This window comes from Neodiprion fabricii, chromosome 2, assembly GCF_021155785.1.
Source record: "Neodiprion fabricii isolate iyNeoFabr1 chromosome 2, iyNeoFabr1.1, whole genome shotgun sequence".
In the NCBI taxonomy this organism is placed as follows: domain Eukaryota; kingdom Metazoa; phylum Arthropoda; class Insecta; order Hymenoptera; family Diprionidae; genus Neodiprion; species Neodiprion fabricii.
Genome location: NC_060240.1, coordinates 23,621,405 through 23,693,493, shown reverse-complemented (window position 1 = coordinate 23,693,493; position 72,089 = coordinate 23,621,405). Strand labels below are relative to the sequence as shown.

The 72,089-nt window shown below is 35.3% G+C and overlaps 4 protein-coding genes across 8 annotated transcripts in view; 3 read left to right on the top strand and 1 right to left on the bottom strand.

Annotated features, from left to right (window-relative positions):
- The window catches only part of LOC124175836 (TBC1 domain family member whacked), a 5,291-nt gene extending 84 nt beyond the window's left edge, over positions 1-5,207 (top strand). Inside the window, exons 1-6 of one of the 3 annotated variants that reach the window (XM_046556424.1) lie at positions 1-260; positions 627-776; positions 1,485-1,647; positions 2,829-3,396; positions 3,502-3,771; positions 4,744-5,207. The exon at positions 1-260 is cut by the window's left edge and continues 84 nt beyond it. In XM_046556424.1, the coding sequence (XP_046412380.1) occupies positions 1,499-1,647; positions 2,829-3,396; positions 3,502-3,771; positions 4,744-4,860 (1,104 nt within the window). In that variant the 5' untranslated portion in view covers positions 1-260; positions 627-776; positions 1,485-1,498 and the 3' untranslated portion in view covers positions 4,861-5,207. Of the gene's footprint in view, positions 261-626; positions 777-826; positions 1,148-1,484; positions 1,648-2,828; positions 3,397-3,501; positions 3,772-4,743 lie in introns of those variants that run through there. The other 2 variants (XM_046556425.1, XM_046556426.1) reach the window with 2 other exon arrangements.
- An 878-nt stretch (positions 5,208-6,085) lies between these two features.
- LOC124175824 (eukaryotic translation initiation factor 3 subunit C) lies at positions 6,086-14,414 on the top strand. Of its 2 annotated transcripts, none has more exons than XM_046556396.1 (7): positions 6,086-6,239; positions 6,453-6,558; positions 6,697-6,829; positions 6,905-7,180; positions 7,309-7,409; positions 9,117-11,055; positions 14,155-14,414. In XM_046556396.1, the coding sequence occupies exons 2-7, from the start codon at positions 6,466-6,468 to the stop codon at positions 14,277-14,279; spliced, it is 2,667 nt and encodes an 888-aa protein (XP_046412352.1). In that variant the 5' UTR covers positions 6,086-6,239; positions 6,453-6,465; the 3' UTR covers positions 14,280-14,414. The 2 variants fall into 2 exon arrangements, with proteins under 2 accessions (XP_046412352.1, XP_046412353.1); XM_046556397.1 differs by having other exon boundaries at positions 6,104-6,239; positions 6,440-6,558.
- Positions 14,415-22,535: 8,121 nt separating this feature from the next.
- On the bottom strand, positions 22,536-31,018 carry LOC124175830 (39S ribosomal protein S30, mitochondrial). The gene is made up of 4 exons (XM_046556411.1): positions 30,371-31,018; positions 24,742-25,340; positions 22,935-23,328; positions 22,536-22,810 (listed from the first exon to the last, which is right to left on the bottom strand). Exons 1-4 carry the CDS (start codon positions 30,823-30,825, stop codon positions 22,603-22,605), a joined length of 1,656 nt encoding a protein of 551 aa, XP_046412367.1. The 5' UTR covers positions 30,826-31,018; the 3' UTR covers positions 22,536-22,602.
- Positions 31,019-34,389: 3,371 nt separating this feature from the next.
- Positions 34,390-71,736, top strand: LOC124175832 (ornithine decarboxylase-like). Of its 2 annotated transcripts, none has more exons than XM_046556417.1 (9): positions 34,390-34,790; positions 53,428-53,607; positions 53,700-53,957; positions 55,710-55,786; positions 55,897-56,070; positions 59,784-60,123; positions 61,980-62,194; positions 62,930-63,138; positions 67,127-67,144. In XM_046556417.1, coding segments are annotated over exons 3-9 (1,203 nt in total). In that variant the 5' UTR covers positions 34,390-34,790; positions 53,428-53,607; positions 53,700-53,770; the 3' UTR covers positions 67,128-67,144. The 2 variants fall into 2 exon arrangements, with proteins under 2 accessions (XP_046412373.1, XP_046412372.1); XM_046556416.1 differs by lacking the exon at positions 67,127-67,144 and adding an exon at positions 70,185-71,736 and having other exon boundaries at positions 34,393-34,790.
- The last annotated feature ends 353 nt before the right edge of the window (positions 71,737-72,089 follow it).

The window sequence follows — 72,089 nt, the reverse complement described above, 5'->3', positions numbered from 1 at the left end:
TTTTCAATTATACAATGTGTCAAGTGGGTGGATGTTAATTATCTGCCAATAACTCTCGAGAAAAAAAATTGTGAGACAAGTAAAACATAAGAGAATTACTTAAATAAGTAATTTTATATTACTTTTTTTGACCGAGTAATTTTTTTATCGCCATCGCAGTGAGATCTGATAATCGAGAAGTGTGTGCAGGCCATACAAAAGTTACTCGGTCGGTAAGATTAAGTTTTAGATCTACGACGAAATTCCAGTAGCTAGCCGGTGTAAGTAATAAATTTCCACAATATACTTCGACCACGTATTACAGCAGCTTATCGTCATACTCATACCGTCATTGGAATTTGCGTTACAATCCATTGTATGATCGTTATAATCGACCATGTTAAAATTACCCGTGCATTCGGTATTGTGTGAAGATAAAAAATTTCCCGTCTACTTCTCGAGTGACAATCTAACCGCGAACTTATGTCGATTCGATTTCAAGAATTCAATCGATAAAATAATTGTATAAATAATAAATTACACCGTGACATCATCGTCGAGTTAAATTCCCAAGTTCGCACACACGTCGAATTTAAGCATCACAATACTAACCAAGCAAAAAACATTTACGAATAATAAATTTTCAGGTTAATTCAACGCAACCCTGGTAATAACTTAGACCGTAGGTAATAAATTCGCAACTCGTCTAGTCAGCGATGAAAAGTTATATCGCATTGTGCTGTGATGTTCGCGTGTTTCTGCAAATGTGAATGATTTTAGTGAAAATCACCGACGGGGCAAGTATATTCAATATTTTTAATTTATTAACGGTGATGAAGCAGAAAGTAAGAGGCGGAAAACGGGGAAAAATAAAAATCGTTCGCATACGCGTGTTCGGTGTTGGTAAATACAGCGGATCCGTACGCACAAACACGACGGCGACTGTCAAATTAAGGCGGTTCCTTTGCTTTGTCCATCTACATTAATGTCTGTGATGTGGAAACGGTTATTTATTTGGTGAATTGCGTGATTTCCTAGCAGTTCTTCAACCGAGTTAAATATCGTTAATTGATTTCTTGCCTATGTTTATTATCATCCGTGATAAGGTACTTAATCTGTGATAGCTGCAGGTTGCACCACCTACATTCATCAGCTGCAACGAAATAAGGTGTTTTCATTCCCCCATTTTTTGCTGCATACTTAAATTCGGTCTTATATCCGCATGTTCGTCTTTTATGAACGAACTCCGTGACTCGTCATAACAGCAACAAATGTTGTAGAGCTGAATCCTTTCTGCTTTTCTGTGGAGTCTTGAAATTGAATATTATATGGTGTTAATATCGAGCAGACGAATTTGAATTTCAATGTTCGATAAGAGCAGCGGTAGACCTTGAATATCAGTTTGCTAGATATTGGAAAGTTCTTTTGCGAGCATGAATAATTTGTTTCATCATTCACTAGGCTTACTACTTTCGCTTTTTTTATATCCAGCCATTTATATTCAGGCTAAAAAGATGCTATGGCTGCCTCGGGATCACGGGAAAATGAGGAGGACCTAAACGGAGACTCGGGGTCCGAAGCGAGCAGCATCTTCCAGTCTGGATCTGTTATTTCAACTGTACCTGACAGGCATGGCTTTCTGGGAGGAGCGCAGTATAGTCCTGAACCGTAAGATTGACACTCAATAATCCGCAAAAATTCAATCAATTTCATTCTCCTCTTACCACTAATTTTGTTAATATTAAAATTGGTGGAAATATTCTTGTTATGCTGACATAAGTTTGGTTATTATTACGATGCTTACATGATTGAGAGTGGGGGAAGTCCCTATTACGAAACAGGATAAGATAAACTGATTGTTAGTTCAATATTGCATAAAAAGAATGATTAATCCCGATAACCGCCACTTCATACAGTAAATAAAGGTGGCTTATGATCCATCTCACAGAGTTCTCCTCAGACTTACTTTTTTCATATCCTGGTGAAACTTATCCTCAAGCTAGATGATCAAATTACCAGTTGTGATATTGATACGGACAATAAATTCTCGCTGTATCCTAGAAAAAACTGCCCTGTGATGTAAATTTATATCTTATAGAATTTGGCTTCTCACTGTGATCATTTTTTATTTGCAAAAAATCGTTTAAAGTATAATTTTTCCTTCAAATATTCATTTTGAAGGAAAAAGACACTAACCGAACACGTTTACTTAAATTTAATTGATTATTCTTTTTTACACTTATCACAGAATTTCTCCAGTGGTGTCAAATATTTTGCATTTATTTTTCAAAGCAAGCAATAAACAGTCTTTTAACAGGTTGTATAGCAACCGGGAATTCTTGGAAAGCCAGGAATTAAAGTGCCTTGAAAAGACAAGAATTATACAGGAATTTTCCGCAGCAACTGGGAATTTGCAATTAAATTGCTGTTTCTACATTCACCTGCAGAAAAACGAATTTATAAATTAATATTTCTTCGGAATATCGCTGTAATTTAAAAATTTTTAAAACATAGAAAGTAGAAACATATAAAAGTCAAAATGTAGATTGGTTGGAGTATAGAGAATATGATGGTGTTCAGTGTTAATCATATCATGACAACACACAAGCGCCATAGAAATCATTATATACGAATATACGGGAGAAAACATATTTGAAAAAAATAATCAGAAATATACGGAAATTATACGGGAATTATTTATTCTGATATCACTGGACATCCTGTTCAAAAATCTGCTCAGAACTTGAACCTTTACTTCCTTCTATAGCCTTGTAAATCGAAATGTGAAGTGTATATCATCAGATATTCAATAACTGCCTAATAACTACTGATTATTATTTTTCGAACAGAAGACAGATTGTGCCGCCAGAGGTAATACTTCGAAGGGAGCGAAAATGGCTACGAATGTTGGGAAAATGGAACAACTTTATGTCAGCAAACTATCGCAAAGTCAGAGAGAGATGTCGGAAGGGAATACCACCATCTGTGAGGCCACGTGCATGGCTCTACCTCTGCGGAGGAAAACTGCTGATGGATGAAAACCCGCACTTATATGCAGAGCTGATTGCCAGACCTGGAGATCCAAAGTACATTGAAGATATACGGAAGGATCTTCACCGGCAGTTTCCTCAGCATGAAATGTTTGTTGAGAATGCACCTGGCCAACAAGAATTGTTCCAAGTTCTCAAGGCCTACTCCATTCTCAACAGCAAAGTCGGCTACTGTCAAGCTCAGGCACCCATCGCAGCATTTTTACTCATGCATATGCCCGCTGTACAGGCCTTTTGGTGTCTCGTCGCGGTCTGCGACAAGTATTTAGTGGGTTACTACAGTCAAGGCATGGAAACACTGCAGCGTGACGGAGACATTTTGTTTGCACTTCTAAAGAGGGTGTCTCCAGTTGCTTACAAACATTTGGTCAGTCAGATATTTGTTACACACATTAGTTATAATCCTGGTTTTTCCGTTTTTCTGGTTGTAAACTGCGAAATTCTCATGGATGCTTGTCGCTTGTTATTACAGAAGAAACAGAAGATGGAGCCAATTTTGTACATGACTGAATGGTTTCTATGCGTTTATACGCGAACATTACCCTGGGAGAGCATTTTGCGTGTTTGGGACATGTTTCTTTGCGAAGGAGTAAAGATTATCTTCAAAGTTGGACTAGTTTTGCTCAAGGGTTGTCTGGGCCGCTCGACTCTCACCAAACACTGTCCAACCATGTATGAAACTCTTCAACAATTGAGGAATCCTCCTCACCAGCTCATGGAGGAGGAGATGCTCGTGAATCAGGTAACATTTTGACACTATTCCGCAGATTATGTCATTAAAGGCATGGCCACTTGAGCACTATCGATTAAAATCTTTGTAGAGACTCAGTGCTTTTTTGTTACCAAAATTCCGACTTTGTCACTCTAGCCATTTTGACAAATTCAATGGCGATGTTAGGTTGAAAAAAGCTAGCACCGTCACAAATAAAAAATGAAGATAAAAATAAAATAAAAATGGTATATTTAATTGCTAATTAGTTGCTTAACCTTTGGGCTGCAGCTTGGCCAGTATACAGATCCGTTTCAGCAATTACGCGATCAGTATTTACTTCTAGAATTAGTTACTCTGTAAAACTACTGCGTGATTTTGTTACTTGCGTGCATTTGGCCGAAAACCATTACTAGTGTGATAAAAATACGGAACAAAAGATATTTCGCGTAATTTCGTATGTTTATCATACTAGGGGTGGCTTTCGGCCAACGTCAGGTGAGTTACGAACTCATGCCATCGATTTTGACAAAGCAACTAATTCTAAAAGTAAATACCGATCGCGATATTGCTCACATAAAGAATATTGTGTAATTTCATATTTTCACTACACCAGGGGTAGTTATCCAAGCTGGGAGTTGATAATTTCACATGTATTTCTTCGTGAAATTCAAGCAACTAAATAGTAGCTAAACATACCATTTTTATTTTATTTTCATTTTCATTTTTTACTCATGTTAATGCCAATTTTTTTCAACCTAGTATCGCCATCCATTCTGCTAAAACGACTGATGCAAGAAAGTCAAAATTTTGGCAAGAAATTAGCAATAAAAGAGCACTACATCTCTACATAGATTTTAATCGATTGTCCTGAAGTGGCAGTGTCACCTTTAGAGACACTCACAAATAGGGTAATGAAATGAGTTTCTTACAAGTAAAAATTCATTCGGAATGGAAAGAACACTTATTGTTAGTATATGATATCCATATTTCACTCCAATACAGATTCATAGACTGAAATTGAGTGAAGAAGACTTTGAATATGAGCACCAGAGGCAAGTGGTTCGTAGAAAATCGAAAGACCAAGCACCTCCGCAGCCTACGATGAACGGAACTGACTGATTGAAAAAAGAAAGCATGAAAATGGAATCAACAGCTATCAAGAAAAGCTCTTGAACATATTCCCTGAAATACGATGTGCCTTTTCCACAAGTATATCATATAGGTATGCATGTATATGTAATGCACAGAGTATGAAGTCTGTTCATCATAGTTAATTGAAATATTAATTCATATTATTATTATTATGTTATTAATTATTATTATGTTATTAATTATTATAATCTATGTTGAAGAATGAAAACACGGTGTTTTATGCACATTCCCGCAGTAGATAAATTACATACTTAGTACCTTTGTTCTATTCACATTGTTATTACGATTGTTGATAATACAAAACAAGCACAATATTTTTGTTATAGCTATATCATATTATTTAATATAAAAACAAAGTATTATATTGTGCTGTATCATCATTATATTATTATTATTATTATTATTATTATTAAACTATATGCTCCATTGTCAATATTTATGTACAAAAAAATGCGAAACAAAACTTGTATACCGTACTGTATTTTTAAATGAATCGTATCTTATACGAATATATCACAATAAAAAAATTCGACTTATTAGTAACGAGTGAATAATCAATGCAACATTTTAGGACCCGAGATACTGAGTCGAAAATTCTTTGAGAATAAATTCACTCATGTTATCATCTCTACATATGTCGCGAGCACACTTTAGGTATGTATGTATTTGGTTGCAGAGACTTCACCATCGTCGAGTCGGTGTACAGTATTTACATAGTTTTTAGTAATCCTTATTCTATGTATTTCATACATGTAAATGTAACAATGTATGTTGGCGAAAGACCCACTGGGAAAAACCGCGTAACAATCGCCTTTGCAACAGCTTGTTAAAAAATCCGCTAGGTGGTGTACACTGTCTGACAATTTGACATGATCCGAAATTTCAATGACGTATTCGCGTCTATGTATATCTATTTTATTACAGGTTACAATTGTCGACGCCAAGCTTATTTCGTTGCAATCACGGTCTTACATACAGGTCTGGCAACGAAGGTAGTGGGGGTGGTTGATTTCACGGCCGGTTATTTATCTCACTTTGTGGCCGCCAGGCCGGCGTTGTGATCGAGAGATGGATAATCAACGCGTGCGCAATGCATCGCCATCCTAATAATAATATTATTATTGGCACATTTTCATCCGTACCATCCCTACCCCACGTACATCCCGAGATAGCAGCGCTGCGACATGGCTATTTCAAACACTAAAAACTACGGACAAAAAGAGAACCACGCCGCTCTGTAGAAAATTGAGCTTCGTTGCCAGACCTGTATGTAAGATCGTGGTTGCGATCGGCCTCTTTACATTGAACGGCTACCCGTAAGGGGATTTCTTCGCAGGCGATCACAGGTAAATTGATTAACGAGTTATTACGGTCTGTATAATAAAGAAAAGACTTCCTCTGTAGGATGATCACATTTCTCCTAAATATTACGGCCCCCAATTGTGACTAGGACTTAAAATCAGGCCAAAGCAGTCTATTTTACTGTGCCATGTGTTTGACAACTCATTTGTAAGCCGTGCAAATCAGCAGTGATACATTTGTACAGTTTAATTTCACAGATTCAGTCTAATCATGAGCCGATTTTTCGCCACCGGATCGGACTCCGAGTCTGACAGCTCGTCTGAGGAGGAACAGATTCAGAGGCCCACAGGGGCAGTTTATACGGTATTTTTCAACCTTGCCTTAATCTAACCTTAAATCACGTTGAAGTTCGCTACCGTTATGTGACACAAACAGACTTCGATTGTCTGGTTTTGGTTATCACGCATCTCACCTTTGTAAACGAATAAATTTTCTTTACAGTTCAGTGATGATGAGGAAGAAACAAAGCGTGTTGTGCGCTCAACAAAAGAGAAGCGTTATGAGGAAATCACAAATCTGATTAAACTGATTAGAAATTACAAAAAAATCAAGGATATGAGCAGCATGCTCACAAGTAAGTATTAGTATTACGCGACCTTATGGTTCGGGATTGTATGGAATAAATTAACGCTGGTGTTGTGGGTTCTAGGTTTCGAACAGTTGACGCGAGCTTATGCAAAGGCACTGCCAGTTATTGCCAAGGAGGAAAATGGCCAGACGCCACATTTTTACTTACGATGTTTAGTCGAGTTGGAGAATTTTATTACTGATGTTTGGGAAGATCGTAAGAATATGTCTAAAAATAATTCCAAATCACTCACCTCTTTACGCCAGAAGATACGGAAATATATCAAGGACTTTGAGGAGGATATTACCAAGTTCAAAGAGAATCCTGACCAGGAAGATGAAGATGAGGAAGAAAAAGGTGCAGTGTCGATTATCAGAGTTGAATATTACAGTGTTAACGCAGAGAAATATGTAGATATAATCTAGTTACCTCAACTAAAGCAAGTTAATGTTACATATTATTAAATATTTAACATGATCACATAGCTGAAGAGGCTGAGGAGTCGGATGGAGAAGAAGATCGTGCCAACGCCTTCAAGAAAGCTAGTTCAGCAGAAGCAAATGCTCCTGATGTTTCGAAATTCAAGGTTTGAACGTGGTTACATTATTGTATTAATTGAGCTCGTTAGTTGGCCAAAATTGATACTTTTTATCAATTTTGTTATGAATTAGTCGTTCATTTAGCATTTATCAAATTTTCATTATATTTGTAGGGTTTGATCGTGGTCACGTTACCGCATTAATTAAGACCGTTGGTTGGTCGAAAATCAATACGTTACAATAATTTTATTATGAAATAGTCGTTCATCGAGTCTATCAAATCATAATATTTGTAAGCTACGAAGATTTCTTTAAAAATAGAATATACTTCAATTATGAACAAAAGCATAAGTATCCATGCTTTCTAAAAGGCATTGAAATGTTTAAAAATCTCGTAGATTCGTTTGATTTCATTCTAGAACCAATAATTTCATTTAGAAAACTATTGTCTGCAAAGTTACTGAAGTACTTTTTTTTTTTTGTTATCATGCTGGCATCATTAAATATTTAGTTACATAATATTGCACTAGCAGTATTCATCATCAACTAATGGCAATATTGAATTAACTAGTTAAAAAAAATTATCTGGCTTAGTGACAGTGTAGAAAATAATCTTCTGATTAAAATGTAACAATGTATTGTGACATCGAAAAATTTACTAGAGTTCTATTTATTTAGAAGCAGTTTGAAATAAAACAGCCATATCTAATCTTATGTTTAGAATTCCAGTATTTTCTATTCTGGCATTTTGAAAGAGATCTTTGGAATATAACAATTTGATTAATACGCAATGTACGACTATCTTTAAGGGATCATCACAGTGTGATCCTCCGAAATATCACTGATTTTCGCGATTTTTTTTTTATGGTTAGGATAAACTAATCGGTTTGATTTTTTTTTTGCACATCAAGGCAGTGATGAAGAATATAAAATGATTTTTTCTAAGTTGATTTATTTATTGTTCAATATTGTTTTAAATTATTGAAAAGTCCGATTCAAAAAAAAGGTCCTGCATGGTGTCCAGGATTGCGGTCTTAATCCTGATCTGAAACAAAAATTGCAAAAAGATTATTAATCTGTATGAAAGCCGCTATCGTGCTATGGACGCTTTTTTTTTTTTTTAATTTGACAAAATGGCGGCGGTTTGAACAAAACGTATCGAATTTAGTTTTTTTTTTTTACGGTTTTTCGTAAAAAAAAAATTGAAAGATTTAAAAAAAAAAAAGCTTCCATAGCACGATAGAGAATGACGTAAAGAATGTTCTGTCAAAATTGCAAATGGATAGCTTGAAAACTCTTCCTTTGAGAGTGGACACCATTCCGAGAAAAACGCGTTTAAAGATTGAAGTTAGAAAATTGTAGATATATCGTTTAATTACGATCAATCGGCGATGCCAGGTCCATACAATATTCCTTCTGCTTCCTTAAATTGTTCATTTCCTGCAGGAACGTACACGCGCAGGTAGGAACAAGACAAAAGGAATAACAGTTGAACGGGGAGACAAACGCGGTATATGTCACATTCCCTTTCTCTAAGAAATGCTGTAGTGACTGAAATAATTCGAATTTCGTTAAAAAATTTGAGAGAATGTTTATAATAGTGTATACTATCCGATAGTGCAAAAAAAAAAAAAAGATTTTTTGAAAATTTCACACTGATGATCCCTTAAATAAAATTGAAAAAAGGGTCGATTTTTTGCCTCACAACTACTTCAATGTCTTTTATTGTTTTCATGACTTTTTTCCGTTTGTAGAAAGGTCCAACGATCGACGGTGAGGAAGCCAGCGACAGCGACGAAGATTGGGGAAGTGATTCTGACAGTGATAGCACATCAAGCGATGACGATGGCCAGTACACAAACATTCGCGAAAGATTCATAAAGAAAACAACAGACAAAGATGATGACGAAGATAAGGCAAAGAAGAAAGAACAACGCAAAGAGCGCAAAGACAAAGAGAGAAAGAAGAGACGTGATGAAGACGACGGCGAGGGTGAATGGGAGACTGTTAAAGGAGGTGTGGCAATACCGTCAGAAAAGCCTAAAATGTTCGCCAAGGATGCTGAGATAAATGTGCAGGCCGTGTTGAAGAAACTAACTGAGGTGATAGCTGCACGCGGTAAAAAGCGAACAGACAGAAGAGAGCAGATCGAACTACTTCATGAGCTGCAGTCGATTGCTGAAACTCATAATCTCGGGCCAGCCGTCGCCGTCAAGATAAAGTTTTCTATAATCTCTTCAATATTTGATTATAACCCAAAAGTTTCCGATGCGATGAAACCTGAATACTGGTCAAAGCTTCTTGAGCGCATATCGGAGATGTTAGACATGCTTCTGAGCACTCCAGATATGGTAATCGCAGAAACAGTCTCTGAAGACTCAGAGGAATACGAAACACCGCCGTACAAGCTGCATGGTTGCGTGCTGACTCTGGTCGAGAGATTGGACGAGGAGTTCACCAAGCTGCTTAAAGAGTGCGATCCGCACAGCAACGAATACGTCGAGCGACTGAAGGACGAAAAACGCGTATCAACGATTATAGACAAGGTGCAGGAGTATCTGGAGAGGCAGAGCGTAGTATCAGAATTGTGTCGGATTTACCTTCGCAAGATCGAACATCTTTACTACAAGTTTGATCCGACTGTGCTGAAACAGAAGGATGGCGAAATTGCTTCCAATGTCGTAACGTCGGTCCAAGTTATGGAAAAATTGTGCAAATTTGTCTATGCAAAAGATGGTACAGATCGTTTGCGGACCAGAGCTATTCTTTCGCATATTTACCATCATGCGCTTCATGACAATTGGTTCCAAGCTCGAGATCTGATACTGATGTCCCATTTGCAAGAAACCATTCAGCATTCAGATCCGGCTACGCAAATACTGTACAACAGAACGATGGCTCATCTTGGGCTTTGTGCGTTTAGACATGCAAACATCAAAGATGCTCATAATTGTTTGGTTGACTTGATGATGACTGGTAAAGTTAAAGAGCTCCTCGCTCAAGGCTTGCTGCCGCAGCGGCAACACGAACGAAGCAAAGAACAGGAGAAGATTGAGAAGCAACGTCAAATGCCGTTCCACATGCATATCAATCTCGAATTGCTGGAATGCGTTTACCTCGTGTCTGCTATGCTTATTGAAATTCCTTACATGGCTGCGCACGAATTTGACGCCAGACGAAGAATGATCTCTAAAACGTTTTACCAACAATTGCGATCTAGTGAGAGACAGTCTTTGGTCGGTCCGCCAGAATCGATGAGGGAACATGTTGTTGCCGCTGCGAAAGCAATGCGGAACGGAAACTGGGCTGCCTGTAACAATTTTATCATCAATGAGAAAATGAACGCCAAGGTTTGGGATCTTTTCTATCAAACCGATAAGGTTCGGGCCATGTTGACAAGGCTGATACAGGAGGAAGCGCTGCGAACTTATTTGTTCACTTACTCGCATGTTTATGACTCGATTTCAATGCCCACACTGGCAGAGATGTTCCAGTTGAAGCGCCCCGTAGTTCACTCGATTATCAGTAAGATGATAATTAATGAAGAATTGATGGCATCGCTCGATGACCCGACGGAGACAGTTGTGATGCATCGCAGTGAACCCAGCCGTTTGCAATCCCTGGCGTTGCAGCTCACTGACAAAGTCAACAATTTCGTTGATTCTAATGACAGGATATTCGAATTGAAGCAAGGTAATATCTTCGTATTTATCAGATTATTTGTATCTATGAATAAAAATTTGTATTCATTATATTACACTGTTGGCATTGAGAAGAAATCGAAAGTTGGAAAATGGGAAAAGACTGTTTAAAGAATTTCCAGCAATGTTATTTGTATCAATGATGGTAAACACAAATGATAGAACTATTCGACCATGTAAAAGAAATGAATCTGAACCAATCTCACTAACACAAGTTAAGTTCTTAACAGTTTGAGAAAGGATTTTATAATCAGAACGTACAAAATGCACAATCTCGTCTGTTGTCGAGCCAATTCCAAAGTTTTGTTCATCAGAGATTGAATAAAAACGTTTTACAAATGGTTATCATCAGAGTGGACAAAAACAGATTTGTATAAGTATGCTGAAAGAAATGTTTGTCAATAATTACAGTTGCAGGTTGTAATTATACTATAGTAACAAGTTTTTTAATCTTTGTTCAGCAAAGTTGTAGGGATCTGATTAGCGATAAAGATGAGCCCAAATCGTTAGAATCAGATAAAAAATAACACCAAAAATTGATCGTTTTAAACATTCCAATAATAAAATATTTTCTCAATTTGTTGACATTTTAGTTGGTGTTGTTCGAATTTGCTCGCATCCACTGTGACATAGTAGGAATATTATTTCATTCGCGTTTGCCGTCATTGGCACAAATAACATTACTGCGGATTTTTGTTCTTTTCCCAACTTTTGATTCAGACGGCTCAGCTGAGTTATTGTTAAGAATGTAATGAGATGTACAGTAAAGTCAAAATAGTAACAAATCAAAAACGTAAGAAAGCAAGGGTTTCAAAAGGGCAAGTAAAGCCAATCAAGTTAAATCTAAATAAAAAATATACTTGTGATTCGTAAACGGTATATTGTGTTACTAGTCCAGAAAGTAGGTGATCTCCGGTGAGTGTGAAATTTGCAGCTTGAGCCAAAACGAGCGCTGTAATCACACGAATCATATTTTATTCATCCGTACGTGTGACGATATTTTTTCCAATACCTGTGAAGCAAAGTTTGATTTGAGAAGGAACAAAGGTGTCATTGACAGGGCGTGAAATTGCGGTTCGGTAACTTACGTTTAAGGCGGTGTCCTAGTCGATTTCGGCGTTGATGTACATATTCAAATATGGAAGTCTGCGTATCTCAAACGCGAAGAAGGGCTTTTTTAAGCCCCATTCCACTTGCAATTCTGAACAAAAACAAAACGTTTTCATTCGATGCAGAAATAAAGATGTATTGAAGTGTTTTTGTTCAGAATTGCGTATAAAATGGTGCTATTAGCCGTTTTTTGCGTTTGAGATACGTAGACTTTGGTACATGGAGATATATACGTCAATATCGAAATCGACTGGGGCACCCCCTTAATGACACAGTGCATAAAATTAAATTATTTGAAAATGCGTTGGCACCAAAGAAAGCCTTAGCGTGAAACTGAGCATTTCAGTTGTACTCCTGCGCCAACATTGTTTTACCGTACTGTTTGGAAATAGGGCACTTGACGTAGTCTCCACAAGCGTTGAAAATCAAACTTTTCAAGCAGGTGTCGGAAAACAATCTTTAAATTTCAACTGTGAACAACTCGTTATTGACAGTCTCAGACTAATCATTTTATTTTACTTTTTTCAATGAAAAATTCAATATAGTGTCTTCTATTCTAATGAAAAGTAACGTATTTCACCCGTTAACAAATTCCCTACAAATTGGCTGGGAAAGTATTTTTTCCGAGCTCGTCAGTTCGCAACAAAAATCCGATAACGTACAATCGTTATAATTTACGGATGATAAAATTATGATTCAGTTGAAAATAAATTATTGACATCAACAGTCTAATTCAGAAAATTTGTGCAGAAGTTATTTACAAATAGAATGAGCTATTGTTCGTCTAATTGTAAGTCAAACGCGAAATATAATTTTTTTACTAAAAAAAATTCTATCACGTGAGCTTTTCTAGTTATATGTAAGTAGATTAGCTACAGCGATATTGGAGAATATTGTTCCTTCACTTTTTTGATCTAACTGTGTCCCAAGATTTAGGACTATGAGGCATTCTATGACATCTCGATCACGATTCTACGTCAATGTCTCCGATTGGCATTATAATTTTTTGTATGATAATACATGACGAAAAACGCAAACACAATTTTTTTCAGAATCTTTTGATCTGGCATATCTAAAGTATGATTTGAAAACTTGAAAAAAATCCACTTTCGAAAATTTTTAATAATTCAGAAAAGTCTTAAAAAATATAAAAAAATTTTTGATACCTATTAGAAGATGAAAATTTCATAACTTCAGAAGATAAATCAGAAAAAAAAATTATTATTATTCGATTGCATTTTTTTTTTTGCAAAAACGAACATAAAAGCTCATTATAATGAGCTTTAATGTTCATTCTTATGTCAAAAATGCAATCCAATAATAATAATTTTTTGTTCTTTAATTTTTCTTATTTATCTTTTGAAGTTATGAAATCTTCATCTTCTGATAAATGTTGAAAATTTTGTTGTATTTTCCTGAAGTTTTTCAGATTTTAGAAAGTGAATTTTTTCTTTCAGTTTTTAAATCATACTTCAGATACACTGGGTCGAAAAGTTCTGAAAAAATTGCGACTGCGTTTTTTATATACTGTTATGGAAAAAATTGTAAAGTTCATATGAGAAATCGACGTAGAATCTTGATCGAAATGTCATGAAATGCACCCTGTACATCGTATTGACGTGTCGCTGCCTTTTATGCAAACATGTCGGAAAATTGAAATCATTCGATCGTTGCGTATCTTCTTATACCGAATTATTATTCTATACTACCATATATACAGAATTAATCGTCCGAGACATAGAATCTGTTCACTCTCTCTTGAGTACTATTTTTTCACTTGGAATCCAACTAAGAGTGAAAGTTTCTAGGTTCACAAATTATTCCTGTTGAAAGTACTATTTGTACTCTAAATTTCATATGTGATTAAGGAATCAGTCGCGTCATTACAGTTTATGCGAAAAATTCTGCAGAATACTAAGATGTATTAGTGATTTAGACACTCTGGCCGATTCATCTTTAAAGTGCTCGATTCATGTTACAGGAAACTTCTTCTCAAGAAGCGGTAATCAAGGGAACTTCCGTGATCGTCAGAATTACAATCGCCAAGGTCAAGATTGGGGTCGCCAAAGGCGCGATCGCAATCGTGAAGATAATCGCAATTATTAAATTACTATTCCACCATACAGAGCTACATATTAAATACACATACAATAATTGCCTCGGTTGAAACTTCGCTGTACATTCATAGTTTCTGATGTGGTATAAAATCATTACGACGATAAAAAATCTTGGCTTATTTCATTTTGAATTTGAATGCATCGTTTCGATTTTCAAATGCGCATTTGTTGTTAGATTCAGGTGTTGGAAAATTATTATATTTTTTGCTGTGCGTTCTAAAATACGTATTCATATTTCTCATGGTATGTTAAGTACCTATGAAGTATTTTTGAATAATTTCAACTCATTAGATAATCGATGAATTCTTTATTTACGTATTTTCAACCACTTTTCTTTACAACAATGTTATGTGACTGAAGATATTTATCTGAGAAGTAACTTGGATAAAGTTTGGACTGAGACTTGATACGGTATATTATTTGTAAGTAAATCAATTTTTTGATATTAGGAGTTTGCTCACGTAATACAGATGATCGTCAAATATTTTCAGTCATCCATTCCCCCTTACTGTATCTTTTCCACGAATATTTTTTTTTGTACAGTCACAAACTCAACATTCGGCTCAATAATCTTGGTTCAAAAAGTTCAAATTACAAGTAATTTCACATATTAAATTCTTCGGGTATACATATGGATAAATTATAAAACCTTGTAGATTTATTAATGCAATGTCTTCTCATTCTAGACATGTACCATGTGATTATATCGTGAAAACTGAGACATCCGGTCGTGAGTGAAACGTTATGTTGCACTTTTTAGTAAGATTGTCGTTGGGATAAACGGTAAAAAATGTTTGCCTTAATATGTACTTATGGTAGTAAAACAGAATTACTCATATCAATACAGGATGGCGACAGACTGGGAAAACCAAGAATAGTCAGAAAAATTCGTCAATCCGGAAAAGTTGGGTAAAAGTTGGAGAATCACGTATTTTCGTCGCGAAAAATGTATTTTTTCTCGTTTTTCCTCTCAATCAATTGAATTAGAATTTCCAATTGTGCGCTGTAAATTCGGTAAAACTTGCTCTTAGAAATAATGTTCTATTATCATGTCCTCCCTCCTTTGGCACACAATTTAAGGCGCCGTTGGTCCTAAAGAGTGGTTAAAATATTGTAAGTTTGGTAGCAAAAGTTCAGGGACTACTGAAATTCGGAAAAATTGAAGAATCTTAGCACCTCTGCTGTAGTATTTGGTGTAATCGGAGCGATTTGAATTCGATTTATTAAATAACAGAATCATTCAAAGAAGTAGAGCCCTATAGAAATCCTCATCTCTGATTGGATTTGACGGCGCGCTACGAGCCATAATTTTTGTCTAAAGAAAAAATAAAAAAAAAAATAGATTTCAGGTATTAGAATTCTCTACAAGTTTGATAATAGACATTTTTTCGATATATATCACGAGAAAGGACAACGCAGCAAAAAACAGGTTTCAAACTCGTCATTTTTTACTTCTTCGTTCAATATCTCAACAACAATCAACGGTAGGTGAAAAATTCATATAACCTAAATTGTAGGGCGTCAAAAAAGCAACAAAAAAAGTATATAATCGCAATTTTCGTATCACGACGAAGCACCGAGTTATCGTAAAAAAAAAAAAATTTAACCCTTTTTTTCAAGATGGCGGAGAAAGCTCATATGAAATCTTGGTCGAAAATTTCAAGTTAAGCTTTTCTAAGCTACCTCTACATAATATAGGAAATCAGCTTTCTCGGTTCATTTGCATTTATTTGCTTTTTTTCGGATATAATGACCGTACTAACTTCGAAATAATTAGCATTGAGCTGCATTTTGATATAATTTCTGATATTGTTATCACAAATAACACACTAAAAATTACAATCGATTGGTCACTAAGAATCTTTCAAACGATGCCTAAATGCAATAAAAAAACCAGTTTTTTGTAGTTTTTCTAACCCGTCAGTCCTATTGTAAAAAAGGTACACTGGAACCTCGTTCGAATACAGTAGTCCAGGGAGCTTGTGTTGATAATTCTTTACAGAATTACGCCATTTTTCATGTTTTTATGCATTCCAATACCTGCTTGAGCTAAACTCATGCAGATTAAGAATCTTTTTGGTTTTTTTGTCTGAGATGACAATAAAACGCGGAATCGTGGGAACCATGAAGCAATTTTCTTTTAATATCGGAGATAGCGCTTATTTATAATCCTTTTTTCAATAGAAAATTTTTAAAACGTCCTTCAAATATGCGTAAATACGTAAAAAAAGAGAACAGTACAGCTTCCTTTCAGAAAAGTTGTAAAAATAGTATAAAAATTTCTCTTTGAATAGAAGACTCCCCTAATCGAACACTGGAATGCCTCGTTCGACATTGGATGCATATTCTAGTATCATGTACAATTAACTTATACGTGTAAAACGAATGTTTTTTATATTTGGCTCTCTGTGAAAAACTGTAACTCGTTGTATTGACTAACAATTCAATTCGTTTTTGTATAACATAAGTTCTTTTTGATTACTTCCAGTCAGTCTAGTTTATTTTCTACTTTTAAATTGGTTTCACAATATCACGGTGAAAAGTTTATCGTAGGATCAAAGAAGAAAAAGAATTTCAACGTTTACGGCGTTCAAAAAATATCGAACTTGAGCGTCAGTACCATTAACGGCAATCAGTAATGAATACTGCAAATCTTACTGTTAGTCGTGTGATAGATGCGAAAATATAAAGATTAATTTCAAAGACCAGAACTTAACCAATTGTTTTCATTTGGAGCAAGCAGTGCTATAATGTGAAAATTTCTTTTGTAGTCAAGAATGGCGGTTGTCAATAAGGTTTCAAATGAGGTGGTTAATTAAAGAAATTCTTTTAATGACTGTTGTGTTGATGAGATTATTTCGCAAGAATTGAGCAGAAAAGATTAGAAGCCATACGAAACGACTTAAAATACGCTAACCGCATCCATAATTCTACTTGAAATCAGTTAAAAGGATTTCGAGTCATACAAAATTCTGCGAAATTGACAGAAAACGTTTGAAATTATCATTGTGTAGCTTATTCCATGGTAACCAGCCTGATCGCGCACTAAAACTCGAAATTTCTAATTCCTATATTAGTATTTTTATTTTGTGCTATAGTTTTCAATTAATAAAAATAATCCACAATTTAAAATTTTTTAGCACAATTCGTGTTCACGTCACAAATTTACAAAAAAATGTATGAAATATAATAATACATATATATACATTTATTTTACTTATTATACACGGGTTGAAACCCTTTTATGAAGATATATTGATCGAAAAATTGTAACAAGTGGCTTAGAAGACAAACGTGTAACAAAGGTTCTTCAACAAAATACAATGATACAATCATGGACGGTAACAATGCATCCCTCGCAAACCGCTGTAATGCAGCTATAGATGTTGGAATAAGGATGAGCCATTGCGCATTATTGTTTGCCAAGTAAACTTCACGGTCAACATTACTGTACGGTGATTTAAGTCACCCTTACGTACAGCGCTGTGCCTAGCCCTTTGAGCGTTAGGGGCAGGCTAAGGGAAACCGCGTTTTTCAATAGAAATATACGTATGTATGGGGAATTCCATACGAACCCAATTAACGTCTGACCCTTACCGTTTTTTATTTCGATAAAAATTTTGTCTGCATTTGTCTCCACTCTGAAACGGTATCCTCAATTTTTTCACATTTTTTATTCAACTGATTAATTATTCATTAATATTTAGAGTGATTTGGAAAAAGACCTTTTTAGAATTCTCGACAAATTCTCAAAAACTATTTTTTATTCCAAATATTTCATGACTGTGCTCATCATGGGTCGATTATTTTAAATATTTTTTTTCAACACTTGATTTTTTTGATCATCTAGAAGATGGTTTAAATGGTCCGAAACCGAAAAATGCTCAAAAATTCTATTTTTTAGTTAGAACATTTCTAGACCAGTTCCATTATGAACCGATTTTTGCATACTTTTTTATTACATTCAACTTTTTTCCCAACTTCATAATGAAACTGGTATAGTGTGTGTTTGGAGCAAAAAATAAACTTTATTTCTGGTGTTGGTATGACGATTGAGACTGGAGGTACATTGTATTAAAGGGTGAAAGAACTGGTCTCTAAAAGAAAGCACTGAGCTCTCAAATCCACAGAGAGAACTGGTCTCTCAATGAGAGCACTGGGCTTTCAAACTAAATGAAATTGAACAGAAATAAGGTAACTAAATGAAAATAACATAAATTATCTGGGTTGAACTCACAGTTGAAAGGGAAAGAAAACCTCGTAATTGAAAACAAGGGTAATCAAAAAAGATACCCGAGATTGAATAGAATGGTAAACGCCGATAGCAAATCTAGTGTAGCTCCAGATCGTACAACCACAATCGCTGACCACCGAACACAGAATGTGATCTGAGCTGTGTTTCGACGTTCAAAAGCCGGATTACCGATTGTTGTCGTGCGATCGATGTTGGTGATCGTTAGAGCGTTATTATAGTCGAGCGGTCGGCTGGTTTCTAATACATGTATTCAGAAACAAAGGCCTTGACATGGACTGAGTTTGCTTCTAAATCCGAACATACAGAAATGTTGAAATGTTCTTAGTGAAAAATAGAAGTTTCGCGAATTTTTGGGAATTTTGATCAAAATCATTAAGTGTGTTAAAATTTTTTTTTTAATCGGCCTGTTACGTCCCAGCCGATAATCATGGCTGCACCCTCTCTGTATCGTAACCTACCAACGTGCAATTATTATAAGAGAGCACGCATACTCGTACCATAGCCTTTAAGAACCATATAGATATAGATTTAGTTATCGTCTTGGTGTGCAACGGTCTGGCACCGACAATCGTTCATGTATCATTTTCATTTCTTTATTTTATATCTTCAATTTCAATTCAGGCTCGCGAACTCTCACTGACCAAACTTAAGGAACGTGAGAGAAGAAGAGACGAGCAGTTCGCCAAGTATCATTCTTAAAATTCAAATTTGCATTCTTGGAACTATCTTGTCAGCATTGCACCGATTGGCCTATTCAAGACCAATCGTCTTGCACTGACGTATCCAAAGACCAATCAGGAGTCTCTTCTAGACCTCTCACTATTCAAGATCCTTTTCGAATTAGACAGTTGCAAATTAGAATCACTTCAGACATCAAAAGGAACGCAACCGATTTAGACTTCGAAACCATTGCGCACCTCGAAACCAAAAAAACGTCATAGACCAGTCTGCTATAGAACGCTTATATTCAGAAACTTCAAACTTTGTGCACTAATCAAGTGAATCACAATAAAAAACCCATATCTCGAAAACCAATATAAAGACCATATCATTATTAATAAAGGTGTATTTTAAACTAAAGTGTGTCGATCGAATTATTCAAATCACGCGTCGTGATAGCTGGCACAACCCGCAAGTTCCAGATCGAAACAGGTTGAATAAAAGATTTCTCTCGATGTTCGTCCCAGAACGTAACACTTTTATCGTGAATCCTAGTGAGAACGGTATTTTAAGGACGAACCCTTACATGAACCATTAGGTCGGATGGAAATGTAATGCGTCTTTTCAATTGGGACACCCTGTATATATTGTATGTATTATTTATATTTTATTTCATCTATATTGTAGCGTGGCATTATTGACGCGCGTTACAAACAGCTCCCCGAACCCTAGGCGGAACGCAGAAATAGGGATTTCGCGGTAGTAATCAATAGCAATTTCAAAAGAGAGCGCCAGGACGAGGGTCACGTATCTGAAACTCCGAGTGGGGACATTTTATGGGCCAAAAAATAAGATATTTCAGGATTTTTGTTATTTTTGTTTCGAGTACATGCGACATCAGACATGGGATCGACGGCAAAGTCGACAGCGTCTTGTGATAACGGTAGCGGAGAATTCTGATGAAGTAGTGACAGGAGCGAGGCTACACCGCGAGCGAAAGGCCTTACGCGAGGCTACGGAAAGATTGCCAACGAAGAGCTCTGAGGCGAACGATATTCCCGTTGTTGGCTAGCGAGTCGTAGCCTTCCCGCAGAACACCAGCCTCGGGAAGCTGTCACCATGCCACTGCCGAATGATGGAGCGCCGTCAAGCCCGAGAGCCAATCAGCGTTTCGCGACAGCGGAAATCAACGTTAGCGATAAGCTAGACTTTCAGAATTTCGTAATCCGAAACCCAACAAGATCTGGGGAACCTTTCGCGACTGATAGCGCCTATATTCGAATTTCAGCTTCGCGTAGCGAAGCTCTTCACTTGAGTCCTGTCGTTATTCGAGTTGAGGATAAAAATTTAGAAGTCGAGTCTAGAAACGTATTAGTGGAATAGAGTTTGTTGCGTTTGCTATTGAACTGAACTGAAGTTCGAAAATTGACTTGGAGGATTCTTGGTGTAGCTGCGAAGCAGTAAGCGCTATTAATTCCTAGCGAAGCAATTTCGAGATTGATTTAGATCGGCGCACCGATTGACCATTTTTTAATTGCGTTACTAGGATACTCGAAATTCTATGTAAATCTAGAGTAGTCACAGTTTTGAATATAGTCATTTCGCTTTTAAATTGCATGCAGCCAAATTCCGCTCCACGGGGTCTTGTGACGCTAGCGTGTTTGAAAGTCTCATCGCTGGTGTAGGTCACGTATCACTGTGTGCGAGCGATCGGATAAGTTGTATGTTGGTCGCACATTTCGCAAAAATAGAGTTTCGGATGCATCGCGATTAGTCGCCTTAAGTTAAAGTTATCAACTTGAAAATTATTTTTGATTTCAGATATTAAGTAATTTGTGATTAAATTAGCTCCTTGGTTTAGTACAGAACAATCGCGGTTAGCGCGTTCGAGTCATCTCTTGTTTTCGAGTTTTGGCAATTTTGTTTATTATTGAGAGTGCGACTAGCGCAATTAGATGTAAGATTTATTGGATATTTTTCATTTTCATTATCGCAAAGAGCGAACTGAGTGTTTTGTTTTTTCTTTTGTATCGCATTGATTGCAGAATATATTGGTTAATTCTCTTTTTCTAGAATTGCGTAGCGTATCGAGTGTCTGTGCCTTCTCGCCACTAAACTTCCCCTCCCCTCTCCACGCTACTAAGCTCGCGTGAAGCTGGCCCCCCACTTGCTAAAAAGAATTTGGAAAAATCATAGATCAAAGAACTAGTTGTGAGCTTTGGAATGCTGCAAACTGCGATTTTGAAACTCCTTTCTGTTGCGAGAAAATCAATTTTGAAAAGTGGGGGGGAGGGCTTACCGGAAAGTATCCCCCGAATAAAAAAAAATTTATTATTTTTATTCGTGAGAATTGGGAGTTCCTAATATACGTTGGAAACAATGCCGTAGAAACAACTCGTATGGATATGTACACGCCCTATCACGACGGGAACAAAAAAAAAGTCAAAATTATGAGTACTAGCATGTTGCGTGATTCAAGAGCTTTTAAATACCACTGGTAACAATTTTTGATTTTCAACCCTTGGTGATAAACCAAAAAAAAAAAATCGCCTTAATATTCATCGCAGCGAATTCATTTTTTATGGCAATATGTGCAGCGATTTAGGAACTAACAGGATATGCAAAATTATGCATATAAATATGCCCCCCACTTCCCCATTTTTCAAAATTGATTTTTTCACAGAAAAACGAGCTCAAAAATCGCAGTTTGCGACATTGCAGAGCTCATAAGTAGCTCTTTAATCTATGATTTTTTCCAATTTTTTTTTTTTTAGCAAGTGGGAGTCCAGCTTTACAGAGGTCAGTAAGACGCCGAATCGGCAACCTGAGGTTTGAAATCAGTGTGGCTACACCTGGGAAAAATTTTCTGCAATTTTCCTTACCTGTTATGCAAATTCTGGTATTTCTATTGAACATCTTAAGACGCATAATGATGGTGACCATTCCCTTCCTTATCTCGTACAGTAACTTAGATTGATTCTGACACATTCGATATCTTTAGAAATTTTACGACCCATGGCGTTGGATGAGCAGCGTTTGCACAATCGGTCGCGCGCCTCAGGCCGAGCAGCAAAGAGTCTGCGGCGCACAGCCGACAGTGCTAACTGTGCTCATCCAACACCGTGAATCTTAAATGGTCTAGGGATATCGAACGTGTCAGAATCAATTTGATTTCCGTACAAGCCACTGATCTGTAGATACAAGCTACTGGAAACACACTCTTACGAATGTGGCATGTTAGCAGTGATTATTATTATTATCATTATCAATATTAATATCATTCTTAAATGTTCTTATCTTAATTGGGATACAGAATGAGGTACACAGCTATTCGGCTTACTAACGTATATTACATCATGTGACAAAATAACCAACAAAGATCATTCTCAGCACACCTTCAAGGATAATAGGTTTTTCTGAATTTGATTTTACTCTTGGGTCCACCAGGCCTCAAAACTTTTGGTATATATTCAGGTGCATGATCATCATATCTTCGGCCAGAATGCGTTTTACCAAATTCCCACTGTTTTCGTTTACTGTCCATGAATCTTGTGTTGAAGTAGATTTTGTAAATTCGTTCCCACCAATCAATTTCTTCTCTTTGCCTAGTAGAAACAAGCAGATGTATAAATTTTAGTAACTAAGAACAAACGGTAATATCGATACACGCTCAATTATCGTATTGCATAACATGAAATAAATGTTGAAATTACAGAATAAGAGACTCACCTATGTCTCGGCCTATTGCTGACCATATGTTTGTAATGTTTTTCAAGCCATTCTCTCTTCTCTGAATCTTTTATATCCGCGACCCTTTTCTCATCATCACCCAAATATGGCGTCATATTAACGCCATTCCGTTTCTGCGGTGTATTTCCATAAAACTTGATCAATTCTTTCAATACATCATCATTGAATCCAACAAGCTTTCCATCTGCGATCGTCTCAAACAACTTCAAGGGTCCTGTTTTCCAACATAAATTTCTCCTAGGGTTTTCATCTGCATACTCTGAATGCATCACTGTTGTATTCAATTGGTATGCATAAAACGACCACAATTGTCCATTTGAGATTACAGTTTGCGTTACTAGAGGATATGTCAAGTCATTGAATGTGGAAAAACCTGCAAGAAATCAATTCATATCAAGGTAAGATACAACTTATGAATATTTCGGTTTTTATCTATCTATTCAAAGTCGAAAAGTGATGGTAGAGCTTTACATTCATTGAGTATTTTGAAGATTCAAAATCCAAAAATAAAATTTGTTTGTGACTGTCTATTTGTTTTCAAAATATTCAATGACTACATCCACTTCTGCTATCTCATATTTTGAACACAATATCTCTTTAATTCCCCTGAGAAACAATTTTATACAATTATGGTACAAAGCCACAGTAGAAAATGTAAGTGATACGATTGCTGGACTTTTTTGTATAACGAGTCTGTGAACTTTTCAAAGAACATCCATGCTTACTGGAGTGGAACAACAGAGTAATTTCTTTGTGAAAATGAGATTGTATTATAGTAATACTACCAAAGAATGCGATGCTTGTATATCATAATTTGGTACAACGGAGTTTATGCGACAATTTTCTTTGTGGCGTTACCATAACGTGTGTGAAGCGCCGGACTTCTGACAGTTATTTGCTAATAGTAGTTCGATGGTGAATATTACCAAATTGTAAAAATGGTGATCAAGGTAAAGAATGAAATAGGAAAACAAAACCTTGATAGAAGTGGAAAGTGATCTACTGTTCTTTTCTGCAAACTCGATATGAAATTGTAGGTGAAAGAAACATTTTAATCGCGAGAATGTATTAAGCGAGCAAATATAGTGAAAAACCAATTCGATAAAATACTCTACAAGACTGGGTATTTTTATTTATTCACTTATTTGGTTAATATATTGAGTATAGCTGGTTTGAATCCATGATACGAATAATAATTGATACGAATACGTTTGTTCATAACGCTGTCATAAAACGGTGAAACGAGATATCATTCATATTTTGACTATAATAAAATCCGAAAAACTGGAGAATGAATATCAAATCTTGGATTTATGTAGAAGCAAAACCTAGTGTTACTGAGAGTATAATTTGGTAAAATAAATTTAAACTTAAACAGCAGTATGAGGCAATTGATATGGTTAGCGAAAATCTTAAAAGCAAAGATCAAATTTTGCTTTTCAAAGCTTTCAAACAATTTGCGAGTACCTGGTCAGCGAGCAAAATTAGCTCAAAAACCTTATTGGATCTTAAACACGAAATTTTAATCATTTTTGAAAATTCTGATTATGAAATCTTTTCTTAAATTTTTCATGCCTTAGCTTGTGTTGTTCATTCGCCATCACCATCGCTAGTACAAATAACATTGTTGAAAGTTTTTTAAACGGTTTCTTCTCTTTTACTATTCCGTCTGAATTCAATTGTACCTACACAGAAGGGCTTTCACCCGAGTAATATTTACAAATGAACAATTCAATAAATAAACACTTGATACGTTCGTTTGAATTACTAGCAATGATTAGTTTACCTTGATAGCATGCTTGTGAAAGAAGCCAACTATAGGATGCAAATACAGCTTGAACATCCAAGGCTTCATTCTCATCCTTGAAGGAAGATTTTCGAGCATCAATGTGACCACGTCTGTGATATGACATGATACCGAATTCGTTTTTATCGCCAGGCCAAAACCCAGGAATATTCGTCCCATGAAACTCCTTTAAATTGTAGCCAATAACTCGAGGGTCATATCGGAATTCTGGGACGATAAAGTCCGGATTTTCAGATTCACTCAAACTGACGATTTCATTCAGTGGAAATTCATGCCTGAGTTGTAAAGTAGGAGTTCCATGGTATTGGATACGTCGGTCAACTAGGTCCTCGGCGTACTTCGCAAGATAAGTTTTCTTTTTTCTTTTTACAATGTATTTTGGAGGCCACATTCCTCCCGACCACCAAAAAGCTTCGATACGAGGTTCGTAATCGACTTGTGCTTCCAATAAATGTGGTGATTCTGATGACAAGGTAGCTAGTATAATTCTGTTAATCTGACCGACAAGTTTGTCACCCATGGAATCAACAGCTGCTTTGTGATCCTCGGCATCGATCAATTCCAATTCTTTATATTTTCTGAAACGAAATACATTAACTGTAAAGCTTTCTTGGCAAACAATGACAATACATAAAAATTCACATCAACCAGAGTGCCAAAAGCACAGGATGTTTTATTTCAATTTTACCAGCAAACTTGTCCCATGAATCTCAACTGAAGAGATATTAATGATTGATTTAAATATAAGAAGAAGATATGCATGAAAAAATGGTCCAATACATTCTTAGTTAAATTGAGCCATCTGAATTGTTCTATTTGTTCTAGAGTTATTGATGGACGATAATATTGATTTTTGTAAATAACTCAAAAATAGCTTAACTGATTGTGCTCAAAATGTAATTAGTTACAAAAAGCCATGTCGGTTAAGCTGAGAATTATAAAAATCTAGTGATCCGTTTCCGAGATATCATGGTTGGAACTTTCTTTAAATTCCAACATTCACATAACTCAAAAACTACTAAACCGATTAGATCCAAAATCTAATCAGTTGCAAGTTAAGTAGAGCAGCATTAATTGATCCCATAAATCGAAATCGGTTGATTTGTTCTCAAACCACTGATTAAATTAAATTTTTCTAAAATTCTTCATTCGAACTCATAAATTGGTGGACTCCTGATAAGATACAAATTTCAATTTTTCGCGAGTTAAGAAATCCCATGTCGATTGATATAAAAATCAGCAAAATCCATTTAATTGCTCTAGAGATATTTTCGAGGTAAAATTGATCACGTACATACACAATACACATACCAGGTGTTCATCTATGAACTGAGGAGTAAGAAGTTCAAAAAAACCATCTATTCCCATCAACAAAAATTCACCTTACTGAAAATGATCATGTGATAACATAAAAAGTTATAGCTTAAATTTACGTGTAATTTATTACATGACTTATCTTTTGAATTTGATATAATATATAAAAAATCACGGAATAAATAAAGAAAACAAAATATAAACATTGTAGATATAGAATAAGAATAAGGATTAAACATAAATACAAAAACAGGAATCATTAGATGCACTAGTCCAAAAATTATAAAGTGAACTATATAATCTTTATACGATTTTTAATCTAGTATATCTAATAATTCGCGTTTTTGTAATTTATTGTGTGATTTTTAAAAAATATTTTATTGAATTATCAAATAAATAATGTAATAAGTTACATGTGAATTTTAGTCATAACGTTTTATAATTGAGTCAACCTAACGAAACATTTGGGGGAAAAATTACTATTTTGCAAAGTCGTATTGACTTTGCAGCAGTCAAGTTTTCAAAATATTAATACATTTTGCTTTAATATGATTTACTGAATTTCAGACATTTCTGCAACTGTGAAATAACGATTTTCCAAAACGTTGATTATTACAACAACGTTACAAACTTCAGCCTCATCGAGTACAAGCATTATACCAGTGGTACATGGGTAATGCTACAAAGCACAACCTTAAAAATAGAATGTATCGTCATGAACTTTTCATTTGGATTATGTAAAATTGTAATACATTTGTCAGATAATATTTTACTGTGTAAACCTGCAGACTTCGGTTTGAGACCATGATGGATCAAACTTCTTTTGTTATTTATATCTTACAACAATTACAAACAATTATTGTATTCTGTCTGAAACCACAACACACTCACAAAGTAATAACTGCGCTGGTGTTTCATGGCTACCAGCCATGTAGCCATTCACAGCTGCGTAGTCACAGTGAAAATAAATTACAAACTATCTCTCGCAAGTTGGGGATAAAGGGGTTGCTGACGCCCCTATGGCAGTGCTCTGAAAAAATGCTTGGGCATGTACAGCATAACATTTTATTCTGATTAATACAGTTGCGTTCATTTAAACTGGGCGGTCATGCTATGCGTGAAATAGAAAATGTGGTTTTGTCAGAGTGATGCACCTTGATTAGATTTGTTGTCATGTTTCTGAGTAAATCCGTAGAACTGACCCTTGATTTGACCAACTTTAATTATTTTGCCCCTTAATCATATTTATAGCCCATAAGATACATATTACGTACATATTATGTAATTTTTGATGCTCTACAGCTTATCAAAATTGGAAAAAAATCGAAGGCGGTCACCTATGTGATGACGTTCTTTATAAAACTAGGGGGGAAACAAACCTGCGATGATTAAAATAAGGCAATGTAAAGTAAGGCTATCTAGAAAGGCCAAAACGTAAAATGAAGATGATAACTTTATGTACGAAATAAGGAGCAAAAACTTAATCCTAGACACAAAGTTGAATCGTATTATCCTATTCAGAAAAAATGTTGTTTAAATATAAATTTTAACCACGACAAAATAATGGTTATCAAGAATCTTGCTATTTTGCAACTTTAGAATTACTAAACCTGCAGCAAATCATGAATGACGATGAAATTCAACAGATCGTTCTTATTTTATTGCCTTTATAAAAATATTCAAAACTTCTTAAACTTCAATAAAATGAGCCAATAACATGAGCTTCAGAATTACATGACGATTTATTCTAACTATACCACGTTGAAGTGAGTAATGTTGAATGTAACAAAAACATTAACACAAAAATTTCCAGCAGAGTTATGTGCAAAAATGATAGTGGACTGGAATAAATTGATAATATCTTTAATATCTAATCAGGAAAGATTTTGCTACAATAAATTCATTGACTCATCCTGCCAAAAATTTCAGTATTCCCTAACCTCGTAACACCAAAATTACAAAATGTCAAACAGTTTTTGAAATCAACGGTGCATTAATATATAATATATTTATTAGGGTGGTCCTTATTTGGGGTGTTGACGAATTCCGACAAGTGCGCCCCCTAGACACGTTTGAAATAAATTTAAAAAAATGTGTGCAAAAACGGAGCGCTGTAGTCCAATTAGAAGACGTGCCTATAAGCTCGTTTTGTTTTTCATTTGAATAACATGGGATTTTCAGACTACTTCAGTCATTATGTTTTTGAGTTGTCCCCATGAACGCAAAAAATTCTTTTTTCACATAAATCTGTTGTTCATGGATCTCGGAATATCGTAAAATCTTTCCCGATCCAAAAAAACAGACGGCGATCAAAACATTTTAATTTTAATTATTACTTTTTAAAAAAGTATAAAGTATAAACGATGTGTTTTGAAATACACTAATTGAAATACATATTTTTTCCCACATGTACAATTATTTTTTTTTACAAACTTATGACGTAGATAAGAATGCCTTTTAATTGGTGAAATACTGTCAAGCACCAAGCGGCTAAAAAGAGGTATTCTCACGTTGATCAATTTGCCGTTGTGTATAATATCAGGGGGATGGGGGGGCGTAAAGGTTGTGATAACGACTTGTGGAAAAATACACGCGTAGTTGTACCCATGAACAACAGATTTACGTGAAAAAAGAATTTTTTAAAACGTAATGATTGAAGTAGTCTAAAAATTCCATGTTATTCAAATGAAAAACAAAACGAGCTTAGAGGCACGTCTTCTAATTGGACTACAGCGCTCCGTTTTCGCACACATTTTTTTTTCATTTATTTCGAACGTGTCTAGGGGGCGCACTTGTCGAAATTCATCAGCACCCCAAATAAGGACCACCCTAATATTTATATATAAGAAGGGGTGGTAAACATAAAAAATTAACAATATTACTTCCAAAAGCAAGTTTTGATGAATTTGTGAAACACAACTGAAGCGTTTAAATCATTGAGAAAAAAGCCAAGAAAAAAATTTATTTTTCGATGGAACAACGTGATTACCTGATTTTGTTCTCACTTTGTTCAATCCACAAAATTCCCCAGCTATTCCTAGTTTTTCCAGTAAGCCACCACTCTGGTAAAAGGCAGGATTCTAAGCAAATTCAAGTGACACTATCCAAGATATCGCTAATTTGAAAAAAATTTGGGAAATAAGCCATTCTAAATGCTAAAACTCTGTTTGTTATTCAATTCTAATATTTTTGGTCTCTTTTGAGCATAGACAAGATCCCTACAAATTATCTGAAAAACAACTAAGAAATCTTGCATTACAGTACAGTTTCAACGTGCAAATGTAATCGTAGACAAACACCTGTGTTGTACTGTACTTACATGGATCTATTTATGTGCACTATAGAGATAACAAATAATAACATTTTTATCGGGAAATCTCCAGATTGTTTTGGTGAACAAAATAAGTCCAAAAATATTATAATTAGCACCAGAGTTTAGGCATTTTGAACGTTACAATAATAAGATCTGGTTGCAAATTTTTTATACATCAGCTTGCGTTGTTGGAGTTTATGCAGATTTATTTCTACTACGTAGTAGGGGTTTTGTTATATTTATCTTTACCATCATTGATACAAGTAAAATTACTGGTAGTTTCCAAACACTGTGTGTATTGGCTCCACAGAACGAACCTTTACAGGACACGCTACATATACTAAATGTTCGTGTCTCATGAATTATTAAGACAAAATTAAAAATACTGAATAAGTTTCCTACGCACACCAATTTTTGTGTGAATAGAATATTTCAGAAACACAATCTCTGCTGTGTAACAGATACAGAGAGTATAGATCAGATCTTTGGACGTGGTTTTGGATTATGATAGAATATGGTCATTTATGAAAATTCTGGCAAATAATCGTTCGCCCACTATAATTTTTGCAAAAAATTCAAGACAAATAATTATTTAGTGTGTTTAAAATGTCCTGTAAAGATCAATGATGTAGTGCAAACAGACTCTTCAATTACCAGAATGGTTTTTTTTTCCTTTACCGAACATTCTATTCTGATTTTATAGCCCACTCACTCACCTTCGTGAAGAAATCGTTATTGCACAACTTTAGAATTATCTAAAATTCAATAGAATGTAACTAACTTTTCTAGGCATATTAAGAACTAATAAATTTTTGACAATGTTTCGGTACAGTATTATTACTCATCATTCATCCATCCATTTATCATTTTCAAGTTTTCACTCCAGATGATTGCCATGTATTCCTTGAAAATATTCGTTATACAAATTCACAAGAGTGAATGTTTATCAAGATTAGTAACATGATCAGAGGCAATACATACTTGTGACTAATGTGTTCAAATAAAATAACATCCTCGATCCGTTTTTTAACCTGTTGTACCGCTGCGTCCAATTTATCGGATGAGATAATGCGGTCATAATATTTTGGCAGACCTGGTTCTTTAACAATGTGTGTTCTAGTAGTATATTGGGCCATTAATTCCGCGTTATAGGGTATGGACGATTCACACACATTTACACATCGCCAACCGTAGTAACGAGGCATGTTGATCTTCATCAATTTTTCCTCAACTGTGTTTAGATTTTGAATTTCCTTGTGAAAACGTTCATGCTTTGTTTTTATTTTTCCTTTAGGTGATACATCGTAAATTTGTGGATACTGTGGAATTTCCGAACATTCCTCACTTTGGGTAACGGCGGAATAATCTCTTTTGCCGTGGTAACAAATTCTAACCAATCTGACGCACGATTGTGGGTTAAGTCTTATCAACGACATTTCGCTCACTTTGTTGCGAAAAACTGATTCTATGCTAAGTTTCAAAGTGTCGAATACACCATTTCAACTTTAAGTTCCTATTGTTTATAAACAGGGTCTCGTACGTAAGGGCAAATAGGCTAGTACGCAGGACGATTCTTTGCCATTTTCGTTACAACCACGTTCCATCCCTTACGTGCCGTATTAGCAAGGACTATAAAGGTACCTAGAAAAACATTTCCACTACTGTGACTGGGGCCGCTAAACTCATGGTCCGGAAACCGTTCTGTGCGGAAATCTAGTTACTTTTGACAGCGCCCATCAGAGGTTCCGGCTTCACTCGTTCTGATGTAACATCCGACCGAAACGCTCGTATATTTTGTTCCTTCTTACTATTCTGACGTCGTACGGTACCTGGTGGAAATTTTCAGATGCTAGACACTGAAATCGTTCATACAGCTACAGTTAGACTCACATCTAGTTTGGGTCACCAATTACCGATAAAATATTGAAATACACCGGACAACGGTCATTCTATCGCTCTAATCAAACGAACCGAGGAAAGAGTAGTTTTTTAAATTGGCTTACCTTTGGAGAATAATCTGGATGTGATGAATTGCAGCGCGAATTGATGAGAGGAATTAACGGAATGACTGATTTTAATATATTTTGATACTTTGATTAACTTGGATTTATTTTGTAAGTTCAGATTTCAAGTCACAAACAGCGGGGTTACTTAGTTGTTAGATCTCAAATTAACATGACAAAATAGAGCTGGAAACTCGCTGGAGTTTTAGACAGAGTAACTTCGTAGGAAAAGTTTAAATGCAAAAGACAAAACGATTTTACCGTGATACTGTACCGAGACAAGATAACGAATCTAGTGGTAGAAACCAAGAGGACGATCCTATGATCGGTCACAGTTTTTATGGGTATCAATCGCTGCGCAGAACGATCCCCTTCTTTAACTCTTCGTCAACTTCTGCGCGCCTTCCCCCTTTTTCTAGGAATTAAAACTAGGGCACGATATCTTCGTCGCATGTTCGCCCCTGATCTTAGCTCTTTAGCTATTACTATATTGCGAGCTTTTTTATACATGGTATAACGCCGTGTTGATGCGGTGGTGCGGCAGCAAGCCCCCTTGGCCACCGTGCTTCTTCCCCCCTTTTCGTAGGCGTTATGACCTGAGCCGATTTCAGCTGCTATTTCTTAATATGATGATCACAGTGCACGTGCGCTACAGGTAAGCCATGTTTCGTGGTGTCATATGTCGCAGACGTTAGTGGCTTGTGCACTTTCGGAGTCACGATGCGCTGAGTTCTATAGTCATAGTTTACTTCTTAAATGTTCTTACTATCCTGTTCGTTACAAACTCTATATATTAAGATTACTATATCGGTTACTAGTTATTTTGTTAGTTTTATAGCGTGTAAATATGTAGATTTGCATATGTGTTATAATTGATTACTATCATTATTCACCTGGTGTACGATAGTGATTGTTTATGTGGCATAGTTGCTATTTACTTAATATTAAAGCTAATACTAGGATTGCGCTGCTACGAATATTCTTAGGTGTTTGTGTTATAACAACCTTGACAGATTTAGGATGTTTAAAAATATGATAATTCGTAGTTCTGGAGCAGGCTTACATAGTATGTGCTTTCGTATAATTCTCTTCTGTAATTGTTAATTCTTATATTGATGTAGATCAGCTTGGAAGATATTGGAATGTTGCTCTTATGTTTGTTGGTTGCCTGTTACTGGGCGTTGCCACGTATACATCTTTGAGTTTATTCCTTGTCGTTGTGGTCGTGCAATATCTGTAAGGAGCTAGGGATATGTTTTCTTACCTCGAAACTGGTATAAGCCTTGTTCACCTAAAAGGGTTGATTGTTACTGTATTGATACGTTAATTGTAATTCTGTTTGGTTGTTTCGCCTTACAGGATCATCCCGCAAATTGATTTATCTACAATCGTTTTGTCGTTGAGCTTCCTAATATGTTCTGCAGATGAGGCTCTGTATGGCTCCACATTGGAGATCTGCATTACCTTCAACGGCTGTGCACGTTGCCTACAATACGGCGTTACGGAGGATAGTATAATTCATGCTGGATAATTGGTATTCACGGTCTTGAAGGTTTTGCAGTCACCGGTTTTATGGATTATTGCAGCAGTGCATCTATCTTTACATCATATCAGTTATATATGTATCTATGATTTTGTAGTTTTCTATTCTCCAGGTTATATGGTATAGCGTAGTTGCTGATAGTGTAGCTCTCAGCTCCGAATGCGCCAATGGCATTGTAGAGTGTTATATAATAATTGAATATAATAGTGTTAGTTAATTATGGTGTTAATATGGTAATGATATATAATAATGTATAGTAATATTATAGCTCTTTGTAGTGCGAAGATCTCGTAACATGGTTTTAGTATTTCAACCGTCACTCGAACATGCAGTCGCTACACTCAACCTGCTCGGTTTTCACTCGAACACAAAACTCGCTCCTGGAGGAGCGTTTATTCGAAAACGTCATTAGGCTCTGGTTAGTGAATTTTATAGTTATTTCCACCTAGGGATATTCCAAATAGTTAGAAAGTTGTTTTAATACCTTCTGGTTACAAGATTCTCGTACTTCGAGTTTGGTTAGTCATTGATCAAAGCCCACGGTCTTACATACAGGTCTTGCGACTCTGAGTTTCGACGTGGGCCTCTTAACGTGTCAAGCCGCTAGCGTCGCTGCGATCGAGGGATGCCCGGTGCGACAAGGATGACGATAGTTGCGCTCGCGCGTCACATGGGCGTGGAATCCTAACCCATAAATTTTATTTACATATTATCAAACATTGTAGGTTATGTTGATGCATCCCTCGATCGCAGCTCCATCTGGATTTTTCTTCAACAGAGGAGCCACTCTCTACCATTGGAATTCTATTGAGTCGCAAGACCTGTATGTAAGACCGTGTCAAAGCCTAAAACCCCCCCAAAGTCCCCTGACACACGGTCCTAAAAGTGGTTCGCAAAATGTTCCTCGATTTTGCCGCCAATTTCAACCACTAGTTGCGCTAGTAGTTACTTGACGAGCTTGCGCGCGGTCAGCGAGGGCAGCGAGCGTGTGAGAAGTCTACTACTAGCGCCACGTAGAGGAACTAAAAAACGGGGACAAGACGCGTACAATTTTTTGGTATACGAGCAATGGTGAGTGTCAGAGGGCTGCCTAAAACCATGTTACAAGATCTTCGGACTACGGAGTGCTATAATATTATTATATTAGCATCATAATTAACTAAGGCCATTATGTCCAATCATTATCTAACGCTACCACGCCATTTGCGCACTCGGAACTAAGAGCTACACTATAAGCAACTTACGCTATACCATATAGTCTGGAGATAAGAGGATTGTAAAAGATAGATACATGTATAGGTATATCTGCAGTCAACCCCTCCCGTAGTATATGTATACTCTACGGATGTTACACAGGATAGTGTCTATCTAGAGTTATATACCCAACGGCGGATGAAAGAGAAGTAGAAGAAGGACAATAGAATCGTTCTTCTAGGTGTTTCTATATTCCTTGCCACAATCCCCAGTTGCTCCATGATTACTCGTACATACGAGAATTTCGAGGTAGTCGGCCGCAGTCGGCCATTCGCAATTGTGATTTGCTGGAAGGCAGGCTCGCGTTTCGGGTGATATTTCTGACTTTTTTTCAATCGCATCTCGTATATCCAACATTGCAAGGTTCACATTATGTCAGTGTATGCAACCTAGCAGTTTCGCATATCGCAAACGAATGTTTTGTCCCGTATTACTTGGTCAAAAGTCCATCGCCAGTGAACTCGACAACTGGTCTCGACGCGGAATAATATCGTTTTCCTCCAAATCTTACTGACTGATTTTTGGGAACCAGTCACCGAAAACTTCCATCATTCCGTCATCAACCAAGAGCCAACCCGTAGGGTGGCAATCTTCTGTTAAGGTAACCACCTCATTCTTTTGCTAAATACATTTTTTTTCTCCATTCTATTCTGTGTTTCGCCAATGTCAAACAGTCGTTCAACTCAACTTCTACAAATCATGTGAAATCCGAACTACCCTATGTAACCAATGAATCATCAAATCGACGTCAGTCAATCTACTTAGCTTATTGTAAATTCGTTATTCAAACCATATTATTGACAGGAACTAACAAACCAGGAGTGCATTACATAACGACAATATGTTTGTGGTTGATGTATTCACCATTACACTAGCTTGTCCATTGACCACATACCTAGAAATTATTAATCCACGTGATAAGTTGTACTTTCAGAGTTGATCCAACATGTTCCATGTTCATTTTCTATTTCCTTCAACAATTTATTGCAGTGACATATCAATGAGAATATTTCATTGTCAATGGCAATGTTTAATAGTTTGTTGAAATCATTTTGTTCAATTGGGTTTCTCGCCTTATCACATATGCTTATTCTTATCTAAGAATCTTGGATTTTACTGTTAGACATAATTTCAGACTAGTGATATGTTGCATCAATTTGGCCTTTATGAAATCTAATACGAAGCTGCTCTTATAATCTTTTACATGTTTTTTTTTTGTAGTCACATTTTTATCATCCATTCACATAGTGCATACCTACCGCTAAGTTCATTTGTCATTTTGCATTTACACTGAGCATCTAACGTGGCAGTAAATTTTTCTAATACAATATATTATTCTATGTTTAATTCGAATGCGTTGATTTTTCATTCTATAGTATTTTAGATAAGAAAAAAACTTCATCAGTAGGTAGCAAAATTGTTGTCATTTAGCATTTTAGAGATTTATGTTATCCTGTATTTCAATTTTTTTCTGGTTCTGGTCATGCAGCCGTCGACGACTGCATATCTGATAGCTGTAAACGGTAGTGCAGTTGGCAGCTGCAAACCAATAGCATAGTTGTTACCTCGTGCGTATTAGCGATAAAGCACGATAATTTATTAAATCTGTAACGAGAGTTTGAGGAATGCGGAACTTGCTCCATGAAATAAAAAAAATAATAAAAATAAGTTTGACCATGTCAAGTCTCGAATCTTCGCCAGTTCACTGGGCTAATACCTTGGCTGCTGCACCATCTGCTCACTTACGGATGATATATAACAGAAAGTACTTTAATTAAAAGAAGACAAATTTCTGAGCTGCCAACCACGCTGCCGTTTACGACTACAGACTGCGCAGCCATTCTTGGCTGTCTGTACACTACCTTTTTTTTTTGCATTTAGAACAAAACTTTGGAATCAAAGTTAGGTTACAAAAATTGTTTACATTACTTATACAATGCGTGTTGAGATTTATTGTAAGAAGAAACATGGTTGAATCTTTGAAATTCGACTGTGAAATGTATTACCGTTATCGCTTTTTTTTCATGTTCAATCTTATCAGCAATCCTTTTGCTGAACTGGTTGTTATTCCGCGATACTAAATATCATCGTTTTTATGTATCGCTTGCGTGTTAAACGTTATGCTGATACACAGTTGCCTAACTAACGCACAAGTTACCATAGAAGGGTTTTTAAATAATACAAATCAATTCAGCAAAATGCATCTTGAAGGTGATACTGCCATCTTGAAAATCCTTTTTATCAAAATTTTACTGTTTGTTGCAAAGTTGTTTAGCTTTGAAATCACGTGTTTTTTCAGGTATACCTGAGAGATATACAGTGATTTTTGTGAGCAATATATTTTATAATTTTGCATAAGGTTGAAATTCATATCTTCAATGTGATGTAAGATGAACAAGAAATCACAATTATCCACGTTTAATATTTACATCATAGGAGCTTCTGTTGTAAATTGGAATAATTTACACTTATGAAGTATCGATTCTTTATTCCTAATAGCTTCGCTACAAATACATTAACACCTCGAAATTCAACCTTACAGAATGAAAATTAGAAATCAATCATAGTATCCAGTGTACTCCTTGCAAAATTTTTCAATGCCTTCTGAAACAGCGGACATACGACCCTTGCGAACGATACAAGCATGCCTCGCACGCCAACTGTGAACTCTATGAACCATGTACTTGATGGCTTGTAGATAACTGTCATTCTATGACGTTTACACAAAGTGCCAACAGCCAGCCAGATAATGCTTATCATTATATTTGTAAAACTTGTATAGTATAAATAATAGCTTCAATTGTCGATACACTACTAGTATTAGCACTCAATCTCTGAAGCGTGGTGCTTTCCTCTATTGTGTTTTGTTCCTCCAAGATATAGAATATTTCATTGTCCTCGTTATAACTTTCGATTAGTTCAGCTGAAGCTACGCGGGAATACACTATATGGGGAGATTTTCATTGTATATGTGATAGGAAGGCACGAGAATTGAGTCCCATAATCAGGTGTGTCTTTCTTCGTTCTCTTTCTTACAATCATTGCTTTTCTGTTACGTTATGTCATCAGTCAATAGGCTGTAAAAAAAAATTTGTTTCGCTCTTATCACAAAAATAACTAATAATTTTTTCGTCCCCCAGAGAGAAATCGGCAAAGTATGGCTTTATGAAAAAATTTCAAAACTTGGAACCATGCGATTTTGTATCTGCTATCCAAGTAAAATTTATTTTCCCTCTCACTTAATTATTATTATATTTGGAATTTGATTTGAAATATCTTGGGAACCATGCCTTTGCTGCAAGTTGAGGTTAGTAATATTATCGTAACAAAAATTTAGGAAATAATTTGCTATGTTTCAATGTTGGAACAACTTTGAAGAAGTTAGGTTTTCACAATATGCATATGTTTGGCTTTATTTTGTGAAACTTTTTACTCTGTCTGAATAGCTCATACAAAATCGCACTTCTAATTCTCCTCACAGTTTTGGTAATTGTTACTATACAAATAGCGCATTCTATACATATACAGTGTCTGTTAAGGGCATAGTCCAATATTGCGGAAAGTGTTTATATTATACCAGGTTTGTAGTCCTGTTACAATTGGGTACAAATAAGACTGATCATCAGGTTGGAATTCATTAAATCAAAACACGGTAACATTAGTGTATTAATGCACAATTAGGAAATATCGTTATTTACTGAGGTTGAAGATAGCAACATTATTGCAAGAATAAATAGTTACATGACACGTCACCGATTTAAGCGTATTGACGAGAATCCATCCATTTTTTCATAAAGTATGAATTCAATTTAAAATTTTTTGTGGTATGATCATTCTGATGTTCCCAAGTGCGCTCTGGTCAGCTAGAACCGATATTATCACATGAACGAATAATTGTAAAGTTTGCAAAATATAAACCTAAATATTATCTCGCTGTGAAATAAATAGATGGAAAATCTGTAAGATACTTATTTAGTCATTTTATCAAATACATAAATGGACCTTCCAATTTGGTTGCACCATTTTTTTTCTACGCGATACCTACTAGACAAGATTTAGTTTGTCAAGTATTATATTATTTTCAGCAAAAAAATCAGCCTTAGTTTGATTTCAGAAAATCAACTGTCATCAAATTGTTCATTGCTTCTGTATCGAAATGTTTTGCCTAAAAGGACAATAAGTTCATAAGTCAGAGTCGTTGTTCACTTGTAATTTATTTACTAAATATCGTGTACAGTGATACATTTTTGTAATATGGAAAAAGACATGAAAAACAAGGAAAACCCGTATACAGTGATATAATTGAAAATAGAGGTATTTCTGATAAGATGAATAACAGTGTGATAGCATCTATCGTTTAATTACTGTGTAATAATTAATTGCGATGAGTTACAATTGAGTAACTTTTTTAAGACGACTTGACTGCTACCAGACCTGGTTATATGGTTTACATGCTGTCAAAACAGTTCTCTGTGCAGAAAATCAGAAGGTTGTGCCAAAATTCATATTACTTACTTTGCTTAATTGATGCTTTTCCTGCGTTGTGTCTTGTAAGGTTAGTTATAATTGGTACGAGGTACTCTGCTAGTTCGACTTATTCCACCTCGCTGTGTTCGATAAATTGAGCATTCAGTGTTATGTGTCTGGCTTCATGTGCCTGAAGCTTTGATCGATCAAGATTATGGAATTTTCAGATTTCAAAGCTACTGGAATTTCATTAATTCTTTAAATATTTATCATGGAATCTCAATATTAGCCAAGAATTGAGGTTTCAATCAGAGTCGATCGGTCGGAACTTCAGGTATATCTCGCTTCTGAATCAAGCACCATGAAATGATAAATTTATTTGACAAATGTTACGTAATACAAGACTTGGTAGAAAAAAGGTACACAGTGTCAAATGTGAAATTAATTTGCCATCGTTTGAACTCTTACTTTAAAGCGATCAACATTTACATACATAAAACTCATTCAATGAACACATTTGCTCTTGCATTGGTATTTACTATAATTTTGTAGACAGACTCGTTTTTAGATTCTGAAAATGTTCAAATTTGACACCTTACAAAAGCGACATAAAATGACTTTAATGCACCGTCAAGTTGAACGACGTATTCTGTGATCAAATTCTGCGATGATGGTATCCTCCGACTGGCCATTCCAAGTTTGAAAATACCTTTGCTATCCATACATCAGAAGTGTCGATTAAAATTGAGTGAAAGCTCGTGGTATCTGAAATTTAGAAAGAATGTTTTGATTTTTAGGGAATTACTGATTTGGGAAAAAATTTTTATAGTAACTATACTGACATGAGATCCTTGTCACGCTAATGAGTTTTGGTATTAATTAGTTATTTTTATTTACTCTGTTACACTTTTCCTATTCTCTTGACATTAAAATAAATGACATAAAACAATATTATACATTTTGAATATTTTTTCACTCAGAGTTATTACACAAAGAATATATTAAACCATTGATGTTATTGAAATTAATATTCGCCAAATTTCTAGCTTGATCATATGATGATAAACGAATAAACAAGAAGTGTAGGAATAACTTTGTTAGATGTGAAGCTTTCTGCTTATACATCGCTGAGCACAGGTCGAGGTACATATGTATCTGAAACCTCATTGGAAAATTATACATGATGGTACAATCTAGTGCCGATATTAGATACAGTCTTCTAAGTAGAACACTTATAACCAAGCTATATTTCATGATCCCGTCAAACGACATGTCAAGCAGTAAAATATGTTTGCTACATAATATACATATCAGCGCTAAAATTCAGCGTTTATAAATATCTGATTACATTATCATCATTGGTCATATTCTGAACCAATCTCCATACAGTTAAATACTCAGTCAAAACTGAAACTGTTTTTTGAATTTACCACACTTGAATCTGGAAATCAATAATTTTTATCAACACTTGCTGAATGCATTGGAATTCGCAAATGAACATTAGATTTAATATCACAATTCTACTTTTAAGATTACATGATGATACTGCACATATGTCTGGAAGTTTTTTTCTATTATGCGTGTCAGCGTAGTGTTTGTGTGAGTCGTTTGCATGAGGATTATTAATTCACATACTGCTTCAATTTCGTATCTCAAGTCTTGTTTCTGTCCCATCGTCCACTGTAAAATAAAAATGCATCCTACAAAGCATGCTGTTCTGCATTATATACATTTTCTTGTGTCAAGCTATGAATACTTGCTTGATGGTTAGACTTGTATTAGTGAAATAAATTTTCAAATTCTGTCTTGTAAACAAATATTCTATCATGTTAGACGAACATAATACATTTTTGCACGCACGTTTTTCAGATTGTGCCTGCTATTTGATGGCCACAAATAACTCAGCAACTTACACCTCTCATAACCTTAATTGTACAAGCATAATTGTTTAAAAAACTAAAAGCTACTCGTGCCATATTTTTGCGTTGCAATATTGTTACTTTTCAGCATACAATTTAGTGTACGTCCTATTTAATGGTTGATCATCATTTCTTACTGTGGGCATGTGTACAAGTGGAAGTGTCTCGCTATTAGAAAGAGCACGAAGATCTAAACCACGGTCTTACATACAGATATTGCAAGCAACTGAAGTTTGAGTGGTGGGAATAGCCGCGTTATTGTCCAGATTTTTTTTGCCACTACTGGCCACTACGCGGCGCTGTCAGTTATTCATAGACATATGAATGATATTACAACGTAAGGTTATATTCGAATAGCATATGACTGTGATTAAAATTAATAACACAAGAGAGATATGCAATGACGACTAATTCCTGTGTGGTTCCGACCTGCAACACGGGTCGAAAATCAGTGAAAGAGAAGTGCTCCGTAAAAAAAGTAATTAATTTCGCTCGAAGCTGTTTTGTATTTCGCCGTAAACATTCATATATATGTATGACTGTGTATGAGTATCAAAAAGATTGGTTAGGGTTCCGTCAAATAATAATAATAATAAGCTTATGAATAACTCTTAGTGCTGCTCTTGTGGCCATAAGTTGTACTTTTGTTTCGGACGTGAACTGACAACCCCCCACCACGTTCGTTGCAAGACCTGTATGTAAGATCTAAACAGACCTGCTTTCTCTTTCTAATCGCAGCCATTGCAACTAACTAGACCATGGACTTAGGAAGTTAGGAATAGACACAGACTTATGGACAAAGCCTCCGCTTGTGAAGGTATCCCAAAAGACGGAAGGGGAATCGAGTCGATCAGTCATCTTGATAGGAGCTATTTACGCGCCACTTTCAAACCAGCCACCCTACATAATAACTACTATCAAAGGAGCTTACTCATAAATATAAGCTTAACTTTAGTGTCTTATTTTCTTGAATAATAATTTATATTGTTTTATTTCGAAATGGTCATCTTTTTTGATAATTATATGAATATTGACTAAATGAAGAATTTCAACTGTATAACGTAACGGCTCTCTAAAGTATTTATTCAGGGTAGAGAAATTATGATTTTTATCTAACAATCACCAATCTGTGACGTAAATTTGCACTATTTAAGATTCAATTTATTTGAATCAGCTCCAAACTTATATCTCTATTTGAAAGCAAAGTGAGCTATAACATTTTTTTATATACAAATTGTATATGCATATAACATGTGTTTACATCAAAATTGTTTAAGCCTTGGGCATAGAACATTTTACCTTGTCCATGGTAAACATTACCTTGGATCTAAATGAAGTTTCCCAGTCAAAGGTAGCGCCAAATTAACTCCAACCCAGCGCAAAATATCTGTAAATAAGCGTGGTTGTAGGGAATCTAGGTGAAAAGTAATTGACGAAATAAGCGCATATGCACAATTTTAATTTTACTTACAAAGGATAATAATATGACACCACAACAAACCTATATGACGAAATTAAAAGCAATATGGATCTTATTACGTTCGAATTACGTGCATTACGTGCAAACATTTGAATAATGTATACTTACAGAAGGTGAGAAAAACCCTCACCCAAAGGCCATACAAAAATCCGAAGTTCCCATAGTACAAATGAGTGTAGTACGTATAATAAGTATAAGTACAAGATGACTAAGTATGGATATTAAATAACATGCAGTTATAAAAATATGTAACAAAATTAGAAACAATTTGAACAACATCGTATAGTCTATCCGGTGCAGACCTGTAAATAACATGAAACACAGTCACAAGCATCAAAAACCATAGCCTCAGAAAAAGTATTAGTAGCATAACTAATAGCATTTTGTACAGACAGCTTTCACTAACTCCGAACAATTGTAGTTTATTGAATGTATGCCTATCACTAGGTGCCGCAGCTACAGTTTTTTCACCAATGTTATACAGTCTAATTTTCACGCATGTCTGGCCAATCGCTGAAGTCAAATAGTTCTCTAAGGCCATTTGATCATGAAAATGATCATGTAAATCATGAAACAAGCTGCTCATTTAAATCAAGTTTGACAGTACACAAGTTGACAAATAGTCTTCTGAGAATTGTCTCTAAAAATTTCCAACCACTTTGCGTATCACTTTTTCCACTGCACAAAAAGTACGCTGTACACTATCTGATAGGTAATACAAACCACCTCGACTTTTCAATCATATCAGAGTACTTTTTGGTATCTGATTCAGTACCCGACAAAGCGTTGACACTTATTTCGCAGATTACAGATGTTTGACAACAAAACCGGCAATATATACAATAATCCTGTCAGAAAATTCTGATATACTTCGTATAAAAGGTAGATACAAATAATCATTGAGAACAGTGGAAGTGTTATTTAAGTCGAATATCGGGTCACTACCGATTAGTTGAGCAGCAGGCGTCGAAGATTCATTATATTCTCTGGTTATCGATATGTTCTATAGCGCAATACAATTACTTGCGTCTGATTCTCGATTTTCAGAATGTATAAGCAATTTTTTAAAAGCTGCTTTAAATTTTCGGACTGTGGGATTATTATGATAACCTCCATGTAAGCGAATGCAGCCAAAAAAAAATTACTCCATAATTTTAGTTCAACTTGTATGTTGGTATATAGATGTGTTAGTACTCATTTTTTATTCGCACAGTGCATGGAAAATGCCTTTCAGACATTCGATACAGATTAAAAATCTTAAGAAGCCCATTTTGCACTGTGTATTGAGAATACTGCGTCCCGTGTCACCTTTTTTTAAACTTAATATGTAATACCGGCATGCATCAAGTTTCGTGATTAATTCTGCTATATTCTCGGGATGGATTGGCTTTTTGAATCCTGCCTTCGTCAAATTTTTCGAATTGAATATATCAAAGAGTTTGTTGAATAATTCAAGAAATTCTTCAGTGGGTGCAGAGGTTTTAAAATAACTGAGCTGGAAATTTGTTCTACACAATTTAAAACTATTTGCAAGAGATGTGCCAAGTACCTGTGTGGCAAATTTCACTTTCATTTTTTGTGTGTGATAGGCTATGTGGCCTGAACGTAACTTGTTGCTTAAATGAAGTGCTTCTCCTTGTATTTTATGGATCTTTGTGATGTAATTCCATGAAATCAAGTTTCCATTTCCATTCATGATTGTACATTTCGAATCCTCCAGTATGTTACGTACCAGTTTAACCATGTAACAACGATCTGGAATAATGTACACTTTTCCCAATGTCACCGGATGCAAAAACATTGGTTGCAGAGTAGTAAGGTCGTCCAACTGAGACTGAGTTGTCTTACCATAGAAATGTTAGGGATATCACTTTTACACCCGATTCTTGTAGCATGGTTAAACACTGTTGGACGAGAGTGGCTTTGATGCGCATTTCTGCCACCGGTTAAGAAATAGTCGACTGGGATTTTCCATGAATTGTTTATACATACAAACAAAAACCCTAGAGCATCTTTGGCGATGGTTTGTGTATCGCTACCTATATTAGTACCCATATCCTCATAGCCGCTAGACTACTGTCCATCGTACTCGTGCTGGCATATAGACATCTCTTCAAAACCCAGACAACCAATCAACAAATGATCTACCATGTTGGCACGTTCTTTGATGGGATTGAACGATTCAGTGTTAAAGTCAGATTCCCAACTCACTGATCTATACCACTTGAAATATGCCTTAGGGTGCGGCAAGCACGAGTCAAATTTTTCACGTAGATAATTGTAAGCATTTGGTGAGTAATAATGCAAGGTTAAAGCAAAAGAGCGTAGCTCAGGTGCAAACTTCTTTGATAGTATGCCAAGCTTATTTTTTGTTACTACATGTTTCAGTACATTTTTGGTTGACATACTTGCTAAAACATCCAGATCTTCATACGTGACTTTGTTACGTTGTTTCAACTTAGACAACACGTTCTTCGACGATTCAATTTGTTTTCTTTTAGACGATTCCCTCGTTTTAAATTTCTTACTTGTTGCTGATGTGAGACTTTTTGCTGTTTTATTATTCTAGGTAAGCGTAACTTTGTTGTAGAATTAAGAACAAGGTACTTCGAAATCGTCGTAGCTTTCTACTAAAGGCTGCATCATCTTTGGAGTGCTTACGTATGGTTGCTTTTTTGGCAATATTTATGTTGCATATCTCTTGTAATACTACAATTACTTTTTTGTCAGTTGCAGTCACGGAGTAGTAGGAAGAAAGTGAAATTTTCGCTATATAATCTTAAAAAAAAAAAAAAAAAAAAAAAACAAGGGTACCGATCGCAACCTATAAACCTCCGTGCTATAAACATACTTCGTAAATTCGTAAAATACGCATTTGAAGTAAGTAAAGTTAGTGAAAACAGAGTAATTGCTTTTCCAACCTCAACCGACATTGAATGAGAGGCAAAGGTGGCAAACGGCGAATCGTAAGATCATAGGCGGAAGGGGGAAGAGTGCTATACGAGCTTACACCGCAAGAGGTGCTTAAATCGCACCTTGGCAATTCCTCTTACGTTGCCCCGAAAGCTGGGCCAACTTTTCATTCGAGCGCTGTTCGAGTGTTGTCTCCTATTACTACTCCATGGTTGCAGTATTACACTCATCAGAAACTGCAACGACCTAGAAAAACACATAATGTACATTAGCACAGCTGAAAATCATTCAATACTTATATAGGAAAACCTTACAAATAGTTTATGAAACTCACGATTGGAACAGCATCATTCTTGAGCCTAAGTCTACTCACAGAAGTTCAATCGAATGATTCACTTGGAAAGTGATACGAACATAAAAATGAGGATTTGAGTAAAGAAACTTCCGTTAATCCCATACGCTCGATCCATGTCCTTCGTGTATCACTACTTTTTGGAAAACTAAAATGTACATACCAATGAAATATAATACCGAGCCCATCACTACAAATGTTTGCAATTTTTAAACGTGACTTTGGAATGGAATGTCATTTTATTGTGTTTTTCAAGCTGTGACTGGGCCCTGCTTTTTCTGTTAGACCTATTACTGCAACCTATTGCTAGACAGTGGGGCATGTTGTGTCCAGAGTTGAAACTCAAATAATAAGTTTACGAATGGAGCACATGTTATTTGTAGTTTACAAGTATTACAACCACACAAATGAAAGTAAATTTGAATGCGTTGAGATATAAATGTATTGGATATCGTAACTTATAAAATTTTTAGTACGATCTGTCTCGATAGGTTTCTACATAGATACATCTACTTACCAAGTACATAAATTTATATTAATATATTACATTCACCACTATATCACTTGCTCAATATTACGGCCTTCCGTTTGCTCTTTGCGTTGTTTTTAAACGCACAAGCGGCATAAGCACTACGTATAAATACTAAGTCGTGATACGTTGCACTGCATCTACATCCATTAGCATCTATTCAATAATCAACTGGTTTGAAAGTGGCGCGCAAATGGTTCCTATGAATATGGCTGTCGTTCTGATTATTCTTCCGTCTTTTGGGATAACCCCCGTGCCAAGAATACCACTTTGCATTCCGTCCATAAGTCCGTGGGAATAGGGGGACATAGCCATAAAGATAAAAACAGAGTAGGTAAGTGAATCATACAGGCGTCCAGTTGACAAAAAGAGAGAGGTAGAAAATCGAGTGACTTCTCTATCTTTTTCGACGAAGTATACGCAGTGGTAAAGCAAGTTTGCTGACACAAGCTTCTGGGTATTCTGGTCTAGAGGGCTGGGTTTCGGGCATTTTTTCAGGCTTCATACAATCGAAAAAAATATATTTTCACCATTCATTTTTTGACAGAATTTTTATTGGTGTTTAAAGAACTTGCAGTTAAATTTATGTGAAAAAAATGGACCCTGAAAAAGTTATGAGCTTTTAAATACGGCCGTGACAAAAAAAAAAGTTGAGGTGGTTGGTACGATTCTAGTGCTGCCATTCATCGTGAATAGAAAAACAACGATCTTTTTTGATTATTAAGAATGTCGTTATAGCTCATACTAAGAATTGAAAAAAAAAAAACAAATAACAAATATGGCGACTGTTTTAAATCAGTATTAATATTTATTTCCTATTTTTTTCGGTTTTTTCAATTTTTTTTTAATTCGTTGTAATAATACTTTAGTAATGCCCGTGGTAGGGGCTATAGAGGGATGTATACTGAAAATTCATACCAAATGTCACATCAAATTGTTGAATAGAACTAGAGATTTTGTCTCAACGAGGTTGAAAGATGTAGTTTGAGATGAACGCATTTTAAGTTAATGCGTTTAAAGTTTTGACGCTTATTTCAGCTAAAATATATAAAATATATCAGCTAAAATGCGAATTTTTCTTACTGTTAATCGGTCATTCCTGGGCAGATGGAAGCCTTCTGCCGCATTAGCAGCTTCCTTACGGGCTAATCTTTTTGCCTTGCAGCCAATAAATTTATTGAGGCGCACACTGACTGGTCATACATTGTTTCACTCAAGTGCTCATAACTTTTTCAATTTTTGGAAATTTGACATCGAATTTCAGCAAAAATATTCTTACAAGATGTAGCTGTAATAATATGCAAAAAAAAAATACAATCGATTTTTTCCAAATTTCTAGACCAGAATACCCCCCTTAAATGCGTATGCAAACAAGAAGAGAATAGTCGCTCGTTTCCTTCTCTTTCTGTCCGTCTGATCTTGCCGGTTATGTTTACTCTCATAGGGACCGAGCGTATGCATGAGTAGCGCTACGAGTGGCCAAATTTGTCCCTACATTTTTAAACATTGGAAAAGCCCCGAGCTACCGAGAAACCCAAAAGTCAGAAGTAACGATAACGTTACAGATGGCCGGCGCAGGGTTTTAGGAATATTGTTCCATTCGTGTTCACTATCATTGACTCACATAACATTTCTGCAGATTTTTTGAACGGTTTGTTCTCTTTATTCACGATGTACGAATAATAGGTGGTCCGGCTGCGGCTCGACGGCTGTGATTATTGTTACGCAGTTCGGTACTTGTCCACCAGACGGCTACGGGTCTGTAGGACCATTGTAGACAATAATGGGAGCATGCGGTGTTCGAAAGAGAGGAGGGTAATTTTAGGTTAATCATGAGATGAGCGTGTGATATTTATAAACATAGGAGCAGTAGTTGTAGTTCAAAAACATAAAATACCAAAAATAATAACAAATAAAATAAATAGAAGTTATGATAAACCTATGAGGTTAAGGTTCATAACGTTGACGCAACAGAATAATCGAAAAAAGGTTGAACTTTGAAGGGTCGAACGTTTCAAAAACAGTGAACTACACTACGTAATTCTCGAAGTTAGTTGAAACATTGTGTCGCGCTTATTTTGCAATTATAACAATATTTGAGTCACAAAATTGTGCTTTGTCCGAGTATCCTATTGCGTCAACGTTACGAATTTGAAGCTGCTAAAAGCTACGTTTTCATCAACCCAGATAATTTTCTCTTTTCACGGTTCTGCTTTAGAACGTTCCGAGTATGAATTTTCGCCCATCGTCGCATTCTCATAGTTATGTAATGGTGCATGATATATGATACAATTTCATCCTTGTTTTGTTCGCAAAAAAATGAAAAGCTGTAGTTCTGTATCATATGAGACACAGTAGATTCATATACAGATCGATTCTCCGATTCTGTGTGCGTACAGCAATATTTGATCACGGTTGAAATGTTTTTGTAAAACGTATTGATTTTTTTTTTAAACTTTTCCAGTAAGAGCAATTGTAACTCTCCATTTATTGTATCGATTAATTGCTTTGGGAACGATGAAAAAAGATATATCTTCCCCACATTCGTCTTGTGTACGTCGATGACAAACACAACAACTCCTGCCCATATTTAAATAATGTTTCTTTTTATACTTTATAGATATTATATTATTGATTTGTTCTGAACACTGCGTTCCGCTATTATTGTTTACATTGGTCTTACAGGTCCGTAGCTGTCTGGTGAGCATGCAACGACTTATGCTAAAATAATCACAAGCCTTAGCATTGCGTGGATATGAGAGCCGGACCACATATTATTCTGACAACGTGTCTTTATTTAACTTTTGATCCGAACAATGGGACCCATTCATCTTTTAACAGCCAAAGCAATTAATTAGATTATTATCTATTTATTGAAATGTTAAAATGGAAATGTTGTCGATACAACGAAACTCTTGCAAAATGAATTGAAATTTCACTGTTCTATACTGATAGGATTCTTAGAAAATAAACTATGCCAACGACGACACGCCGGTAGATAGGCAACTAAAGTTACGTCTAATTTTTAATATGACAAATTGGCTAAGTGCAGCAAAACTGTACAGTCGGGACCAGTGATTATGAAACTGCCCATTTTGCAGCCAAGTCGATTATGGTGGCAATGCAGAATCAACCCACAGCACCAACAATATAAAATTAAAATGGGTTATTATCTTACCTTCCTTGATTTTATATCCTTTTTGTTTTTGTTCTTTCAGAAAAGTTTAAAGTTTCTTGAATATACTCACATACAGAGTGATTATCTAACGACCGAATCGTCCGTCATTTCACGTCACATCACTCCGAGTAATATCATGTAGTAATACATTATAATTTAAACGTTATAATTATATAATACATGGAATGCAATTTGCAGAAAATAAACTGAAATGCACGAATTGAAATCATAGAAATGAAACATGCCGTAAATGCTAGTAGAATACGTTCGTATTACGTTGATTCAAACATAGCAATATTGACAATGAAATCATTTTTGATGCATAGTGTAGATTTGGGATGCGACCATTTTTTTCAATTGATATACATGAAAAACTAGTTCACAAGTACGAAAATTTGAAACTAAGCAAAATTTTCTTTATATTCCGTTCGTAAAACTGAATTTCATGCAAAGTTTACGCTTCGGGTGATAATTTTCAAATTGTTACCCTGAGAAAACTATTACAGTCACAGTTATCATAAACCTCACAAAACATCCATTTTTTAATAAAAAAAAAATACGTCAGCATTACTCACTCATCTATACATCATAGGTCGTACGTTTAAAATGAATAACTGCGAAAACAAAAAACTTACTGAAATAAATACAGTGGTTCCGACACATCTTCGTTTTTCGTATGACTATTCCCCCGAACAGGATGTCCCAAAACTCCCTGCATATACCGCGCACCAGTTACTTCTTAGTGCAAACTCCCCCTCCACGCGGCGAGAGATGTCGCGACATTGCAATGATTAGGGATGGGATTGACGTTCTGGCGAATGAGGCGGGTATCTAACTTGACCACCTTTCTCACTCGCTCCATGTACAGTCTTTCCAAAAAGTAATACGACTCGATCACCTTCAGTCAATCATTCAATGTCGGGGTAGGACGATATTTTAAACTTCGACGGTGCAGCGCATGCGCAGTAGCTAATAGGAAGACAGTGGTGCGCGTTCCAATTGTATCATAGTTCAGTGCTGTCGGCACGATGGCGCTAGGTTTGCGTGAGGGCGCTGTGGGCGGTGCTAATTTGTCCGATAGTCGAAAGTGGGGGGAGGATAGAGGGTACCTTAGCCTTCAAAGTAGTTCAAAGTGATCTTTGGTTTTTGTTTTTCAGACCCACCGTTTGGCTGAAAACATGGTTACCGTTTACAACGCTGCTTATTGCACACGATGACTTCAGTGGCAATAGCAGCCACAATTTTCACGTTACGAACTGATTTTTTTTTCAATTAAAGCTGAATTTGCGTACCTTTAAAACCAATTTGCCCAATTTTGTACTTCCTCTACTCCCGAACCCATACAATTTTGAGAATCATTAATGTTATACAACGCTCTTGGGTTAGGAACCCCGTTAAAAACTTACAACGGAAACACCTATTTTTCACTATGAATTTGAAAAAAGTGCAAAATCTTACATTCAGATGTGGATTGAAATCGGCGGTTAAAATAATTATGTTCCCTTTGGGGTGGTTTTTTCACATTTATTTTTACTCGCAATTGACCGTTGGCCGTAACTTTGATCAAAAGCAGAGATACATTAACGTGCGTTCTTTACGTAAAATTTTCCGATTTTGTTGATTGTGGAGTCAAAAATAGGAGTTTCCTTTTAAAAGAAAACAATTGACTTGGAAATAACCTTGAAATTGTGCGTCAAGTTCAAATGCAAGGTCACAAATGAAGTCCTTGTTGAAAATTAAGTTAGGGGCTATTCCGCGTCAATCGGATCAGTCATCTCTCAGATATTTTTTCAATTTGGCATGTGGATTGTGTGGGAGGAGTTAGATTTTTGTGCCAAAGCGCGAATCTCATAATGCAAAATTCGATTTTTTATTAACAATAACAAATTAGACTCCCATTTTTTTCAAAAATTCATAACTTTGGCAAAAAATTAGATACAATATATTTTTTTCTTTCAAATTACGCGGAAAGCTCCATAGAATTTAAAAAAAAATTCGAAATGGTAAAAAAAGTTGTTATCAATTGCTTATTTAACAATTAATTTTTCAAAGATTTTTAAAACAGTGACTGACACGATCCAAAAATTTTTTTAAAATTCTGACATGTTCCTTGAACTGTACTACAACCTGTGAATTAATTCCAGAGGGGTGTTTTTCTTCGTTTTCGAGTTAAAAATCATTAAAGGTGTCGATGCGCATGAAATTGCGGCGCGCCGAGTCTCTACGTAATGGCGGGCGGCCGGTTGCCGTCCACCGCTACCCCGCGGTGGCATCGCAGCGTTATTTTAGAGTCATTTTCACGATGTAGGACATGTTTGAAGAATCTGAAAAAAATACTGTACCTTCACAAGGCCTGCTCAGAGCGCTAAGTGAAGTTTCAGGCATGTGTCTTTCACCGTTTTTCTATTACAGAGATTCAAGATAACGGTTAGATACACACCATGAGAGTGCACATAAATGATAATAATTACATAACTTGCTACTTATTTTAAAATAAAAACACATTCCTGAAACTTCACTTATCGCTTTGAGCAGGCCTTGTGAAGGTACAGTATTTTTTTCAGATTCTTCGATCATGTCCTACATCGTGAAAATGACTAAAATAACGCTGCGACGCCACCGCGGGGCAGCGGTGGACGGCAACCGGCCGCCCGCCATTACGTAGAGACTCGGCGCGCCGCAATTTCATGCACATCGACACCTTTAATGATTTTTAACTCGAAAACGAAGAAAAACACCCCTCTGGAATTAATTCACAGGTTGTAGTACAGTTCAAGGAACATGTCAGAATTTTAAAAAAATTTTTGGATCGTGTCAGTCACTGTTTTAAAAATCTTTGAAAAATTAATTGTTAAATAAACAATTGATAACAACTTTTTTTTACCATTTCGTATTTTTTTTTAAATTCTATGGAGCTTTCCGCGTAATTTAAAAAAAAAAAAATATATTGTAAATATCTAATTTTTTGCCAAAGTTATGAATTTTTGAAAAAAATGGGTGTCTAATTTGTTATTGTTAATAAAAAATCGAATTTTGCATTATGAGATTCGCGCTTTAGCACAAAAATCTAACTCCTCCCACACAATCCACATGCCAAATTAAAAAAATATCTGAGAGATGACTGATCCGGTTGACGCGGAATAGCCCTTAGGCTTGACTTTGGTTATCTTTTTTTTTTTTTTTACTACCCCGAATGAATTATCCAGGTGTTTCCATACTTTTTTTCTCACCCTTTATTGTAGTATTATCATATTTATTATAGTAGATTCAATTATGCAAATATGTTTCTAATACTATGTAGAACTAGCATCAAAATCGATTTTGTCGATTTGCCCTTATGGGTATTCAGTCTATCAATTCTATATTATAGCTCTTTGTTTTGAACATTCAGCATTTTAACTTTTCTATGTTTCGACTTTCCATATTTGAAGAACTCTAGAAAATATATTTTCGAAATTCACTATTGAGAAACATCTATTTTTTAATTTTCTTATATTTTTAACCTCATCTGTTTTACTTACAATTTTATTGAGTGCTTATTGTGTTTTACAACGATTTCAAATTAAGAAACCACGATAACACGGAAAAAAAAACAACATTAAAAAAAGTGTTTTCTCCGGCGGACTAGACCAACTGTATGTTTTGTGGACATGCTGATTCCGAATCCAATCTCGAAATTGCTCCTTCGCGCCCAGATTTTGAATGATGTATCAGGCGTTCTACTCTAACTTGTGCATCGAAAAATCTTGCAATGTTAGTGGTCACATATGGATGTTTTAGGCTGGAGTACTCAAAATCCCGGGATAATGGACCAAAATTAACATCGGATTTGGATTCAGCATGTCCAAAAGTATATAGATATGGTGATCCGGTCTGCTGGTCAACACTTTTTTTTCTGTGCCTGTGCAATTAACGATGTTGAAGTTGATAAAAACGAAAACTTTGGCAAACATGCACTACATGACAAGTTTTGAATGATATTGAGTTTGTAAAATATGAACTAGTAAGTTTGACTTTATCACTGTACACTGCATTTTAGTTAAATTAAAATTGCTAAGTATCGATTTTCCATATAAATGGATTATTGCACTACTGTCAGCACCTTCAACCTCGCGATAACAATTGAAAATACTAAGCTAATGCTGCAAATGTTGAATAAGCATCAGCTTTCATTATCTAAGAACATCAAAAACAATTTCATCTACATGATTTTCCAATCTTGATCTTTGGTAAATATGAAAACAACTGTTTAGCGCATTGCAAGATTACGTACAAGAATTATAACTGTAAATTAATAGTTAGCGTATTTTAAATATGCATTGGAACGTTGGGTGAGCAAATTAACATCCACTTAACATAGTCATGATTACGAGCTATAGATTGACTTTCAAATGTTTCAGGGTTGTATCTGCGATAGGCTGGTTGGCCAGTCTCCTGGTGGACCACTAATCAGCAGCGGCAACTGGAAATTGGCATTGAACGCAGAGCCCCCGTGGCTTTGCTAGCACCTCCTCGCTGATTACAATCTTATTTTAACCTGCTTCCTGACGAAACGTCCGTCTCTCATTGACAGCTGCCTCGTATGTCTTTTTACTCACAAAAAAAAATCAGTGAACTTAAATCTGATGGGGCGAATATGTGGTGATTGAGTATCATTTACTCTGAATTACAGATTGCTGCCTAGCACCTACAGAGCTACGTATTATTCAGCAACCTTTCCTCTTTATCAATAAATTCAGAATCATGAAGGTCACCAATTGTGACGAACGCATTCACGTTCTGGACAGTTCTGCTGATGTTATGACTGTTATCAGAGACATCAGCAATAGTGGTGTGCAAGAAGAAGCCTTTTATGTTCTCGACATCGGAGACATCGTTCGCAAGCATCAAATTTGGAAAGAAAAGTTGCCTCGAGTTGAGCCATACTATGGTACACACTTTTACTAACATTCGAGATAGAACTTGTTTATATCTTGTCATTTCTTTCTTGGCTTCTGTCATTTCAAATTGTTCCCATCTACAGCAGATCAACATCGCTAATATCTTGCAAGGTTCAAGTTCGTTACATTGTTGAGATCAAATATTCAACAGCAGTTTTCGAATTACAGTTCCAACATGTGCATGCTTTGCTATGAAACCTCATTTATACGATGCTCACTTGTACATCAAATTTTTTCGAACTGGCAATTTCAGCTTATAGACCATATAAAAAGTTCAATTTTCACATCAATAGTTTATGATTTTCCCACTTGTACAACACTTATTCCAGTCCCTTGTGCTTTTTTCTCTTCACCTGAACATTAATCGCAGCTGATGTGTCAATCAGGATTTGCATTTTGATATCTATCGTAAATATTATTAGATTTTGCAATCAATAAGAATACATGAGCTAAAATTTACTTTAAAGGCAAGAGTCAAAATCTGATAGTTTGACAGTAACTTTTTATTTATGCATTTTTATAAATGTGAAAACTCACTGCGTTATGTATTTATGCTACGAGCAACGAATAAAGATGTCATAGAGTTGATCAAGTTACATCCGACATATATTTATTCGATAGTACTAGTCAATTATGCTACGAGTGTGTACAAAATGACAATCATGATGCTATTTGAAATCATAAATTGAAAACAAATCCATTTCAACGTTATTCTCAGTTTCATGTCATAATTGACTTATGCCTTGAAAAATGTATATCTGATATTTCACTATACTTTATTTCTAAACTCGCTGTTTATTAACCTGTATTGACACCAGTTCAATACTGAATCTAAAAAAAACTATCAAAACAGAATTTTCGGATCCCTGCTACTCTTGTCTCGTTTAATGGAAAACCTGAAAAATATTTTTTGCATTACCTCCTCGACAAGTTGCTATGAATAAAAATGAAGTTTACGAAAGTACAGTTGAAACTTTCGAATCTGAATTTTTTCTTGATTTAAATGGAGTCATCCTGATGTTTTATAACTTCCTGAATTTATCGAAATGCTCTATCTCGATGGCATTAGGAAGTAACTCTAAATTTTGTATGGGATATAAATTATATTGAGATCTATCGACCCGATCTTGGTGGAAGTCGAAAAGAATGCTGGACATGGTAAAAATTTGGGTCCATAACGAAAAATCGAAAAACACTTATTTCTTACGTTTGGCTATTTTCGAGCTTGTTAGAATTTCACAATCTTGAGTATGATTTCGTTATTGGTGCATCTGGAGACGTTAACGTAAACCGTTAAAGTGATGTATTTTGAATTCCATATATTTATGGTACTGGCTTATTCTACCATTTGTTTAATTTCTTTCTCCTTCAAACAAGCTAAAAACACTGTCAAATAACAAGATTTTATTTTTCACAATTTTTTTAACAGTCGCGTATCACAATGTTTTTAACGTCCTATTCCATACACTTATTTACATAATATACATTTAAAAAAGTAAAAAATTTGGTTTTGACAATTTTTTCAGATCTAGTACTGAAATTCCATCGATACACATTGATAAAGAGTTGGTGCAAATTTACCTATCTCAACCTGCATGAACCTTTTTGAAAGTATCTAAAAAAAAATTTCGCCTGGGCATTGTCTAAATTTGCATTACATTTACAATGCGACTTTCAAATATGCCAGTATTAATCGTGTTATCCAATATTCAATTGATATTTCAAAATTCTTTTGATTTCAGCTGTAAAATGCAACGATAACCTCACAGTTCTTGAAGTACTCGCCGCCCTTGGGGTTGGATTTGATTGTGCATCAAAGGTAAGATTGGTTTCTGCCATATTTGATTACTATTGTATTCAATGTAATATGCTTTACAGTAAAGGTAATTTTGAATTCTCGCAATTCTTGCTTTTTGTATCCTTCCACAGTCTGAGATCAACAAGGTTTTGGGTATTGGCGTTGACTCCTCTCGAATCATTTTTGCCAATCCGACCAAACCTGCCTCTCATATTCGTCATGCTTCAGCAATGGGTGTTGATACCATGACTGCTGATAACGAGAGTGAACTTCATAAGATTAAAAAGCTGCATCCAGTTGCTAAGGTCAGTAATACTTTTTTGGAAACATTTAATTTTAGATGTGATGCAAAACTTTGACCATCTCACATTTTCTACTCAATTACCTGTTTCACTACTCATTGGGAGTATTAATGAAGATGATAAGCCTAGTTATTGTATCTTGAGGAGGTTGGTAAGTTACAAATTAGTACTTTTTCGTTCATTTTATTACGATATACTCGCATTGAGTAATTATCTAATTATCACATTCGCAAGCTACAATGATATTTCAAAATTATAATATTAATGAATCCTATCAAATCACTTAGAAATAGAAGAAAATGAATAGATTCAGTCAATTTCATTATGCAATGATTCATTTTGTTCAAAAAACAAGCATTTACAATCTCAGATGCTTTGCATCATCTCGTTAATATTGTTGATTATTCAATATTTAACTTTCTACTCCTTTTTTACTTCAGAGAAAAAAAGAGAAAGTGTGTACGATCAGTTTTTGTTCAATGATATCTCGAGAGCGACTGAACGGATTTGGATGATTTTGATCTCGATTGTCTTTATTAAATTAGAACCGATTAGGTATTAGATATCATCAGTCCAGTAGTTTTCAATTTATGTAAATAATCTAATAAAATAAAATGAAAAATGTTTCATTTGTTGATGCTTTATAGGCTTAAAACGCATCTAAGCGGGAAGTTTTTAAGCTATTCTGTGAAAGTCAGTCAAATTGACTATTTGTTTAAAATTGCGCTGACATTTATTTTCACGAACAGATAGTAGTATTGAATTTACTATTGAAAAAATCTGTCTCAGTGAATTTGCAAAAAAAAACTACTATACAAAATGAGCCATACTAAAGTGAAATTGTACAAATCAGCTACCTGATTATAAGCTAATGTTCATCATTTTAGGTTGTCTCATCGTTTTTCTAGAAAAATGATCGTAACTTACTGATATATTCATTCGATAACTACTCAGTGTTTTACTATCTCTCAATCAAGTTGACGAAAAGTATTGATATTCATTTCATCAAGCTCCTTAAGCGGCTTAATTTTCAGAGATTGCCGGAAATGTTTTTCGCTATTACTCGTCTCAAAATTAGGTAAAAATACATTTTTGTAATTGTGGTACAATAGATGGTTGTCAAATATTACATTCGTGTGCTGTAGCTATGCTATCATATAGATTTCTAGAATATTTTTCACACAAATTATGGAATCCAATCATTTTTAACTTTCTAATTAGCAAATAGTTTCTCAAGTTTTCAATATCTTGTGTAATTCGAATTTACTTAGATTTAATTACAAGGGGATGATACACCGGTGATATTTTTTTAATTTTTCATACTTGTAGTACTGAAGCATCAAGACTCAAATAATAATGCCCCCACAGTCATTGGGCCAAATGACCAGAAGTTTTCGAGAAAATCTTTGAAAAAAGAATTTTGGGAAATTGATGTGTCCTTTATTTCCGTGACAATTTACAAACATTAAACGCAAGAACTTTAATTATACAATGTATCGCAATTTATATTTTCACTCTGTAGTCGGGGTTTCACAGGCTCCTGGGTGATATTCATCGTTGAAGCTAGGAAAACAAAATCTACGGCACCTTGCACACTGCACAAAGCACGCATTTTTACAGGGGCAATATTTAATTTTTTTTGAATGTCTATCGAAAAACACACTGTGTTGAAATTAAAAAAAATGTCCCTGTTATCGCACAGTTTGGATACAAACCATGCGTACCGCATCATATTATCAAAGATTGAGAAGGACAGCTGGTTATGTACGATGCATTGAATCTTTAGGCAATCCTCTCTGAAATTTATTTCCCAATCTTACTCCATTAGGTACGCGCAGTTCTGCAGTCACTTTATAAATTCTTTTACTTGCCTATAAAAATAAACGTCGCACCGTTGAACCGGAGAGGAAGATTTCGGAGGGATGATCTTTACAATACACGTTGGTAGATGCCTTTCGTTATTAAAAATTTCGTTGCACAATAGAGGGTCTGTTTGTCCGTCCTAAGAATCGACGTGTAATAGAAATTTTTATTCTCTGACGTACGGCTTCATTACGTTGACGAGAAAAACGTGGCTAGATGTTACGAGGGCAATTTATCCAATAAACAAAAACCCAACAACCAAGTCCAAGGGTATCAGATAGGAAAGATCAGTAGAAAAATTGCATAAGAAAACGTAGCAAAGTAGTACTTAGTAGCCACCTAATGGTGTATATGGTTTATCAGAAATATTGTTAGTCAAGAATTATTATTTTCAATAATAAATCCGATTTCTCAAGCGAGAGGTAAGCAAAAGCAAAAAAATTTATAAAAAAAGGAAATTTGAAAAACCAAAAATAGCGGGCTACTCGATGAACCATAGGCCACGTTGCATGCTTACTGTTTAGTGTTCATACCACCCTCGTAATACTTCAAAATGGATTTTCTCAATAACTTCTGGCCATCTGGCCGATTGGCTTTGGGGAATTATTTTCCGAATCCTGACGCTTCAATAAATATAAGTATGAAAAATTACAAAAATTTCACTGGTGTATCATCACCTTTTTAGATTACATATAGCAGAACTCCTATATGAGGGATTCACCGTCAACTCGGCCACTTTTTTTTCGACCATCTCAGATCTGCCCCATAATTGGTTACATCAAAGTACTACTAAAAGGTACTCTATGCGAATTTTTTCAGATTTTTTAATTCATTATTTGAGAAATTGCCGTTTTTTTTCAAATGAATATATCTCGGAAACTTGAAGTAACTGAAAAAAATGACTCTACATAAAAAAATTAATTTGTGTGGCTTCATTTTTTTTTACCCTAAAACCTCGATCTGTGCCGCTCTGGCGATTTTTTGGCGATATTGTCACACATATTGGAAAACTCTGTAATTTTTTCAGTAAAAAGAAAGGGTCCTTTTTGAATAAAAAAAATAATTTCTTCCTTTTTTGGTAAAAAATCAGCGTTACCGGAACGTTAAAAATTTTTTCAAAAATTCCTCTCGAAAGCTAACAAAAAACTACAACTTTTATGTAGTCATTTTTTTTCAGTTACTTCAAGTTTCCGAGATATATTCATTAAAAAAAAAAAAAACGGCAATTTCTCAAATAATGAATTAAAAAATCTGAAAAAATTCGCATAGAGTACCTTTTAGTAGTACTTTGATATAACCAATTATGGGGCAGATCTGAGATGGTCGAAAAACAAGTGGCCGAGTTGACGGAGAATCCCTCATATGTATATTCGAACGATTTAAATTCGACTTGCCCTACTTTGAATGGGAAGTTGCTTCACCTACTCTTTTCAATGCCCTTACTTTACTGCGCAATACGTAGAGTGAATATATTGGAGTTCTACTGTAGTAAGAATTGCAGCTAATCAATTTATAGTGATTAAAATAACTCACAGTTATAAAGAAATAAAATTAAATTTTACTAACACAACTTTCTCAAAAACGATATTACAAACAACTGAAAAATGATAGCCTTAATATAAAACAATTCCTTCTAAGGCACTCATTTATCTACAGAATCACTTCGTTTCATCAGTAAGGATGTTAATCCATTCATTTTTACCATCACTGGCACGGTTAATATTACTGGAGATTTTTTAACCGTTTTCCTCCTTTTCTAAGTTTTGATTCAATTCTGTTGATCCTTAAGTTAACATACTGCCAGTGATCATCAAAATTAAATACAAGCTAATTTTTGTCCTTAATGTGAATAGGTGGTGATTCGTATCCGCTGCGATGCTGAAGTTGCACAATGCCTGTTAGGTATGAAATTTGGCTGCGATCCAACTCACGAAGCTCCAAAGCTTCTTCATATCGCCCGCATGCTGGGACTGAATGTGGTGGGAATCAGCTTTCATGTGGGATCCGGTTGTCAAGATCCTCCTGTTTTCCAGAGAGCCATACGTCACGCCAGGGTTCTCTTCAATTTGGCTTTGGATCTTGGCTTCAAGCCGTATTTACTTGATCTTGGAGGTGGTTATCCAGGAGCCACAGGAACTTCCATCGACAAAATTGCTGAAGTCATAAATGAGGCATTAGTGGAATGCTTCCCAAGTAAGAAATCTTTGCTATCGATGGTTTACTATTTTTGAAGATGCTAAAAAAATCCTCCATGCTATCGGTGTAGGAACTAAGTATCTGATATATGATTAGTCTAACTATTCAAAATATTGTCGTCAGATAAGTGGATTAAACGTTGAACTCTGTTTAATCTCTTTAAGGATGTATGCGACGTACAGTCAACAAAAACGTGAACGAGTCGAGCTTTGAAAAGTATCACTAAAGTTAATCCAGTTAAATCTGACTAAACAAACTACCATGAGTATCGGGAAAAATTTTCAAACACTTAATTTTAAGGTTAAACACCTCATTACTTTAACAACGTCAGAGAAGTTGCATTATCCTACCATTTGTCATTGGAAAATCCGTATTGTTTGGCCAATTCTGATGAAGAATAGCTTTTATAATTTGTAAATAATTTCGCTGCAGATTATCTGACAATGAGCTTTATTTTGAATGAAAATAGCTAATGTCTTTCTGCTGAATCATAGGTTCATCATATGTAAATCATAAATATTGTATATTCTGGATTCTTATAGCGAACGAACTCCAAAAAAATCGGTCTCAAAAAATTTCTTATTACAGTGACATCCCGTTCATATGTTTCTCACTTGTAGTTTTTTTCGTTTTGTTCGTTAAATTCACGTGGACCTGGTAGTTTCTGCCTATAGACCAGGCAAAAAATATTTATTTGTACGTTACTTGTCGGTAGCCCCTTTTTCTATTTACTCAAATGTTATAAACACAGTTGATGTTTTAATCAAGATTAATGTTTTAATCAAGATTAATGTGTCATGTGCCTGCTATTACATTTTACAATCAACAAAAATATGTGAGCTAAAATGCATCGTAAACGCAAGAGTCGAAATCTCATAGTTTGCGGACAGAGTGGACTAATAGCGAGACGTGTCATATTTATATTATTGAATCCAATGAATGGCCATAGCTGGGTAAACATACCAAAAGTGCCCCTGCTCGGAATGGATTCTGCAAGTGCCCTTCAACTACCATGTCAGTAACGTCAATTTTGAGATAAAATTTTCTTCCTACATTATTAATCTTTATACCGCGAAACTGATTAAATATATTCTCTACGTGTGATTAGAACTTTGTATAGATGATATATCAGATATAGGCACAACATTTTAGGACTTTTTAAGGAGATTAAAGCTCATCAAATCACGGTGGTCTAAAAGTAAAAAATGTGGAAGAAATGTGGAACATGGTAATAACTAATGAATACAGATTTTATACAGTCGATAATTCAAGTTACAGCTCATATCCTTCTATTTGTATATTATTCGGTATCCTTATATATTATTCGATATTAGTCAATTTCGCTACACATGCAATAACGAAATGATATTATGAAGCTTTTTTGAATCATAAATTGAGAATAAATATTAAATTGGGAAAAAATTGACTCTAATGATGTCAGTTATATGTCATAATTGCCATCCCTTTCGAAAAATGTATAAACGAAATTCCAGTGTAATTCATTTACAAATGATATCAAATGCGAATAGTAATGGCTCGTGGCCATTTAAGCATGATTTACTCATAATATTTTCTTTAAAAAATTGTGAATTGTGAAATATCTTACACATTTCCATGTCCTTAATATTGATAGTTACAAGGTGTTTACAGTTGAATTTTAGTATTTCAATATTGTTTTTCTGGATTACAGAATTTTTTTTAATCAGATTTAACTTGATTCGCTTCACTTTCACCCTTGCATTTTTCTTTTATCATGTTTCGCCTTACACTTCATAAATCCTTATCTCTATCATCAATCTAAGCAGATGATTTATTAAATTCATAATTCAATTTCGACTAATTTATCATTGCAGCTGAAGATGTCCACGTCATCGCTGAACCTGGTCGCTTCTACGTGGCTTCTGCTTTTACTCTGGCAACAAGTATCCATAGCAAGCGATATGTGCGCCAAGATCCAACATCACCAAATACCGTCACACATGTAATGTATTACATCAATGATGGGGTTTACGGTTCTTTCAACTGCCTTCTGTACGATCATCAACGTGTCACTCCTCTTCCACTCAAGGTTGTTACTGTTAAATTATTTAAATAATTCTTTGTTTTATTTCGACACTCAAAATACCCACATTAATTTTCAAGACAATTGAGATAAAATACAGTAAGCTCGAAATGTAAATGATTGCAAGAAAAAGATGATGGATGGTAAAAAAACTTGAAAGTATTATAAATGCATAACTATTCTGCAATCTAAGAATGAAAAGTGATATTTTCGATGTATTTGCAAAAAGTAACAGAATTGTCCAAAAGCTTTTAAATTCTCAGTAAATTTTGATGTCACACTTCGTTGGGCAAAATTTATAGTGCACCATTTCTAGATAACGAACCGAAATAACATTATGCGATTTGATGATTGTCCGCGAAATATAGTGTAATTACTGAGTATTTGTAGACATATTTGTCGAAAAAAATTCTCGTTATTGTCGGAACTTGATGAAACTGCTCTTACTTTGATAATGAGATTACATTTCCAAAAAAGTTCACTATGGTAATACAAGTTCTTTACCTTTTCTCTATTTTCTGATATCCGCATTTAAGGTATGTAAGACTACTGTGAATTTTTAAGGAAGCCAACTTGTGGCTCTCACAATAACTGCCAACCTAGCTGAATTGGCAAAAAGCATCTAGTCATTTTTAGCAACATGTCAAAGTCTGTTTTATCAAATACTCACAGTACATCGTCAGTATTTACGATAAAGAATAAATGGGGAAAAGTGTCTAAACAAATTTTATTTTATAACAGAAAGCCTGCGGAAAGATGATTCAGTCAAGTATTTGGGGACCAACATGTGATGGCCTTGACCAAGTTGTTGAAAATGTTTTACTGCAAGATATGGATCTGGGAGAATGGATCATTTTCGAAAATATGGGTGCATATACTTTGCCTGTCGCATCTCAGTTTAATGGATTTCCTGTGCCTAAGGTCCATGTTGTTGCAGATGAAAGCGTTTGGTAAGTTTTTTACTTCAAGCAGCAGATTATTAAATGGAGTACTTCACAGTGTCGGTCAACTTGTTTAGACTATTTTTAACGTTTCGGTCGGACCCAATAATCTCAAGTAACCTAGACTTGAGGTCAAATGTTATACCAACACACATCAGCTTAATACTTAATACATGACTGGAGGGTTAACCTATAAATTATCCCATATTGGGAATAAAATCAAGTTCATTGATTATTACGAATAGTGTGATAGCTGTTAGATGATACAATTGATGTTTGGATCAATAACTTTAGATTTATATTATATGTGGATAAACAAAAAAAATTATCCCATCAAACTGCTAACTTCATTATTGTGTAGTACCCTGAAGATGGTCGACTAGGTCTGGGTAATACATCAAAAATAAAACTCGTTTATCGGAGTTGACCATTACCGATGAAGTACTTTATTCAATTCTACCTGATCATGAACTTAAAATCGTCAAGAGAATATTTCTAAACTAATTTACAGCTACACTGTGCTCGTTGTTGACAAAACTGTGCAGTTTGCTCATAAGGGATACGTTAACTTTAATTCCGTATAGAATTGGGCGTAAACAATGAAAACTGAGAAATCAAAAAATATCAAATAGCATTAGAAGAAGAAGTATACAGCAAGATAATGTTTCTATAATAGATTAAATGTGCTGTCAAACGGCATTGAAGATCTCACATTTTGCAATTTGGTAGCTAAAGCATCTATGGAGTTGCATCATTTATGAATGAAGTCGTTAGTAGATTTAAAAAGTCACATATTCATCTCATACTCAATTTCTTGTCCCAGTTTGGTCTGAATCAGCAAAGTTATTTTGATATGGAAAATTTCCAAGTTTTCCAAGTATCCAAGTTTTGGCCATGCAAAATTTCATACACTGATCAGACATCATAGGAATGTATAACATGTAACGGCCATACTCACCATATGGGAAACTAAAGGAAATATGAGCGCTAGCAAACGCCTGCAATGTGCAACACAATAAACTCTCAAGGAAATAACTGAAAGTGTATAAAGTTAAGCAAACGTACAACCTATTTAAGAAAAGGTAATATAGGAAGTTGGAATGTTGTTGGGTGCCGTAATGGCCAAGAGACGATGTTCAAGAATGAAGACAATTTCAATCACAAACGAAAAGAAGATGATCAGCTGCTCTCAGCAGTTAACCTTGATCTTGCAGGATGCTCAGCAGGTTGGGGGTGATGAATGAAATAAAATACGTAGATAAAGTAGGGAATTTTTGGAAGGTAGGTAAGACACGTCTCGAATATGCTATCTTTTTGTATACAACTTCTATCAGCCGATAATATAAAACACAATTGAGTCCCCTTGGCACGTCGTGGAAGGTGACAGGAAGAGTGGAGAGAAGGAAAAGTATATTGTTATAATCAAACGAAAATACATCAAATTTACCTTGTATATCTCAAACAAGAGAATGAGAATAATTTACGTCTACAATAAAATAATAATTTCCGTTACGAATCTTTGAAAGAGACGTGTTATGGGTGACTATAAATGACAAACGAGCAACTACAACACGAAATGAAACCTCCGTATTAAATAATTATTCGGAAACAATTTACTATTACTACTATTAAATCGAATATTTACTTAAAATATAGACTAGACAATAATCGAGACGTTAAACAGCGACAAGAGGGAATTATATCAAATATAAATAGCTGACAGGGAACGCTGCGCAAAAATTAAAGTGATGATCATCTGTGAGCAACACGGATTCACGTATCAACAATTTATCTGCGAAGGCATTAAACTAACATTTCTCAATGACAGTTCACAAATATATGGTATGAATGCTAGATGTGGGCGAAATAATAAAAAGACGCTACTCATACTACAAATACATGCATTGTAACACACGTACAGAGGGCAGGGATGATACAGACGATAATACAATAACAATGAAAATACAAGACATTATTTTATACCCGAAAGAAGAAGAGATGAAACTCTTAACATAATCTAATGAACACACGAAAACTGAGAGAAAAACAACCGGTCGAGAGTCCGACAATGGTGGCTTCGACTGGTGGCGTCTTATTCTAACAGGACAATTTCACTGAGCTAATCTTAAAGATAATAACTCGGTGAGTCAGCGATAACGAAAGCCTACTTACAAATGAATGGTGTTAATAATCTGTACGGCAAAATAAACAAATACAGGGATTAAGATAATGTAAAGAGACAATTAAGATAAAGAGAAGATGCACGTCAGGTCGTACTGTTAGCAGGGCGAGTAGTGACGCTATCATGGCGTTCTTTTCATTTTTTCGAAAGCGTCGACAAAACATGGAATAGACGACAGTTTGAAGGATGGTGTAAGGAGTAAGTTGTGCTTGATAGAGGACCAATTTTCATACAAGGTCGCGCATTCCACCAGTTGACGTCACAGCAAGTCATAGTAAGCCTACAGCGCATGCGTACGTACAAATTACAACATAACCCAACTATTACTTCGATAAACGTATAAACATACATGGTGAGTCACGCATCGCCTTGACGCGCATCGTTTCACGAATTCAATCAAATGTTAAACTGTTCGGTTAAGGGCTGTAAGAATCGTGGTAGGACCTGCAGAGGTAAAAGTATTCACATTTCCGCCATGCGTGAATGGAAGAATTCAGTCAATGTTTCATGTGTAACATTTTAATCTACCTTGAATCTTTCAATAGTTTTAAATTGACCGCCTGTTGTGACGTCAACTGGTGGAATGTTTCTATTGGTTCATCTGAAAAGCTGCGCTGTAGCACACCTTACTCCTTACACCATGGTCTGAAGATGCCCTTGTTGAGAGGACTCAAGGAGATGCTCACCGATAGGTGTCCCGGCAGCGCTCGCGATGCTCAGCTGTTTCTCCGGGTCTCTGTCATGATTTGAGAGGCAATGAACCGTCAGCTTGAGCAGGGTCAAGCAAGAGTACTTCCAGGCAATGTCGATAGTTGGGGCAGTTATTAGCCCACCAAAGAAGAGTTTGCGCCCGCTCTCGGTAGATGGGACTGCAATGCGGAACTACGGGCCTCCGCAGTTTGATACTTCGATGGTAGATTTTGCCAAGAGTAGTAGAATCGGTTTGAATGTGACCCGATGTCACGGCGGCTTGACCCAGTTTGGTTCGTCCCATCAGCTGGTTGACATAGTCTTGGTGATTGACAGTATTGATAATGGTTCTGAAGATATTCCAGAACTGATGTAACAGAGACCCAGATACTCCGGCTGAGGCATTGAAGCATCTGCCAAGGGTGATAATGGGAAGTTATAGCGTGCTCGTGTTCAGAGATGATTATGGCCAGTTAGGTATTGGCAGCATCCTTCTGGCAGTATGGCCTTGTCCTGGTGACTGTCTCGGTTGTCGGTAACGGCATTACAAGGGATCACAAGTCCGGGACATGGGGACAGATATTTACAAACAAAAGGGATATGAAAATATTCTAGGTAATTTTATTTTCGACCATATCGTCTGCCGGGACTGCTCATTGCTACCATTTATTATGACAAATAAGTTGGATGTGGCGGTCCATAACATGCGTTATAAACGCAATGTTATAAGCAATAACGATAAAGGGTACAGTAAAGGCCATAGGACGATAAGCACAGTGAATCGGCTCAAGAACGATCATCATTTGAGGGTATATCGGTACTAATAAGATACGTTGATTCTGAAAGCTTCAGATCTTTATCTACTTTGGTTTTTGAATAAATCGAAAAAAACAGAAAATCAAAAAAAAAAAAAAATTCTCAAAAACGGCTTGACCGATTTAAATGAAATTTGGTCACATCATATAGCTATATAAAGCCTATGATCGGGAAAAATAACAACTCATAATCTTCATAATAACCATTTGAAATAGGCGATTTTTCTTGAAATTATTTTTTTTTTCTCTAGGATGACGTTTTCGTACAATTTTGAAACTAATTTTTTTTTTTGTACCTTTTTTGTTGTAGAATAACCTCTCAAATCCACAAATCTATCGAAAAGGTACGCCATATTGAGAATAATAAAAAATCGATTTTTTAAATGTAAATACCGATTTATTTGAATGTTTTTACCCTTGAAACAACAGAAACGAAGCTTATCCGATCACTTTATAAGTGCAGATAACATAAAATATTCAAAACAATAATATGGAAATAATTTTTTTTTTTTTTTATCGAAGTACTTTAATATTCAAAAATCAATTATAAACTATGCTTTTGCATACTTATAATGAAACTACACCTTAGAGGATATAAGTGTTCCCTCTCAATTATCAGTTCGTTTGGCAACCATAAGATGGCGCTCTTATTTAATGTTGGTAACACCACTATTTTATCACCAACGAAAAACCATCAAACCTGTGGCTTCAAATTGTTCACTAGTTGATAGCATGCAGTTAGATAGCTAACGTAATAAATATTAATTGTTGAAATTAAAAATGAGTTTTGTTCGTACTTTTGTCTTGATTTAATAATTAATATAATTCAATGATTTTTTCTGTGAATGAAAGTATGTCTGCGTCTAAAAGTAATAATTCGAAGTATTGCATTTGTTCAGAATTCATAAAAAAAATATCGGGCACTTTGGAGTCACAAGTGCACGGTCAAAGATAGTCGAAAACGTTTTTGTATCTTCATCGGATTGTATGTTTTGGAGTGCTCGATATTTTTTTTAATGAATTTTGAACAAATATATCACTTCGAATTATGACTTTTAGACGCAGAGATATTTTCAGTCACATGAAAAAATCGTTGAATAATATTAATTATTATATATTAGAATATAAAATGTATACATGTCATCTACACACTAATACTCTATAATGGTGCTCCGAAGAGACGAAATTCTTAACACATGAAAATACAAGCACACGAAAACAAATTCGAACTTACAGGTGATGAGAGAAATTAAAAACAACAGAGTCAGGGTGGCTAGGTGGTCTAGTGGAGTAAGCCTCCGGACAAGCATCTCTAGACGCTAGGTTCGACTCCTGGCTTCGTCATTAATTTTTCGAAACCGTTCGTTTTTACATTAAAAAAATGGATTTTTCATTATTCTCAATATGGCGTACCTTTTCGATCGATTTGTGGATTTGACAAGAGGAATGCCAAGGTTGGGAAATGAAGTTTGAGGCAGGGCGGTGCGTGGATGCAGTATTACCCCATACTGTTACAATCCCCAAGCCATAGGGCTAGATGGCCAGCCATTTACGAGAAAAACGCTCCAAAAGTTTCGTTCCTACCGTATGTACCCGAAAGTATTCGCTGGTAACCAAGCGGCCCATTGGCCGAGGTGGTAATTGGCAAGCGTAGCACGCCGAAGGTTCCGTGTTCGAACCCTCTGTTCCTGATTCATTTTTGTTCTTTTTTTATACTTTCTTTCTTCAAATTATTGTTTATTTGACTTATCAATAAGTCAATTTATTAAAATCATAATTATATAATAAATATTTAAAAAAAACAAGTTTTCAATTTGAACTTCATTGTATAGTTATTTTTCAATAAAGAAAAGTAAATGGATACGTTGAAAGCACGAAGCAAGAATTTTTTTTTAAATATTTATTATATAATTATGATTATAATAAATTAACTTATTGATAAGTCAAATAAACAATAATTTGAAGAAAGAAAGTATAAAAAAAGGAAAAAAAAAATCAAGAACGCAGGGTTCGAACACGGAACCTTGGGCGTGCTACGCTTGCCAGCTACCACCTCGGCCACCGGGCCGCTTGATTAACAGCGAATACTTTCGGGTACATACGGTACGAATGATACTTTTAGAGCGTTTTTCTCGTAAATGGCTGGCCATCTAGCCCTATGGCTTGGGCATTAACACTATGGGGCAGTACTGCAACCACGCACCACCCCACCCCAAACTTCATTTCTCAACCTTGGCGTCCCCCTTGTGAGAGGTTATTCTACAACAAAAAAGGTATAAAAAAAAATTATTTTCAAAATTGTACGAAAGCGTTATCATAGAGAAAAAAAATAATTTCGAGAAAAATCACCTGTTTCAAATAGTTATTATGAAGATTATGAGTTGTTATTTTTCCCGATTTATAGCCTTTATATAGCTCTATGATGTGACCAAATTTCATTTAACTCGGTCAAGCCGTTTTTGAGAAAAAAATTTGTTTCTGATTTTGTTTTTTTCGATTTATTCAAAAACCAAAGTAGATAAAGATCTGAAGCTTGCAGAATCAACGTATCTTATTAGTACCAACATACCCTCAAATGATGATCCAGATATCCTTCTTGAGCCGATTCACTATGCTTATCGTCCTATAGCCTTTAGACGAAAATTTCATGAAAATTAAGAGTAAATCGTACACTGATTAAAAATTGTTCATCCAAATTTCAATCATTTTCCTTTTGTAATTGAAGATGACACTAAAATTGAGCAAGTCTCACAGCACATTGTTAGTAGATTTGTAAGTTTTCAAACAGAATTTATCCAAGTCACCCAAATCATTCGTTTGGAATTTAAAAGCTTGGAGTGAATGATTTTCTGAACTGAATCCATTTAGTAGTTTCGTAAAAATTTTCTCTATTTACTTCTTATCCTTCTAATAATAGTGGAGTATGAGGTGCGAAACAAATATAAAGTGCCCTAAAGATACTCTGAAATTATCAAAAAGATTTTCAAGTTGCCGCACCGAGACCTGAATACTTCAGGCCAGGTAATTTCTCTTTCATTGACACTGAGTTTTCAATTTACGGAAATATTAAGGAGGTATCCACTCCTGAAGTCAAATGTACACTGTAAAATAAAACTTGCTGTCAAGTCATTTAAGTTAATTAAAGTTGCTCGAACTCTTGTAAAGTCAGTTGCAGTTATAAAGCCATTTTAGGTCTTGAAGTTCGAAGTCAGGTGTGAACTATATCCATGTTTTAGAATGGTCACCCCCCAGGAAATGCTGATCTTTACAGCATCGATTCCGATCACTTACAGAGCTTACACGCGATATTGCACGCTATCACTTGTTTAACGGTTTCTTAATTGACAATATTGTCTTCTTTTGTTTAGGCTCCTGCTTAAGGATGCGTTTCCTCTCACCGAAGATCATTTTGTTATTGGCAACACACCGGCTACTTTGCGACTTGGTCTTGATATTGGTGGCACAAATATGGATACCTGGAACAATTCTGGGATCGACTTGGCTCCACCAGAAATGTTGGCTGCATCCCCTGTTGCTACAGCTTCCTTCTTATACGATTACGTCGACGTCGATAGAATTGATTAAAAAAAAATAAGAAAAGTAATTCCAACCTAAAGACTCGTTAAATACTGCTCGATGCTTTATACAAAACAATGGCGTGTTCAACTGGTTATCGAGTGTCTATTGCATCGCCATATACACGAAGCCAATGCAATGGTTTTCGTGGTCTCATGTATTTACTTGTAAACACAACTTATTCCATAACTAAAAACTTTCACAATCAATTTTGTACCAATTATAGACAAGGGATTGACAAATTGACGTGAACGATATTTATTTATTTATTTTTTTATTCAAGTAAAGTTCATACAGCTAATTTAATTGAGCATCAGCAGCGTGGATCAATTACAAGCTAAATTACTTGGGTCTCTTTGCTATTTTGAAATTCCTTAATTTAGTGCTTTCAAACGAGTCTTTAAATAATGATTCCAGGTAGAGTGTTGGGTCTTTCAAGTGCAATAGGCAGGCAAGTGTGATCAGCAAAAACATTACTAATGTATTGACAATATAATTTTATGAGAACTTATCACGGATCAAAATGACAATTCCTAATGCTGAATGTCCTAATATTGAAGTGTGTCTGTAAGTCATTTTTAAAATTCCTTGGGTATTTGGCTGTTTTAAAAATTGAAATTAATGACTTATATGAAAATTTCGTAGATATTTCGGATATTCTGGTTCCACTTGAAATAAGCAGATAAAAAGTCTACCTTCTAGCTTATGATTAAATAGTAATGTACAATTATTAGCAAGCATTTAATTAGAATCTCTGATAGATTTTAGTTTTGAATGTGAACCGGAAAGCACTCGCATTGAGACCATATATTATGTATTGCCCGATCTAATTTCAATTGTGCCACTCCCTCATTTGTTTCTAAATTAAAAAAAACGAAAATTTTGATTCCAATATGAAAGTAAAATAATAACACTAGAAGATAAAAATCACGTGTATTTTAAATGGAAAACTTTGCGTCGTTACAGTGGATGGTAAAAATCAAGTTAGAACATTTACGTTCGGCTGAAAATTATTGTTTTTTCATTTAGAAAGAGGTGAGGGAGCGACAGAATTTAAATTCCAACATCGGGTAAATAAGAACAACCCTAAAATATACAACGGTAAATTTGCCTGCTCCGGCTTTATATCAGAATTATGTCCAGTGTCAAAATCTCTCATTCTTGAAAATACATCTCTTACATTTCTTAAAGATGACACAAGAATTCAAAAATGATTTATGATTAATATTATAGCGTATTAATATGATTATATTCATTTATTATCACCTTGAGCCGGCCGGTTGAGGCTTGAATACATTTAAAAAAGCTCATTAGCTAATGAAAATACTGAGAGTAGCAACTGGAGAAAAAAATCTTTCATAAAGTTCACAATTTACGTTGGAACAGGACAAACAGATATTTCGCAATAAATTGAAATCTCATCATTTCGGACAACCTTTCATACAACAGTGATATTTTCATTTCAGCCAAGAAATCTTACCAGTCTGACAAAGCAGCATTATGGTTACTTCTGTGATCTGAAATATGAAATCGATGTTCTCAATGTGAAAGTAATCAATTACATTTATATGTATTAAATGATGTTCATTCTTTGTTGCACTTATAATTTTTAACATTGCTTGGGAATCTGCTTTCATTTTTTTTTTTTCAATACTTTTCATGTTTGTTCTATATTTGATGTGTACTCTTAGTGTAAT

Coding starts and splice junctions, on each gene's coding strand:
- LOC124175830 (XM_046556411.1), bottom strand. CDS start 30,825: ATGTCGTTGATAAGACTTAACCCACAATCGTGCGTCAGATTGGTTAGA. Junction 23,329..24,741: donor TTCACAAGCATGCTATCAAG/GTAAACTAATCA, acceptor GATTTCTTGCAG/GTTTTTCCACATTCAATGAC. Junction 22,811..22,934: donor AGCAATAGGCCGAGACATAG/GTGAGTCTCTTA, acceptor TGTTTCTACTAG/GCAAAGAGAAGAAATTGATT.
- LOC124175824 (XM_046556396.1), top strand. CDS start 6,466: ATGAGCCGATTTTTCGCCACCGGATCGGACTCCGAGTCTGACAGCTCG. Junction 6,830..6,904: donor TATGAGCAGCATGCTCACAA/GTAAGTATTAGT, acceptor TGTGGGTTCTAG/GTTTCGAACAGTTGACGCGA. Junction 11,056..14,154: donor GATATTCGAATTGAAGCAAG/GTAATATCTTCG, acceptor TTCATGTTACAG/GAAACTTCTTCTCAAGAAGC.
- LOC124175832 (XM_046556416.1), top strand. CDS start 53,771: ATGAAGGTCACCAATTGTGACGAACGCATTCACGTTCTGGACAGTTCT. Junction 53,958..55,709: donor TCGAGTTGAGCCATACTATG/GTACACACTTTT, acceptor TTTTGATTTCAG/CTGTAAAATGCAACGATAAC. Junction 56,071..59,783: donor AGCTGCATCCAGTTGCTAAG/GTCAGTAATACT, acceptor TAATGTGAATAG/GTGGTGATTCGTATCCGCTG.